General features: G+C 52.2%; 3 protein-coding genes and 1 pseudogene across 8 annotated transcripts; 2 read left to right on the top strand and 2 right to left on the bottom strand.

The window, feature by feature from the left end:
• Positions 1-2,285: 2,285 nt before the first annotated feature.
• CRYAA (crystallin alpha A) lies at positions 2,286-5,547 on the bottom strand. 2 transcript variants are annotated; one of them, XM_059686571.1, is made up of 4 exons: positions 5,308-5,547; positions 4,963-5,031; positions 3,756-3,878; positions 2,286-2,623 (listed from the first exon to the last, which is right to left on the bottom strand). In XM_059686571.1, exons 1-4 carry the CDS (start codon positions 5,494-5,496, stop codon positions 2,414-2,416), a joined length of 591 nt encoding a protein of 196 aa, XP_059542554.1. In that variant the 5' UTR covers positions 5,497-5,547; the 3' UTR covers positions 2,286-2,413. The 2 variants fall into 2 exon arrangements, with proteins under 2 accessions (XP_059542554.1, XP_059542553.1); XM_059686570.1 differs by lacking the exon at positions 4,963-5,031.
• A 5,015-nt stretch (positions 5,548-10,562) lies between these two features.
• LOC132229922 (probable U3 small nucleolar RNA-associated protein 11) lies at positions 10,563-12,661 on the bottom strand (annotated as a pseudogene).
• A 4,804-nt stretch (positions 12,662-17,465) lies between these two features.
• On the top strand, positions 17,466-38,981 carry U2AF1 (U2 small nuclear RNA auxiliary factor 1). Of its 4 annotated transcripts, XM_059686567.1 has the most exons (9): positions 17,467-17,624; positions 21,144-21,231; positions 24,965-25,031; positions 28,233-28,282; positions 28,444-28,542; positions 29,246-29,379; positions 29,464-29,556; positions 30,931-31,095; positions 31,273-38,981. In XM_059686567.1, the coding sequence occupies exons 1-8, from the start codon at positions 17,581-17,583 to the stop codon at positions 31,076-31,078; spliced, it is 723 nt and encodes a 240-aa protein (XP_059542550.1). In that variant the 5' UTR covers positions 17,467-17,580; the 3' UTR covers positions 31,079-31,095; positions 31,273-38,981. The 4 variants fall into 4 exon arrangements, with proteins under 4 accessions (XP_059542552.1, XP_059542550.1, XP_059542549.1 ...); XM_059686569.1 differs by lacking the exons at positions 24,965-25,031; positions 31,273-38,981 and adding an exon at positions 24,073-24,139 and having other exon boundaries at positions 17,466-17,624; positions 30,931-31,217; XM_059686566.1 differs by lacking the exon at positions 31,273-38,981 and having other exon boundaries at positions 30,931-31,217.
• A 7,881-nt stretch (positions 38,982-46,862) lies between these two features.
• CBS (cystathionine beta-synthase) lies at positions 46,863-64,643 on the top strand. 2 transcript variants are annotated; one of them, XM_059686559.1, is made up of 17 exons: positions 46,863-47,021; positions 48,970-49,186; positions 51,607-51,713; positions 52,396-52,530; positions 54,557-54,640; positions 54,730-54,860; positions 55,302-55,371; positions 56,715-56,806; positions 57,359-57,484; positions 58,132-58,216; positions 58,857-58,962; positions 59,958-60,035; positions 60,191-60,325; positions 60,748-60,856; positions 61,650-61,734; positions 62,073-62,114; positions 63,515-64,643. In XM_059686559.1, the coding sequence occupies exons 2-17, from the start codon at positions 48,978-48,980 to the stop codon at positions 63,658-63,660; spliced, it is 1,740 nt and encodes a 579-aa protein (XP_059542542.1). In that variant the 5' UTR covers positions 46,863-47,021; positions 48,970-48,977; the 3' UTR covers positions 63,661-64,643. The 2 variants fall into 2 exon arrangements, with proteins under 2 accessions (XP_059542542.1, XP_059542543.1); XM_059686560.1 differs by lacking the exon at positions 62,073-62,114.
• Positions 64,644-68,572: the final 3,929 nt, after the last annotated feature.

Raw genomic sequence — 68,572 nt, 5'->3', positions numbered from 1 at the left:
GGGGGGCTCTCTCGGATCCCCTGCCTGGGCTGGGCCCCGGCACTCCCTGCAGATCCCCAAGGCGCACGATTCAGGATTCTGAGAGCCTAGCACCACTGTCACCAGCAGGCCCGCCCAGCCGAAAGCAGTGTCTTCAGGCCGCAGTAGTCAGCTCAGCCCCCGGAACAAATACACAGGCGGGGCCTCCAACAGCAGACGTGTATGGCCTCACAGTCTGGAAGCTAGAAGTCCGAGGTCAAGGTGTCTGCAGGGCTGGTTTCCCCTGAGGCCTCTCGCCTGCACTTGCAGTTGGCTGTTGCCGCCCTGTGTCCTCACCTGGTCGTACCTGTGTGTGTGTGTGTGTGTGTGTGTGTCCTAATCTCTTATAGGGACACCCATCCTGTTGGAATAGGTCCACCTAGTGACCTTCATTGAACCTGAACCATCTCCAAATACAGCCACACCCTGAGGTGCTCAGGGCTTCTACTGGGGGGACACAGCTCAGCCCACGACAAGGCCTAAGCAAGAACTGCCATGACCACAAGGCCACGGGCCTCTAAGGACAGCTCAGTTATGGCTGCAGCCGGACCCAACAGGACCCCGGCCCCTACTTTTAGTTCGATGACAGGACAGGCTGCACAAAAGTGAAGGCGTCTGTGAGGACAGCCGGTCTGAGGAGACTCGGACTCGGGAGGAGCAAGAAGCGAGGAGACTCTGCCCCAGCCCCAATGCTGAGGCCACTTTTGCCTCCCACACGGGGCACCCCATGTTCCTTATGGATGTGGATTAACTGGCAGGAGTGGGGGCCTTCCTGCTGGAAGGATGGGGCAGGTGGGGGTAGGAGGAGTCTGGGTAAACCCCCACAGGGGTGAGGGCCCTTCTTTAGATGGGGACCAAGCCCAGAGTGATGGAGACACACCGGGTGTGTGCATGTGTGCGTCTGTGTCTGTGTGTGTTCGTTGCTTTCCACTTAAAATGACAGCGCACGGTGTCACTGGGTGTGGAAAAGGAATCACTTTGGGAAATTTTTTCTTCGTGTGTCCTCCCTTCTGGGGTCTAGTTTGTTCCAGAAAGAGGGAGGGCACCACCTGAGGGCTGTCTACTGGGCTCCCCAGGAGAGGACCCTTTACCCGGCCTGACCACTCCGGCAGAGCCCATGCGGCCACAATGTCCCCTGGCTTCCCCATCTGGCCACCCACCTCACCCTCTGTGGTCACGGTGCACCTGCCAGGCCCCTGGCTGAGCCACCCCTGCCCTGAGGCTGTGGGCCCCCAGGCCTTGTCTCCTCCCCACCTTAGGGAGTCGGGTGAACACTGAGGCCTCCTGCTCCTGGTGGGGGCGCTCGCTCTGGTCTCCCCAAGCCCCTGACGACCCGCCCCCCCCCCCGTGCCTTTTCCATGGAGGGACAGGCAGTGGGGGCGCTGCCTCCCCTGTGGTGCCAGGGCCTGGTGCCAAATAGAGGTGGACGCGTCCTGCCACGCCCAATGCTGTTTCTCATCCTTTAGGAACCTAGGGGGTAGGATCCCTAAAGGACACCCCAGGGGAGCCCGGAGAGCAGCCCCCCAGGGGCGGGGAGCCTGGCCGAGGGCGAGGCCCCGCCTGGCACCCAGTTCCCAGGAGCACTAGGGAAGGACCTGAGGCTCTCCACCTCCCAGCCTCTTCCCTCCTCCCTCCATCCCTCCGAGTTCTAGAAACCTCTCCCCTCCTGCGAAGCAGGTGGAGGGACTGGAAGCGAGGACATCATGTGTCACTTAGAGACGAGATGGGACAGGAACAGGTGAGCCCCTGTCCTCCCCCTCACACCCCCACTCTGAGCCACGGCACCCCTTCTCCACGACTCCCCACTCTGCCCGCATGGAGACGGCAGGGCCACCAGGCGCAGGGTGCTGTGTCACCTGCTCTTTATTGACTGCCAGGGGCTGCATTGTCAGGGGCGGCCGGACACCCAGGAGCGGACTGCAGAGAGGAAGGAGGAGGGAGGGCGGTCTGAGAGACGCGGGCTGCTGGGGGCCAGGCACGCAGGTCTCCAAGGGACGGCCTCGGGGGCCGGGGACACGGGGGCAGGCCCACAGCCCGGCCCCCGACGCTGGCGCTGCTGCCACGGTCAGGTGCGCTGGCTGGGAGGCACCGGATGGCGCTGCAGGGCTGTTCTCTGGCCTCTCGGTCAGCCACGGCGGGCCTGCGTCCCCCAGGAGCACGGGCAGTTGTCTAGCGAGGCTGGGATGGCTATCACTCCCACTAACTGGCCAGTGTTGGGGTCTGGGTCACCCTGAGGCCACAGCACCTTGACCAAGGCCCCAAGCCCTCCAGGCTATGCCCTCAAACCCTCATTCCCTCGGACAGAAGGAGAAGGACACGAGAAAGAGGAAAGAGAAGGAAGACAAATGCATGGTCGCAGGGGCAGCAGCGGGTGGCAGCCGACGGGAGGCCCAGCTCAGGACGAGGGGGCAGCGCCGGGTTTCTCCTCCCGCGACACGGGGATGGCACGGTCGCTGTGGCCGGCGTCCCCCCCAGATGCGACCTTGGGGCCGGAGAAGGTCAGCATGCCGTCGGCAGACAGGGAGCAGGAGAGAGCCGACTGGTCCACGCTGGAAGGCAGGCGGTAGCGGCGGTGGAACTCGCGGGAGATGTAGCCATGATCGTCCTGGGGGGCAGGGGGGACTGTCAGGCCATCAGCCACCACCGCGCGGCAGCAGCCCCAGGGAGAAGGGCCTCCTGGACAGCACGAGGGTCAAGCCCATGGCCTCTCCCAGGCGGGAGCAGGGAGGCGGGGGCTCCTGGTGAGATCCCCGACCCCGACCCCCACTCCCCCACCCCTACCGCCCTGCACAGCGGTCCTGCCCTGCGGGCCCTTCGCTGCCGAGGAGTTGGCTCCTCTCACTAATTTCCCTCTGAAATCTCATGGATGGTTCTGTTCCTGGCCCGGGTCAGGGTGTCCCTGTACCTGTGACCCTACAGACCGCTCGGGCTCGGGGTCCCTGGATCCACCTGAGGGGTCAGAAAGCCCCACCTGAGCTCAGGAACCCACTCTCCCGGACGCACTAGCCCACATTCGCCCCCTGGGCCGCGTCCCTCCTCCGGGTGGGAAGGCTGAGAACCGCAGGGGAGGGCCGTCCTGGGCTGAGCCGGCTAAACAAGTGGCATGGGCAGCGCCCGCCCCCCTGCCCCCCAACACCCACGCTCCTCCAGCCATTGAAGGAACCCTGGTCTCTGACGCCGGCCACAAGAAGCTGGTGCTGCCAGCATGGTGCCCGCAGGCCCCACGTCCTGTCCACTTCACGTGGGGACAGTGCATGCCTGTGACCGCCCGTGGGCCCCTCCCGGCTCTGCCGGAGACCCTGCCCCTGCCAGCTCCAGTGCCCAGGCTCCCTTACACCCCACCCTGCCTTGGCTGCGGGACAGGGCAGGCCAGGGCCTCCCTGAGCCTGGCCCTGCCACCAGCCAACTCAAGATAACGGGGCGCTGGTCGTGAAGGGCTGCCGAGAGGTGACCGTGTAAACACACACAGTGACTGCAGCACCGATGAATGCCGGCTCCTCTGTCGTCACCACTCGCCCTCCAAAGCTGGGCGCATGACAAAACCTGAGCTCGCCAGCTTGGCGCTGGGCATTTCAGCCGGTCCGTCCTAATCCCACCCCATCGAGCACACAGGTGGTCTGAAGGGAGCAGGACAGCCCCAGGCGTTGGGCGGCAGCTACGCTGAGGACGGGACACCCCCTCCTGGAGGAGCCTGGATCCGGAGCCCTGGGGCGGCCCTCTCACGGCTCGGGGCTCACCTGCCTCTCGCTGTGCTTGCCGTGGATCTCCACGAAGTCCTCCTGCACCTTCACGGTGAGGTCCTCCGGCGAGAAGTGCTTCACGTCCAGGAAGATGGCAAACTTGTCCCGGTCGGATCGGACCTGGAACCCAAATGCTCGGGTGGGTCTCCCTGGGCCGAGGCTCGGGGAGGGGACTGGCTGCTGTGGTCCCTGCCGGGCCGGCCAGAGCGGCCAGGGTGGAGTGGCCGGCGGCTCCGTCCCCAGTTATCAGGACAGACACTGCAGGTCACAGCGCTGGCCTCTCCTTAGACACACGCAGGGGACCAGGGACGGGGGCTGTGTGGACACACGGCTGACAGCCAGACCTGGGTGCAAGGCGGTGGTGTCTGCGGATATCTGGTCGGTAGCGGGCCTGCTGGCTGGTTGCAGCCGGGCAGCTGCTGTGGGCTGGCTGGCTGGTTGGCTACTGGTTGGCTGGCTGGCTGGTTGGTTGGTTGGGTAAGGTTGGTTGTTGGCTGGCTGTCTGGGTGGGCGGACCTAGCACCTGGACTAAAGCCGCTGCCCTGGCTTCCCCTGACCGCCATCAACAGCCTGGGGCCCTGTCCTTTCCCATCGACTGGCCGTGCCCAACAGCCCACGAGGTGGCCGCCACCTGCACACAGAGCACTTCCGGGCGCTGCTCCTCCTCACTCAGAACCTGTGTTTAGGCTGTTCTGGCCGCTGGGGTAGATCCGCGTGTGTCAGCTCTGGGCAGGCCTGCGTTCAGACCAGGGTGGGGACTGCCCAGCCCTCGGGCCGCATAAGGCCCCTGGAATCGTTTGGTCTGGCCCTGCCAAGGCATTACGGTGAGTTCATGAAACGTTCGACCAAATAGAGCAGACTAATTTTTAAGTTGATCATTCTGTATGGCCGCGAGTGATGTTATAAATACCCAAATGGCCCCTGGCAGGAGAAAGGTCCCACCCCTGGTTTAGACGGTGGGCAGACCTGGCACCCAGCACTCGGGGCCTGGGGTCCGTCTCGGGGAGGGAAGACGGGTGGCTCTCGCTGCCTTTCCTTTGGGCCTGGCCTTGGGCACCTTGGGCCTGTGCTGGAATGAGCCACCCTCCGCCTCTCCGCTGGCCGCCCAGGGCTCCCCGTAGGCCCTCTGCTGGGGACCTGGGCAGCACCCCCGACCCAGGCTTCTGCTGCTGAACACACAGCTCGCGTCAGCCATCGAACTTGCCTTGGTGGGGTTGCTCTTGGGGCTTCCAGCCTGTGGTTGGTGCATTACAAACCACATATGGGTCATGAGCTGATGGAGGAAAAGACAGCGGTCGGGTCCAGGCTGGCTCCCTCTCGACCCCTCTCGGGAGGCACAGGAGTCTCTGCTGTAGGGGGCGCCCAACGGGCCTCTGCCGTCAGGAGGGACTGGGGCGAGGGGGAAAGCGCCCCGCAGCTGTCGCCATGCACGCCACACAGTGAGAGGAGAGCTCGGAGCTCCAGGGCAGCCCTCAGAAATCCCAGCCACTGGTCCTCCAGGCACCCTGCCCAGCCCTCCCTGACCAGAGATGCCAGAGTCCTCCCTCACCTCAGAGATGCCAGAGTCCAGCACGGTGCGGAACAGGGACTGGCGGTAGTAGGGGCTGACGGTGGAGGACAGGAAGGGCAGCAGGTCGCACTCGAAGAGGCCCTCGCCGAAAAACTGGTCGAAGAGCCGGCTGGGGTGGAAGGGGCCCAGGGCGCGCCTGAACCAGGGGTGCTGGATGGCGATGTCCATGGTGGGCGTCGGGGCTGCGGGACCCGGGACTCAGCAGGCCTCTGGGTGGCACAGTGGGGACCTGGGCGCGGGGCCTCCCTATATACGCCCCGGACAGGCTGCAGGCGTCAGGGGATTCGTCCGAAAGCGTGAGCTCATGGGGGAAGCTGTCCAGTCAGCAGAAACGGGGCCTGGCTGAGAGCCCGGGCACTGACCTGCAGGCACCCCCAGCAGCGGCTCTCCTAGCGGCTCTTGGCCACCCCTCGGCCACCCCTCACCTGGGGGACAGTGAAGGCTCATCCTTGCCACCGGATGCATTCCCGCTGTCTGCCTGTGTGGCCCTGTGTGGTCATGGCCACCCTCCCTGTGGTGCTCAGACCCGTGTCACAGACTAGGAAACTAAGACACAAGGCTAGACACATGGTCCCTGACCCCACAGCTACCAGGTGAGGGCACTGTTTTTCAAAACAGAATTTCCTCTATCACTTCTTCCTGCCAAAAAAGTTATGCACATTTGTAATTAAGAAATTTGTAATTTCTGTCTCAGGAAAGACAGGAAATACCACGCAATGAAAGGGCCTGTCATTCCAGCTCGGGGGGGCGGGGGGGGGGTCCCTATTGTGGCGTCTGTGCATCCAGAGGGCCGGCAAGTTCACTGTTACGAACGTGGAACACCCCTGGACCTTCCTCCGTGGGTTCACCCTGGTGTCGACCCTGCTGATGTGTCCTTCCTGGGCATGACGTCCCTTAAACCAGGGCCCCGTCAGGCCTGCCACCGTCAGCCAACACAGCGATCGGCAAGGCCTGGCCCTTCTTGGCTTCTCTCTCTGTGGCCTGTCCACTTATCGCTCAGGATGCCTTCCCGAGGGGACCTGCCACCCATCAGCTTTTCTTAAAAAATATTTTTATTGCCGAAACCGGTTTGGCTCAGTGGATAGAGCATCGGCCTGCGGACTGAAAGGTCCCAGGTTCGATTCCGGTCAAGGGCATGTACCTGGGTTGTGGGCACATCCCCAGTAGAAGATGTGCAGGAGGCAACTGATCAATGTTTCTCTCTCATTGATGTTTCTAACTCTCTATCTCTCTCCCTTCCTCTCTGTAAAAAATCAATAAGATATATTTAAAAATATATATATATTTTTTTTTATTGATTTCAGAGAGGAAGGGAGAGGGAAAGAATGATAGAAACATCAATGATGAGAGAGAATCATTGATTGGTTACCTCCTGCACACCCCCTACTGGGGATCGAGCCCACAACCCAGGCACGTGCCCCTGACTGGAATCGAACCCAGGACCCTTCAGTCCACAGGCCGATGCTCTATCCACTGAGCCAAACCAGCCAGGGCCATCCGTCAGCTTTTAGACGTTTGATGTTTCCCGGTGTTAGGGCTTTTGGTGTTTGTCGGTAGCGTGGCCTCTGGGGGGCGTTGTACTAGCTCACACCCACCCACAGCAAAGGAAAATGCCGTGCCCACCCCCTGGGAGCTTGGTGAGGGGCAATCCAGACGGTGAGAAGTCTTACTCATCTTTGTGCCTCCCCAGGTCAAACCCTGTGTGGGACGCACGCACCCTCACAGCCACCCTCGCAGGCTGTCCCCGTCGCAGTGTCTCCCAGCCCCGCTCAGCCTGCCCTCAGCAGCTTGGCATTCTGCAGCCCGGTGCTGACTCGGTCCCCCTCACACAAAGGCCGCTATGTGCTTGGTCTGCAGGATTCCCGTGAGGCCAGCAGTCTGCCGCACAGGCACAAAGCCCAGCACCTGATTTTCCACCCCAGGGCCCAGCAGGGCTCACCCACAAATCCGCACTCTGTAGGCGATGGGCATTGCTGTGGGTCAGCGGGAATGCATTCAGCTAACCCGACTCCGTGAGGTCGGCAGGCTGTCTGGACAGCCCACTGCCAACCCTACCACGACCCACCATGTCCTAGAAGCCGGCCATGCCCTGCCAGCCCCTTCCAGGACAATCATTTAGCTATTTATCTATCTATCTATCTATCCATCCATCTATCTATCTATCTTTCATCTATCTATCTATCTATCTACCTATCTATCATCTGTCTATCCGTCTATCATCTGCATATTTACCATCTATCTATTTATCTGTCATCTAGCTAGCTAGCTGTCATCTGACCTCCTTCTTTGAGAAACTCAGTCTTTGTTCTTGGCCTTCCACTGACTGAATGAGGCCCACCCATCATACAGATTATGGCGGGGAATCTGCTTTCCTTGGAGTCACTGACTTACACATGAATCTCATATTACACATCTTCACACGGCAGCATCTAGACGTGTTCGACCACATAAGTGGGCCCCACGGCCCAGCCAAGGTGACACATAACATTAGCCATCACTCCCGGGGGACCTCGTTGCTTTTCTCAAAGCCGTGGGGAAGGTGAGTGCTAGAGCTGAGGACAGGCCCCCTTATGTTCGGGCTGCTGAGAAATCGCCAGAACCCACAGCAGCTGCAGAGAGATGACAGTGATTCTCGGAGGAGTCGGTGTCAACCTGCTCGAGCTGGGAGCTGTCTGGAGACTCCCACGTGAGGAGAAGAAACACAAGCGGCCCCTGGCGCCTGGAGCCAACCTAGCCCTCGTGGCCAGACCCAGTGGGTTCCCTGGATGAAACCTCCCAGACACAAGCCCAGAGAAGGCTGCTCCAGACGTGATGGAAGGAGGCATAGCTGGGCCGCTGGTGATTGTGTCCAAGCCCAGAAGCAAGGTCGCTGTGCACTCACAAATCCCACCCACCTCCTCTCTTGCGAATGACGACCCACACTTCTGCTTTACCTGGCAAACTTGCCATCATCCAGTCAGGTCCCCCATGGCCCCACCCGAACGTCTCTCCATGTTGCTAAGTCCAGCGTCTGTTCTCAGGCTTCTCCTGGTCTGGCCCTTGGGCAGCTGACCAGCTGGTCACTCCCCCTTCTCAACGTGCCATCTCCACCAGGCTTCTTAGGGCCCACGGTGTCCTGCTCCTCCTCCCACCTCAGAGCTCCCTCCTCAGGGTCTTCTCCTAGTCCCAACCATCAAAATTGGGGCACCCCAGGGATCAGTGCTTGCACCCCTCTCCTGTCTATCCACACTCCTGCCAGGTCAATCTCATCAAGTTGAATTCTCCAAATGCTGCTAGATTCTGAGCTCCCCCATGTGTGTCTGTCTGGGGTGTTTGTTATGCAGCATTACCACAGCAATAGCTGACTGATACACAAGGACTTCCTCCCATGACATTTCACATCCTCCTTCCCTGGTTTAAGTTTATTCCCTAACGTGCAATATACTTATTACCTGCCTTCCCTGCTAAGAGGTAAGCTCCATGAGGACAGCAACTGTTTTGTTCACCACCAGATCTCTGACACTCCACAGAGGAGGCATTGATTGGATGGATGACTGAATGGATGTGATGGGTCTGACATAGAGCTAAGTCCTGGGTGCAGTGGGAGCCTATAGGGGAGCCATTAACCAGGCCCTCGAGGTCAGGGTGGGCTTTCCAGAGGAAGCAACAGCCATCTCAGGCGGCCACAGGACCCACCAAGAGGAGGGTCCTAGAGATTATCCCTGTCACCCAAGTGGGGAAAGCCACCTGGAATAGGCAGGAGTGGGTGATGGCCATAAGGAGAAGGGGGAACAAAATGACCCAAGTACATGATCAAGGCTCGCTCATCAGGCCATCAGCACGTGGGAGAGCTCTCCCATGAGTATGCCTCTCAAGCCACTTCTGTGTAAATACTGGTGTAGCTGCATTTTTAGAAGCAGCTGCTATGCGCTATGCTAACTGAACACAACCACAAAAAAGGCAGCTCCTGCCTTCAGAGAGCCTGTAGCCCCATAGGAGAGGCAGACTGTCAGTCAGAGGGAAACACAAGCAATAAAGAGACAGGACAGAGACAGAGAGGTGAGTGCCGAGTCCACACTTCACAGGGCAGGCCAGTGGGCCGGGAACTCAGGCTGGGTCCATGCTGCAGGCTTGGGGCAGAATTTCTTCTTCCCCAGAAGAACTTGGGTTTTGATTTTAAGACCTTTTTCTCTTTAAAAAAAAATTTTTTTAATTGATTTAAGAAAGGAAGGGAGAGGGAGAGAGAAACATCAATGAATGATGAGAGAGAATCATTGATCGGTGGCTTCCTACACTCCCCCTACTGGAAAATCGAGCCTGCAGCCCGGACATGCGCCCTGACCAGGAATCAAACCATGACCTCCTAATTCATAGGTCGACGCTCAATCACTGAGCCACACCGGCCGGGCTTAAGACCTTTTCAACTGATTGAATGAGGCCCATCCGAAGAACCTAGATTCGTCGCTTTCACTTAAAGGTGGTAGATGTTAACCACATCTACACAAGACCTTCCCAGCAACAGCCTGCTGAGTGATTGAAGCACTGGGGACGGTGTAGCCTGACCCTCCGTGGTGGTGATGGTCACACGGCAATGTGGCTGCACTTCGTGCACAGAACAGTACACTAGAAAGGGCAAAACACTGCATTTTACGTCATGTATATTTTACAATTTTGAAGCACTGACCATCACAGCTCTGATCCATGAGTGCGGATGCCTGGGGACCACCCAGGAGGCGTGGACAAACGCACCAGGAGCCCAGAAGACAGCCCTCGCCCAGGGATGGCTGTGGCTAAAGTCGGTTCCACGTGGCAAACCTCATTTTGCAGCAACTGCTGAGGTGTTTTCAGGAGACACGGCGACGGGTGCCGCAGCCCTAGCGTGTCCCCGTCTTCCCCTCACAGCACAGCCACAGCTGGCTCTCTTTCCCATTTTTAACCAGCTGTTCAGCAGACTCATGCCCCCTCCTAGACGACTGTGCCCTCACCCTCCGACCCCTCCGATGCTGGCGCCTTCACTCTGCTTTGGCAGCTCTCCCGAGACAGAGTCCGGCTGGCAGGGGTGCCGGTCCTTGCCTTTGACCATCTCAGGACATAGTTTAGGGCCAGAGAGGAAGGGAGAGAGATAGAAACATCAATGATGAGAGAGAATCAGCTCAGGTCAGGTCAGATTTTGCAGCAACTTAAATCTTAGCACCAAACTTATAAGGGAAAAAAAAACACCTTTCCGTTTTTATTTATTTATTTATTAGCAGGGAAAGGAGCATTGATGTCGTTTATATCAAATGTCAGATCTGCAATAAATTATAATTACAAACAGGACCACCATCTCATTTATACGAATGGAATTTGAAGTTACTGGGGGGAAAGGACATAGAATGCTTTTCCATTTGGAATGACGAGGCTTATCTATAACACTTCCACAATTCCGGCGACTCTGAAATTTGTAAATAGCTGGGAGTTCACCATTTCTTTCTTCACCTTCACCTTCTGAGTTTTATCCAGAAGATCTTTGCGTGTTTGAATTTTCTGTGCAATGACGAACAATTTCCTCTCGTGTTCAATCCGCTGTGTCAGGCAGTTATATTGCTTTTACCTTTCTTTAGCTATCGGCTTAAGTCGAGTCTGATGAGGAACTCCTTTCATTTCTCCTTCTGCAAGGTCTCTATGGGGGGGGGGGTCTATTAAAGTCTCTGTCCACTAATTCTGGGGCAGTTCGCTGGCGAGTTGCAATGTCAAACCTCCAACTTCCTTTCTAGTGTCAAAAAAGAACACATGCTTATTCTGTTGCTTCCCCTGGAAATCCAGCAGGTGGAGCTCTCTGTCTTTTGATTTCCTTAGCTTCCGCAACCCTTCTCATTTCCATATATTTGACATCCTGAGTTCTCCTCAGTTTCAGCTGTTCTGGAGTAACTTCTTCCTTCGTCTCTGGGATAACATGACCTCCATCCTGGAGTTTAACTCGAGTCATTTTATAGTAGAATTCATCTGGATTTTTTTCAAGAGCTTTCTTTCGAAGAGCTCTGAGGTATTCTTGCTTTTTCCAGGAGTCATTTGCACGAAGTTTGTAATCTTTTTCTCCAGCAGGTCCAGATGTTTTCAAAAGCCAGGCTGGCTTCGCTCTTGGTGTTCCAGCTGTCGGGACGGCTGCCTTCTGAAAAGCTGAGACATAGCTGCTCACGCCTGGGAAAGTTCAGTAGACAACGCTGGCGCCTCACCACTTCAGTCTCGCAGTCCACTGAACCCACAGGAAACAGGCCTAGCTGCCCCTTTCCGTTTTTAGAATTTTTACATTTCAGAATCCCAAATAAGGGACTGTGGATCTTTTCTACCAGAAAATCAAGGAAAAGATAGAACTGTTATCTTCAAAGAGCCCACAGTCAATATCTAATTAGAGATGTCAATATCTAATTAGAGCCCAATTCAGTGATAAAAGTAGCTACTGTTAAATGAACACCTACTAAGTGCCAAGCTCTGTACCTCTCAAAGGCAGGAGTTACTAATCCCATTAGGAAACTAGAGGCCCAGTGCACGAATTCGTGCATGGGTGGGATCCCTCTGGGTGGCCTGCAGGGATCGGGCCAAAACCTGCAGTCCAAAGCTGCCTGCAGCTCCTACCTGTCGCTCCCGCTCATCCAAGCCCCACTGTGCCTGCCGCAGGCTCATGCCCAGATCAGGAGAGGCTCACACTGCCACAGCAGCACTCGCCAGCCATGGGCCCTGTGTCTGGTGCCCTCCCAAGGGGAGTGGCCTGCAGGATTGGGTTGAAACCTGCGCTCTGACATCCCCGGAGGGGTCCCAGATTGTGAGAGGGCGCAGGCCAGGCTGAGGGACACCACTGGTGCCCAATCGGCCAGGGAGGGACCATGGAAGGGCTACAGGGCATGTCTGGCCCATCTTCCTCAGTCCAGGTCAATCAGCCAGATCCCAGCAGCAAGCTAACCTATCAGTTGGAGCATCTGCCCCCTGGTGGTCAGTGCACATCATAGCGACTGTCTGCCCCCTGGTGAACAGTGCATGTCATAGTAAGCAGCTGAGCAGCCATAGCATATCATTAGCATATTATGCTTTGATTGATTTTTCAGTTGTTCTGCCATTCAGTCTATTTGCATATTACCCTTTTATTATATAGGACTAGAGGCCCGGTGCACGAAATTCGGAGGGTATGTCCCTCAGCCCAGCCTGCACCCTCTCCAATCTGGGACCCCTCAAGGGATGTCCGACTGCCCATTTAGAGATGTCCAACTGGCCAGTGTGGAATCGGGCCTAAATGGGCAGTTAGACATCCCTCTCACAATTTAGGACTGCTGGCTCCCAACCATTTGCCTGCCTGCCTGCCTGATCGACACCTAACTGCTCCCCTCCTGGCCCAATTGCCCCCAACTGCCCTCCCCTGCTGGCCTGGTCCTTTCTTGCTGCCCTCCCATGCAGGCCTGGTCCCCCCCAAACTGCCCTCCCCCTGCTGGCCTGGTCCCCCCAACTGCCCCCCCCTGCTGGCCTGGTCCCCCCCAACTGCCCTCCTCCTGTTGGCCATCTTGTGTCCACATGGGGGCGGCCATCTTTGACCACATGGGGGTGGCCATCTTTGTGTTGGAGTGATGGTCAATTTGCATATTACTCTTTTATTAGGATGGAAACTAAGTCCAGAGAAGTGCATAACCATGTGCTATAGACTGACTGTTTATAGCCCCAAAAATTTATTTGTTAAATTCTAACCCCCAATGTGGTGGCATTGGAGGTAGGGCCTCATGAATGGGGTGACTGCCCTTGTAAAAGAGACCCAGAGTGTTCCTTTGCCCCTTCTCCCATGTGAGGTCACAGTGAGACGAAGAGGAAGGAATCTGCCAGTGCTTTGATCTGGGACTTTCTCCAGGACTGGGAGAAATCCATGTCTGTTGTCTAAGCCCTCAGCCTGAGCTAAGACAACAGTAGAGAGGGAGGGAGGGAAAGAGAGCTAGGACAAACAAAAACATCGATTGGCTGCCTCTTGCACATCCCCTTCTGGGGATCAAGCCCACAACCCGGGCCTGTGCCCTGACCAGGAATCAAACCGGCATAGGTGCTGCTGTGGTCATGCAGGACACCCAGCATGGCCAAGAGGAGGAAGAGCAGAGATGGTTGAAGCAGCCAAGGAATTGGAATGCGTGAGGGAGTAAGGGAGTCAGAAACCCAAAGACAACTCACATGGTTGAGGACCTTGTCAGGTCAACACAGCCCTAATCTCCTCTTCAGGACGCTTGTGAGGTGGATGACTGACATTCACTCCATCTGTTGTCAGTTGATAAGCAGTCGGCATCCCAGCTGCTGAGCGCCCCCACTGGGGCTCTCGGATGAACAAGTGGAGAAGCAACTGCGGCGAGGGGACACTGAGACCCCAAATACTGAGAGCGTGTGCAGACCACTGGAGAGGTTCGGTTTGGGTGAGGACTCTTTGCTAACTAAAATCTCTCCTAAGACCGCTGGGGCACTCGGTCCTGTCCTGGGGAGGCATTCCTCCTCTTTGGTTGGTCGCCTCCTGGTATAAAAAGGCACGTTTCGTATTAAATTTGGACTTTATTCCTCCATCTCCCCTCACCTGGAACAATGGTGCCATTAATCTGTCAGTCGTTTGGAGTATGTCTTGCTAATTAAGAGACATCCCGCATGCTATTGGCTTGTGAAATGCCCACAGTGAACCTGCGCTAAATGAACTGCTGGCAAAGACAGATTCGGTTTCTGAGCATAACATTGCCTGCCTCCCGAAACAAAAACGAAACAAAACAGGCTACATCCAGGACCCTGAGGGGCCCAAGGAATCCTCTCAACTTTGGGGGCTAAGATCCCTTTGGGAATCTGACAAAATTATGGACTATATTTGCCCACAGAAAAACAGGCATACACTGAAATCTTGTATACACGTGCCAGGGTCCCATACATACTTACATATGTTAACTCTACACTTATGAATCCCAAATATGCCACTCCACTGGGCCTCTCCCCTGAACTTCAGATGCCCCAATCCGGTAGCTATATGTGGCTATTTAGATTTAAACCTAAATTAATTAAAAGTAAATAACATTTAAAATTCAGGGCCTTTATCATACTAGCCACATTTCAAGGGCTCAAGAGCCATATGTGGTCAGTGGCCATCATATCACTGGACAGCACAGATATAGAGCATATCTGTCATCACAGGACATTGTAGTGGACACTCTTATATATGAATGGTGGCTGGTCACGTCTACCCATGCTGTATTCATACCCATGCTGTATTAGTCAGAAGAGCTACAGTGAGGACCCTAAATATCTTCCTGTTAGGGTGCAAATGAGACTTGGCTGGAAAGTTTGTAAGAAGGACATTCTGAGAAAAGGGAAGTGTGAGGCAGGCTGCCTGCCCTGTTTATCGGAATTCCGACTCAGGGGCATGCCAAAGGCGGTGCCCCTAGTTAGTTGACCTTTCCAAACAAGTCTGTGCACATGCAGACCCTGGTGTTTACTAAAATGCTTATGCTTAATCCTTGGTTGCCCTTGCCTAGAGGACAATGTAAACACATGTGTCCTCCGAGATTACTCACCCTATTGATTGTATCTAAAGATAAAATTTATCTCAAACTGCTGTTACAATAAAAGGATAACGAGACAGGTAATCGAGGCTGCCTGGTTGCTATAGCCAGGCCGTCCCTTAGCCTCTCTTTCACAGCAAACGTTGTGTTGGAGTAACCCATTCATCCGTTGCTCAGGGTCTGCTGGCCAGCCCCGGCATCTTCCCAGGCCCCTTGCCTGCAGGGCAGTTCAGGGAGCAAACACTCGGAACCTGCTCTTTCAGAAGTGGCTTACATAACATCACCTCATATTCCACGGGTCAAAGCAAGGTGCAGGGCCAAGTCCCAAGCAGTAGGTGGGTCATCACATGGCCTCTGCCTGTGGTGACCCAGGGGCAGGCAGGACAGGAAGGAAAGGCTGTGAAAAAATAACACGGTCCATGCAGAGGCCAGACTACCCCAGATCAGTTGCTCCTCAGCCATTCCCTGCCTCGGTAGGTGCTGACTCTCCCTTGGCCACTCGAGGAGTAGTCTAGAAGCACAGGCCAGGACCTCGCCAATGCACTCACCACCTTGCCAGCAACGCACAGAGGCAGTGACGGCGAGATTCCACTCAGACAGCAGAGGTGGGAAGCCACCCGGAGTTCCTAGTGTCCCTGGGGCGCAGGGGGTCAGAGTGCAGCAGCTGGACCAGCAGGCTGCTCCCCAGCCCAGTGCAGCAGCCATCTCAGCAATTTCTTTGTGAAGGGACCAAAGTTTTGCCACCTGAAGCTGCCTTTTGGGGATATTGTTTATTGTTGGAAGTATTACATAGGTCCTCCATTTCCCCCCATTAACTCTTCCAGCCCACTCCTATCCTCCCCCCCCCACCCCCGCGTCCCCCACACACACCCCACCAGGCCCTCACCACCCCATTGCCTGTGTCCTGGGTTATGCATACATGCATACAAGTTCATTGGTTGATCTCTTCCCACGCACCCTCCCCTGCCTTCCCTCTGAGATTCAACAGCCTGCTCATGCTGCTGTGTGTCTGGGTCTATTTTTGGCCATCAGTTTATTGGGTTCATTAGAGTCTACATATGGGTGAGATCATGTGGTACTTGTCTTTCTCTGACTGGCTTATTTCGCTCAGCATAATACTCTCCAGTAAGTGGTTTATAGAAACAAGCCTTTCACTCTCCCCCCTTCCCTGCCCAAGAAATTCAGAGAAACCTGCTTCAGGAAGGAGTTGTTAGGCTGCTGCTTAGCCTAACTTAAATTAAATATGGTAAATAAGAGGGCGGCAGGCAGGTGCCTGTTAACTGGAGATCCCGGGTCTCATTGTTTCTGAGTAGCCTAGCAAGGATTTGCCTGCCATGTGTGTTCTGCTCAACTCCCTATAAAACGGCCTCTCTCGTTTCTGAAACCTAATCCCCCGTTCCCACCCACTCCCCCTCCCTCCTTTGTCCAAATAGTGTCTTATATACCTAATGTCGCCTCCCTGTCTTTGGAATTTTCATGGAATTATCATGCCTAGGAGAATTCCCCGTGGGAATGTGCATTAAACTTTGACTTTCTCCTGCTAATCTCTCTGTCCATCTGATTAATTAGCCCAGTCTAGAAGTTAAACTGTGGGAGGGAAAGTATTAATATTTTTTTTTAGCCCCCACGATTTTAAAACCCCTTTTAAACAGAAATGCATTCCCTCGCAGCGCTGGAGCCCGCGAGTGCGCGGTCAGAGTGTCTGCAGGGTGGGTCTGCGGAGGTCTCCGTAGGTTAGGACCCTGTGTCACACAGCCCTACCCTCGTCTTCCCAAAAGGACACGCCCGATCGGCCTCATTCCAACCAATCACCTCCAACTAGTCACCGGCGGAGGTGCTGGGCGTCAGGGCTCCCACATGAATTCGGGGGACACCGGCCTGCAATCAGTAGGGGTGATCCTCTCTGTAGCCTGGCCCCCAGGACCCTGAGCACTACACCTGCCATCCGGCCCCAAATCCGGCCCCCTCGTGTCTCACCACCACCGCTCCTCCTCTCACCGCCATCTCCCCTCTGGTCTGGCTCCTCTCAAACCCAAGCAGGACTCTAAGGACGTCCCCCAGGATTCTCCTCCCTCCCCGTGTTCAATCAGACACTAAGCTTAGCACTGCCAGGAAGAGACCGTTCAGACCACCTTAAAACAGGATGATCCCGGTCACCCGGGTGGGCCCCGCTTAGGAACCGGAGCCCTGACAAGGCCGAGGCCCCACGCGGCGCTCCTCCCGAGACCGGGGGACGGCCGGGGGCGCCCCTACTCCACTCCCCGCTTCCGAGGGCACTGGAGGAGGGGTCTTCACCGAGGAAAGGTTCCAAAGGCAGTGCGGGTTCCCCGGGGAGGTGCGGGGAGGGAGGCGCGCCTGCACCTCTCCGAGCTCCGCGGACTCAGCCCCGCGCGACTGCGTGGAGAAGCCTCGCCCATCGCCTTCCCCTCCAGGCCGCGGTTTGCGCGCTGGGCATGCCGGGGCCCGGGCCGGGGCCGGGGTCGGAGTGGGCGCGGGACCGCAACCCGCTGACTGGGGGCGCCGCAGGCGCTGGGCATGCCGGGGCCGGGAAGACAGTCCCTCTCGCGAGCTCCAAGCCCCGCCCACACGCAGGCAGCGTTTCACCCGATTGGGCAGCGCCGACATACGGGCGGGGCGGGGCGGGGCTAGCGTCGTCGCGTCAGGGTGACGTCTCCCGCAGGCGTCGGGCAGTGTCGGAGGCGTCGGCAGCGCTTTCGGCGGCTGCCGGTGGGAAATGGCGGAGTATTTGGCCTCCATCTTCGGCACCGAGAAGGACAAGTGAGTGAGAGCCGCCTTTCGGGGCTCCGGGCCGGGGAGGCGGGCGGGCGCGGCGGCGGGCTGCGGACGGCGGCGGAAGGCCCGGGCGGGGGGGAGGGGCGCGTCGGTCTTTCCGGCCTCGGGAGCCGCGCGCTGCCGCCGCCTCGTGGGCGCTCGGGCGGGCGGGCGGGCAGGCCGGCGATGGGCCCCCGGGCGGGCAGCGGGCTTCCGCCCGGGCGGCGCGACCTTTCCCGCGCGGCTCTCCTCCGCGGCCCGCGGTGTACCGGCCCGTGGGGCACCCGGATCCCCGTGGCCCTCGGCAGCCGCCTCGAGTTGTGCTGAAGCCGACGTTAGACAATCCCCCCAACTTTAATCTCTAGGGTGTTGGGCAAGCTGTGGTGCACATCTCGCCCGTGTTTATTTATCCTCAGATAACGTAAGGTAATTGTTGAGGTCTTTAAATACTTGAAGACTGAATTCCAATATTATAAGGGAAAAGGTGGGTCCTTTTCCTCGTTTTTAAGGTTGCCTGCTTCCCTAATCAATTGTTAGGTTAAAAGTGAAAAATTTAATTCTGACTTTGCCACGTTTGCACGTATTGAAATTTAGACTAACGTAAATGTCTTCAGACATTTAGGGGATAATTCTTTGAAAACTAAAGACTGTCTGGATTAATGTACCCTTCGAATAAGTAGTTATTATTTGGGATTTTTCAGGGTTAAATAGGCTTCTGTGAATGTATGTTTTTAAGGGTCAACCCCTAAGTTTGTCGTACATGTTTTAATGCCACTTTTCCAAACACTATTTGAATTGTTCCTGTTTTCCAGGATACATCTTGTATAATGTCTTTTTACACATGATAGAATTTCTTGTGGGATTAGTTATATTTTTTCCTACCAAAATTTGCGAGACAAAATAACAGTCATAGTCACTTGGGTGTCAACCCAAAGGCAATCTCTGGAGACTCAAAGATGGATAAAGGGAGGGGTGCGTGCATATAAAGGCTCATTAAAGTAAAATGCATCAAAATGTCTTAAATGCATTGGGAGAGGGGTGCACCCTGAATGCTTTGAGCTCAAAGAAGAGCATCGTGGGGGACTTGCCTTTAAATAGGATCTTGATTGAATAGGCCAGTTCTGCTGGAAAAAGAGGCTTCTCTGAGTGCATGCTAAGAACGTGCACCATTAATTTCATTCTTTTTTTTTTAAATATATTTTATTGATTTTTTACAGAGAGGAAGGGAGAGAGATAGATAGCTAGAAACATCGATGGAAGAGAAACATCGATCAGCTGCCTCCTGCACATCTCCCACTGGGGTTGTGCCCACAACCCAGGCACATGCCCCTGACTGGAATCGAACCTGGGACACTTCAGTCCGCAGGCCGACGCTCTATCCACTGAGCCAAACCGGTTTCGGCGTTAATTTCATTCTTTAGCTTGTATCAGTGTGGCCCATGACTTCTGGGTCAGGCAATTTTTTTTTTTCTATCATTTGGTGTCTTCACTGTCACTCTTGAAAACTTACTTTAGGGGTTTATTCCAATAACCACCTATCCAAGCTGTTTTGTAAAAGCCATGGCTTTAATTCAAGAAATTTAATTATTTAGATTAGTCATATTCTCGTTTCAGAGAGACTTGGGAGGTTTTGTTTTAACTGGGTATCATCAAATGAAAGCCATCTCTGGAAGTTAAGGGACAAGGATTAATTGTTGAATGGTTGGGTAGTAATTGTTCAGGCAGGGGTTTTGCCCATTCTGAGATTTACTTAAAAATAAGCTCTTCATTTTCAGGTGACTTTCTGAAGATAAAATGTTATGTATTCAAGTTAGAAAATCTAAAGTAAGACTTAAGTTTGCAAATATGTATAGTAATGTAATCATTTTCCTCCCCTGGTAAGTTCACACTTTTCCAAGTTGATTGCTACCTAATAGTAAATCCCTGGCTAATCAGTTTCATAGTCTATCAGATTTCATTGAGGTCCTTTTATCTTAACTCTTGATTGGCTGTCTAAATATATGGCACTTTTTTAAAAAAAAATATGCTTTTATTGATTTTAGAGAGAGGAAGGGAGGGAGAAATAGAAACATCGATGAGAGAGGATCATTGATTGGCTGCCTCCTGCACACCCTCTAGTGGGGATAGAGCCCGAAACCCAGTCATGTGCCCTGACTGGCACTGGAACCAGTGACCTCTGGGTTCATGGGTGGAGCATCCGCTCAACCACTGAACCTCACCAGCAGAGCAAGTGAGAATTTGAATGGGACTCGTCTACTCAGATTTCATAGTTCATCACAGATCTGCTAAGCCACCTGGCATTGCTATCATGCTGGCTGGATTGCTAGTTTTAATTTGATCTGGGTCATCCAACATTTGATTAATATTAAGGGAGAAATTTGCCATAGGGACAGAAGTACAGGTTGAGTTCCCCAATAGCTTGTTTTCAGTACATGGAAACCAGAAGAATTATTTACTTCAGACCTGTTTTTGGAAATTTCCTGTTGGTCTGGTATCATGGGTGAGAGACCTTGGACTTTGTTTTTTGTTTTTTTTGTTGTTGTTGTTTTTTTAATATATTTTTATTGATTTCAGAAAGGGGGAGAGAGTTAGAAACATCATTGGTCAGCTGCCTCCTGCATTCCCCCTACTAGGGATGGAGCCTTAAACCCGGTATGTACTTTGACTGGGAATCGAACCATGACCTTCTGGTTCATAGGTCAGTGCTCAACCACTGAGCCACACCAGCCGGCTTGGTTGGTTTATTTAAATAATGATTGCATTTAAATGAGCGTTGTGTTGCCGGAGCCGGTTTGGCTCAGTGGATGGAGCGTCGGCCTGCGGACTGAAGGGTCCCAGGTTCGATTCCGGTCGAGGGCATGTGCCTGGGTTGCGGGCACATCCCCAGTAGGAGATGTGCAGGAGGCAGCTGATCGATGTTTCTCTCTCAGTGATGTTTCTAACTCTCTATCTCTCTCCCTTCCTGTCTGTAAAAAATCAATAAAATATATTAAAAATAAATAAATAAATGATTGTTGTGTGTGGTGCACACCTACCTTACAGCTGATGCTTGGAACAGTGCCAGGTTGGCATTTTCCTCATTTTTTCAAATGAAACCCTGAAAGGTGGGGTGATTGCCCAAGCCCAGGCAGCTAGGAGCAGATCTGGACCTTCACCTCATTACACTGTGTTGGTGTCCTCAAGCGAAGTCATTTCATTGTGGAAAACTAAAGAACCAGATACATTTTAAGTTAAATTTAGTTTTAGACTAATATTTCATTTACATGAAAACAGGTTGAAAGGGGAGGGGATTTGAATAAGGAGGAATTGGGTCTGAGAGTTCTTCATTGAAGGAGTTTACAGAGGAGCAGATTGAAACTAGTCCTAAAATATTGCCAGGAAGGGGGAAGGGTACCTGCTACCAATCAAAAATAATGTGCCTATATTTTGGGGAAGTCATTTGATAGCATGTCTCATGTTGATGACGTAGTTCCATCTGTTTGATGTCTTCCCAGCAAAATAATCTGCTCTTATTTTTCATTACAGAGTCAACTGTTCATTTTATTTCAAAATTGGAGCATGTCGTCATGGAGACAGATGCTCTCGGTTGCACAATAAACCAACCTTTAGCCAGGTTTGTTTATTTTTTCTTTTTTTTTTCTGTTTTCACGTAAATTATCAAAACTTGCGTACTTTACAAAGCCAGTTAATAATTTCCATGTATAAAGGGGACCTTTATTTCTCTAGTTGTTTTATTTTCTATTTATGTTCATAAGTGAGCATGTTCGTTTGTTTCAATGGAACATGGAACAAACCCAGTGGAAGGTCTGAGAGCATCATCCCCTGTTTTTATCACTAGAGAAACCTGTTTAAAAGAAGGTTTTAGTATGTGCGTGTTGGCTAGGACAGGCCCTTGCCCTACCACCCTCCCTGCAGCCAACAGCATTGACTGAGCCTCTTCCAGGCACGGGAGATGCAAAGCGGGCTTTCTGTTCTTTGCTCTCCCTAGGCAGCCACCTTACAGGAGAGGCTGGGGTGACTGCATGCCCTCGGTTCTCCAGGCCTGGTGTGTTCCCTTTCTTAGACCCTTAGTCAAGGCAATAGCAAGTTGCATCATGACATAGAAACATTAAAAATGAAATTTAACACTAGAAGATGGGCATTCAGTTCAGTGTTTTGTGGCCAGTTTTATTCAGTTAATTGAGAGATGCCTGTTATTTTGGGTTTAGGTTGGCTATGATTTGGTTTAATTTTAAAAATTTAGATTTTTGATAATTTTGGTTAACTGAAGAAAAGGCAAGACTATGTACCCTGTAAGTGATCACTGATGTATTAAAGGGAGAATGAATGCACCTCTAATACTAACAGAAACTTATGCCCGTGTTTACCAGAATGTTTGGAATTTGAAAAATTTGTTGATCTCCTTCTGACTGCCCATGAAGTCTGAACATGCAACTTCTATTTTTTGATTTTATTACTATTGGGTAACTATTGTATCTACCTCTGGAAACTGCTAGACTCTACTTTGAGCTCACATCTTTCTGTTCAATTGGTATAAGAAAGAGACATTAGTATTTTCTAATTTAAGCCCATAGGACACCCCACACTTTAACTTGCTTTTAGAAGAGGGGTGTGATGGCTTCCCTCTCCTCGTCATTCCTGATTACCAAGTGGTTAGTATAATAAAAATCTATCTTAATAGCTTTGAACATGTCTCAAGTTTCAGAATATTGGAGAATTTGCTTTAAATTTTCTGTTCTAATTTTTTTAAGTGCTTTAATTTATAATTGAATTTTGCCACTAAGCCAGTGGCCATAGATTGAGCAATAACCAAGCACTTTAAGTATCCCCTGAGTATTTTATTTTGGAGGGCTACTTACAAATGTACCAAGTGTTGGGTTGAGAAAGAAATTGTCCCCGGTTACAGTTTTCTTTAAGCTACCAAGAGACACCTGGCTTCTTTTCTTTCTGAATCATTGATTGTGCGGAAGCGTGGGACTTGTTGGCCATCTCTCCCTGGAGGCCCCGACCTTTTGGGGATTTTTCCTTATAAACTTTCCAACCAAGTCCAGTGCTTCCCCACAGTTGATTACCTCAGTATGTTAATGTCAAGTTAATTTGAGCACTTTGGATCAAAACAAGGCAATGGTTCCATTAAAGTTTGATGGGGTCAGCTGTATTTGTTAACTTGAGTGTCGTATTTTGATTTGGTTGGTTGATTTTAGGTAAATCTTAACCACCCCTAATCTTAGTGGAACTGCATTGCCCCTTTTAAATGGCAGTTCTTCCTAAACAGCCACTGCCAGGTTACCTCAGTGAAACTTAACGTTAATTTTCCTGTTGAATAATTGGGCTCAGTATAGCTTTCCATTATTGTCATGCTCTGGTAATTCCAGTTGAAAATATGAAGTTGGCTTTGGGAAACATCTGAGGCCTGGGATAGGTTGTCTTGGGCAGTGCTCCATGGCTGGGGGAAGGTGCCAGGTCCTGAGTGGAGGGTCTGCATGTCACAGGTGTGCTGCCTGCTGCTGGCAGTTCTTGCAAGTGGGTTTCCCAGCAACAGGCCTTTGACTGGGAGTGTTTACACAATCCCTCCCCTTTAAACATACCTGGAAATGGAACTGGCTCATTCTGTAAAACCACTTACAAAACTGCTTTGGACATATGTTGAAAGTGAGCATTTATTTTTCTAAATCGTGTTTTATTGGTTCAGCTTGTAAATATCTAGCATAATTCAATGTGGGTTTCTTTTTACGCTTCTTACAGTGATGTGGACATTAAGATTCATGTAATATATTAGTCTACTAACTTAAACATGGTTTGTTTTTTCAGAAAACTTGATTTTAAGAAGAACGGTACAATGTAAGGTTTCAAGTCTGCCTGATCCAGTTTAAAGCAGAAGGGCTAAAAAGGATTTTATTCCCTTAAGAAGGATCGGAAAAGAGCAAATGTTTTAAGCTATTGTATTATGTAAACAGAGATCCTACCAAGAAAATGTAAATCTGATAGGTATCCGGGACAGTTAGGAAACCATTTGGTGTGCCTGTTTCCTACGAGACCAGAGAGCTGGATGGACTGCATACAGTTGGGTTATGCATTTGTTTTTTTAAAAGGATTTTGTATGGGGAATATGATTATAATGTAAATTTTTCAACATCTTGTCTGCTAACGTGAAGTGTAGGAAAATGCTAATGTCCTGTTATTTATCTTGCATTAAAACATTTTTAAAATGTGGGACTACTCAAAGTAACAATTATTTTTTCTTGGTTGCTGGCTGACTTGACCTAAGTCACTGCTCAAACTCTGTTTTCATAATATGATGGTTTGGGTGTCGTCTTCAGAAGACAATTGTGTGACTTGCGGGAAACAAACATACAAGCGTTGAGCCATTTGCAAACAAGTTGTCTCTTTGCAATTGTCTAATATATGCACAGCAGCCAGTAGAATTCCCCTTTTTATTTTTTTTTCCCCGCAGACCATCTTGATTCAAAACATCTATCGTAATCCCCAAAACAGTGCACAGACGGCTGACGGCTCACACTGTAAGTCCCACAGTTGGAGAAATTTTTTTAAAACAATGGTGTTAAAGAGCCCACTCTTAATTGAGACACATAATGTTGGCTTCTGAGCTGCTGACATAGAGCTGTTGCAAACAGGACAAGGTGATGGAAGTCCTTGGCGTATACAGCAAGAACTTGATACTTGGCTGCGTTCAGGAGGCTGTCCTAGGGGAGGTCGCTGACCAGGTCTCTTCCCTTGATTGACATTTGTTAACAAGAAGGGATCTGTCCATGTGACATTTTAACATTATCAGCCATCATTGGTCTTTACAATGACTGAACCCGGGCATTTATTAAGTTCTTTCTGTAAAACTAATAATTTTAGGAATATTTAGGAATCAATAAGGTAAGTTGCCCAATAAGTGTGGGTTTATTTCAACTATGATTTTTCTTCTAGGAAATGGAGATTTCATGATATGTAATTATTGTATTTCTCTAACATAGTAATTGTGTCATTGGTTCATATGGACACTTTTTCTTTCCCAGTTGTCCATTAAAAGTTTTTCTAAGAATGTTTTGGTAGTAGCCTGCCGAGTTATTTGCCCTCTTACCTGGCTTGGAACTTTGAAATGGAGAATGTTTACGCTCTGTGAACAGAAATACAATACTGGCATATCATGAGATCTCTGCATTGCAGTGCTAGGGTGCTCCGAGACCGCCATCAGCTACGAAAACATTTCTCCATCGAAAGAAATAACTTGCTTTTTTTCAGCACTGAGTCTTGACTGAAGCGATCGCCACAGGAAGCCGGTTAAGTGTTTACATTTAATTTTCCATAATATAAAGTTGTTGCGTTTTGTATTTCAGACCATTGCCCTCTTGAACATTTACCGTAACCCTCAAAACTCTTCCCAGTCTGCTGACGGTTTGCGCTGTAAGTTCATACAAGTTCCTTCCCTGGTTCCCTGGGCTTACGTGTCAGAGCTCAGCGTCCACTCCACCTGGTCTGCTGCTTCCACTAGAAGAGTCAAGAGCTTTTGTCCCACTGACCCTGACCCCATGGAAACCTCTGTCAGAGATTTGAACTGCTGCCCACTTACTTAAAGAGCAAAAAGATGGCTGTGAAGGGCACCCTTTACGATAGCTTGGAGCTGCCGCTCTCTCCTTTACCTTGGCTCTCATCCCAGGGGAGAATTTCCGTGGAGTTAAGTGTGGAGTTGTGTTCATCCCTCTGAGAGCAACAGTTTTTGAAAGTTTCTCTCACCTAAAAAAATTGTTCTGAAATTACTTTTCAGATTTTTATTTCTTATTTGACTTTTCCCCCTTAAACTCTATTTTGGAGCGCATGCTCTAACTGAGAGCATTGTTCTGGGAATGTTTCCCAAGCAAGGGTCCCAAGTTGCAGTGACCCCTCAGTTTCCTCAGCATCAGCCCTGTGCTCACTCAGTCTTTAACCGGAATACTTTATGTAGGTATCTCCAGCTTCAGGAGGTAGTTCACTGCATTTGGAAAACGTGGGGTACTTGGTGGGGAAATGGATCTAAACTGGGCACTCAGTAGACACTAGTTTAAGTTTTGAACGTTGTCAAGAACAGGATATATATTAGAATCATTGGAAAATTCAAAAACTAAAACAGATTTTTAGAATTGTTGAGCTGCAGATCAGTGTAGTCACCTGGGGGTAAATTGGCCTCCTATTAAAATCAAGGGGTCCAAGCCTCAGTTTGTTTGAAAGCTGTGAACATTAATAGAAGACGCTAGCAAAGGTAACCTGGTAGCACAGACCTAACTCCAGTGCAGCCTTGGCCCAGAGCCGTCAGCTTATGGGTGGCCTGCACTGGGTGGGATGGTCCCAGCAGCCACCACCCACGCTTCCTTGCCCCACGCTGGAGGTCTCCCAGTTATATACCTGCACACACAGGAGCTCCCATGTCTGCGGGGTGGGGCTGTCTTGTCAAGTTTTTCTTCCCAGACACTAAATGTTTTGAGTTGCTAATACTGACCTGACAGTAGAGAAGTCTTTTCCCATATCTGAGGGTGGCAGGATTGATTAGTAGCCAATGGTTTAAAATACCTGGTTTTTGTTTTGTTCTCTTTCTTAAGAAGATCAATTAGATGGAGGGAAATGTTTATATATCGACTTAACTTAAAATTAAATGAGTGACAAGTAGATAACAGAGTAACAACAATTCACAGTTCTTTGCCCTACTTGTTTACTTGGGGACTGCGGGTTCTTTATTGGCAAAAGAATGTTGTGTTAGTTTTCTTGGTGTCTTTATCTGTGATTCACAGGGCTCTTGTTCTGTGTATGCTACAAAATAAAAGTTTAGCTATATCAAATATTCCAGTTCTAGATTGTATAAATTAAATGAGATTCTGATTCTGCAGTTTTAAAAAAAAATCAATTTAAGTTGATAAGCCTGAAATATTTGGCATCAGACCCTTTCAGTAAATGTCAGTCAGCTGGGTTCATCAGTTTTCCTAATACTAATGGTTCTTTTGACCATATCCATTCATCTGTAGAAAGATAAGTTTTCTGTGCTTTGGTTACACTTAATAATGAATCCCAGTTTAAGAATGTTTCTGTACAAAAATTCGGTATTTTTCAGGTTGTATTACTTAAAATAGATTGAGTCATGTAAATTATGTTTTAGTTTATTAGGTTTTAATCACTCATCTCTGCCTTTCAAGTCATTTTGATTGACTCAAAAATTTATAAAAGATAAAATATGCCCACATTCAAGCACTTTTAAATAGTTTTCTAGAAGTTATGGAAATATAACACTCCATGTTATAAAGAACAGAACAGGACGGTCATGATCAGCTGGTACGAGAGCCGCCACCCAACTGGATTGTCAGTGCTCCTCAAGCTGAGGGTGTAGAGGCTTTCCCTCTGTTCTTGCTTTTCTTGATGTGGGGAAGGAGTGAGTTTAAGCACTGCCTGCCCTTTGGAATGGCTCCTCCGTTTGGAACTTGTCTCTGTTTGCCTCCCACTGGGATGGGCCATCAAGAGTAGTAGTAGTTGCCTGTGCTCAGAAAGTGTGGGTTCTAAACTGAGCTGGATTCCATAAACTCAAAACAACCAAAATGCAGGGAGGCTAAGTGTTAGCAAGTAAAATTAAATCACTTTCAGAATCGAAAGATTTAAGTTCTTACCATCAAAGATAAAAAGGTTTTCAAGTCATGTAGGAAGCGGCTAAAAGACAGCAGTCTGGGTAGAGAGCCCTGCGCCACAGCTCAGGTCCCTCAGTGGGTTTCCCAGGGGAGGCCACTTGTCCAGGACCCTGGCCCAGCCTAACAGCCTCTGGGCTCCCTGGGCTCCCTGGGCTCCCTGGGCCAACTGTTGGAATATCAGTTTATTGACACACCAGCTTGGTGACTTATCAGATTTAGGTTAGGAGAACTTTAAAATTTGATAAAAGAGGTGATAATGGAGATAGAATGGAAATGTGTAAAATCCACCCACAGAATGTGCATGATTTCATTTAGTGCATGTAGGTTATGAAAAAGTAAATGAGGAAAATAGAAAATAAGAATGCTTTCTTCAACAAAGTATTGTAATTTTCCATTTACTCAAGGGGCATTCAAAATACTGTAATGGAACTTGGTAACTGTCCTACTGAGTATTTATGGTCATTTGGGTTTTAATCGCATCAGAAATAATTTTATAGCATCTGTGTGGCTGATAACCACTGAAAGAAACGAGTCAGGAGCGTAAGCTTTTAATCACTCACCCTGATTCAGCTTTCATTGTAACCTAATTGGGGGGGTGGGGGGGCAGAGTATTAATTGGCCTCTTTTTTAAATTTTAAAATTTTTTCATTAAAAATTTTTTTGAGCAACTTTTTCCTTAAGATACTTTCTGAAAATGTGATCCTTTGATGCTGATTAAAACTTGTGTGGTTTTAATAGCCAGAATGGAGACTGTCATAGGGCATTTAAAAGTCTCCCCACACTTTAAGATTTTAACACTTGACCTTGTGATGCAGTCTCGTCAGTGCTCCAGTAGAACGCACTTCTGTCGGGTTCTCTCTTTAGATAATCTAATGTGTGTCACTGTAGCAGGTTGATTTATGCACAAGTTTTAATTGGTCACAGCCCCTGTGCTAACCGGCAAGATTTCTGTTGTTTGCAGGTGCTGTGAGCGATGTCGAGATGCAGGAACACTATGATGAGTTTTTTGAGGTGAGATTGACTATTGGAGACTGATAGACCTATTCACCTTTATCTGTTTGGGGGGAATTAAAATCTGTCTCTACTAATAAAAATACTAAAAGATTCATTGTGTTCAATTAGTCTTTTATCTTTCACGCGATCATGCTCCTAAACCACCGTTTCTCTTCCAGGAGGTTTTCACAGAAATGGAGGAGAAGTACGGTGAGGTGGAGGAGATGAATGTCTGTGATAACCTTGGAGATCACCTCGTTGGAAACGTGTATGTGAAGGTACGTGGAAGGTGACAGGTGGGAGTTTGGGGGAAGGATAAGGAATGCTCACCTTATTGTTTTAGCTTTTAACCTTGCCCGAATGCTCCTTGCTCTTGAACTTGTGCACGTGCTGGAGCCGGCCTGTGGGTGTAGGGAGGAGGGCAGACTGCCAGGGTCCTGCATCATCCTTTCAGGTCGGGCACCTTCATACCTGTTGGTTAGAGGCTGTTTGAACTGGGGAGAAGTCGGTTTATATGGTTTCTTTTTTTTATTATTGACTTTAGAGAGGGACAGGGAGAAACATCAATTGGCTGCCCCCTGCACACCACGCCCCCCCACTAGGGATTGAGCCCGAAACCTGGGCATGTGTCCTGACTGGGAATCAACAGAACTGGTGACCTCTTGGTTCATGGGTCAGTGCTCAACCACTGAGCAACACAGGCCAGGCCTTCTTTTTTTAATGATGTTTATTGCCTTCACAAATCATTACATTTGCTCTTTTAACCAATTGAATTGGAAAATCAAGGTAACGTATTTGGCATGATTTTGGACCATCGCAAGGTTAAATAGTCTAATTGTAAATTGAGGGTTGTCTGATTTTAATTGCACTACATTATTCCACCTTAATTACTTTATCTGCATAAGCGCACGGCATGTATTTGGATCAATGATGGAAAATGTGTTATTAAAGTGGCGGCAAGCATTTTTGTTGTCTTTTCAGTTTCGCCGTGAAGAAGATGCGGAGAAAGCTGTGATTGATTTGAACAACCGCTGGTTCAACGGGCAGCCCATCCACGCTGAGCTTTCCCCCGTGACCGACTTCCGGGAAGCCTGTTGCCGCCAATATGAAATGGGGTAGGTATGGACAGCCTGCCCGCTAGGGAGGTAGAGGAAGGACGTGGTTATGTGGTGTCATGTTCATCTGGTTCTCCCCTCCAGAGAGTGTACACGAGGCGGCTTCTGCAACTTCATGCATCTGAAGCCCATTTCCAGAGAGCTGCGGCGGGAGCTGTATGGGCGCCGGCGCAAGAAGTGAGTGTTTCAGTGTGTCCATTATGTCGCTGCCTTTGCGTGTATGTTGGGGGGGGGGTCCCAAATATATATATATTATTTTTACTTATTAGTTTTTAAGTAAAGTTTGGCCTGAATGTCATCTCTGTTTAAAATGGAACTGCTTAGGCCCCAGCCGATTTGGCTCAGTGGGTAGAGTGTTGGCTTATGGTCCAAAGGGTCCTGGGTTCGATTCTGGTCAAGGGCAAGTACCTTAGTTGCAGGTTCTGAGCCCTGGTCAGGGGCATGCAGGAGGCATCCAGTCGATGTTTCTCACATTGGTGCTTCGCTCTGTCTCTCCCTCTCCCTTCTACTCTCTAAAAATCAATGAAAAAAATATCCTTAGGTGAGGATGGATGGATAAATAAATGGCACTGCTTAGAATGTAGAACAATTTTTTAAAATATATTTTTATTGATTTCAGAGAGTAAGAGAGAGGGAGAGATAGAAACATCACTGATAGAGAATCATGGGCTGCCTCCTGCACGCCCCACACTGGTGATTGAGCCCGCAACCCAGGCATATGCCCTGGCTGGGAATCGAACTGTGATCTCCTGGTTCATAGGTTGTTGCTCAACCACTGAACCACACCAGCCGGGCATGTAGTACATATTTTAAATTACAAAAATGTACTCTATATTAAAATGCGCTCTTTGAAGAATATTCTGTGCGCATATTTTACTGCTTAAGGAGAGATCGAACCTCAGCAACTAACCAAGGAAATGGCTAGTGGGATTGATGAAAATGAGTTCCTGCGTGCAGTGTTCTATTCTTTCGTCGAAAGTCATCACTTCCTTCACATACTGCATGTCTCCTTTGGGATGTCTTGGTTTTGGTGGGTTTGGTAGGTTTCTTGGCATTCCCCTGTGGACCACTGGCAGTCTAGCAGTCGTATCTGTCTGGTCCTTGTATTTAAATGCAAACGGTCATGTCATAAAACAGAGAGAACCCCGATGTCAGAGGGTATAATGGTCACTTTTCCTATGAAGATTGAGTTCTGACCCCAGAGGGATTTTCACCTAACATACGATAGGAAATGCTGACATTGTGATTCTGTCCTATTATCAACAAAAACAAACATAGAAGAGAAAGAACCCTGCCCTCCCATCCAGAAATCAGCTTGATGGCCACCGTACCTCTCAATTCTGAGATGCCCTTTTCCCCCAGACACATTATTATCTGAAATTAGGGCTCATATTATAGTTGCAGTTTGCAGTTAAATTGACAGCATTTTTCTTTTTTTATTGACATCTTCGATTCTGTGGGATACAGTACTTGAAAGTGTTAGTCGCTGTGGTTTTATGTTGCATGTTTTCATTTTGATGCCAAGGTTTTGTTTCTTTTCCTTTGTTTCAGGCATCGATCGAGGTCCCGGTCCCGGGAGCGTCGCTCTCGGTCTAGAGACCGTGGTCGTGGCGGTGGCGGAGGTGGTGGCGGAGGCGGTGGGGGACGGGAGCGTGACAGGAGGCGGTCAAGAGATCGTGAGAGATCTGGGCGATTCTGAGCCAGGCCATTTTTACCGTATGTCTGCTAGAAAGTGTTGTAGTTGATTGACCAAACCAGTTCATAATGGGAATTTTTTTAAAAAACAATTTAAAAAAAACAAAGATGGGTTTCTGAATAAAATTTGTAGTGATACAGTATTCTTGTAACTTTTTTCTTGTGGAAACTCCACTTTAAATCTCTCTTCCTTTACAGACCTGCACATCATCAGCCCTTGAAGTGAAGATTAATCTACATCAATCACTTTGGGTAGAAATGAAACCATACTTTTTCTTTTTTTTAATGTTTTTATTGATTTCAGAGAGGAATAGAAATATCAAAGAGAGAGAATCATTGATCAGCCATCTGCACACCTCCTACTGGGTATCAAGCCTGCATTCCAGGCATGTGCCCTGACCAGGAATCTGACTGTGACCTCCTGTCTCATGGGTCAACCCTCAACCATTGAGCTACACCAGCTGGGCTGTTTATTGATTTTAGAGAGAGGAAGGGAGAGGGAACAAGAGAGATACCTGATGTGAGTTGCTTCCTATACCCACTTGATGGGGTATTGAACCCACAATCTGGGCATGTGCTCTGACCTGGCATCAAACTGGCGACCTTTTGGTGCATAGGATGATGCTCAACCAACTGAGCCACACCTGGAGCCAGAGTTGAAACCCTATTTTAAATTTAGGTTCTAAAACAAAACACCAGTTGAAGTAAAATTCACATGGGAAAAGGCCAGATCTGTTTCTAGTTATGTACATATTAACCAGTAGCCCAGAATTTCTCTTCCGAGGCTGAGTAGAGGTGAGGAAAGCCTGTGAGGCCCCTTTACTTACTACTTAGTAAGTAAATGTTTAGACGTCATTCTCTGTAGAGTCCACTGGCGTTGATAGGGAAGCTAATCTTGGGACCCAGTGCAGTCAGCGTTATCTCTCTCCATTGAATTGTCTAGTGTTGCTTTGAGAGCCACCGTGCACTCCTAAAACATGGGTGTGCATAAAACAGGAACGTGCTGGTGCAGCCCAGGAGCTAGTGAGGGGTCACCTGTCATGTCACAGCTGACTGCTATGTTGTTAAACGACTGGATTCACGTGGACTCAGAAGCCTGCAGTGCAGACCTGCTTTTCTGCGTGCCCCAAGTGAGCAAGATGGGTGAATGCCTCGTCAGCACTTCGCAGAGTCCAGCTGGCATTTCAGGACAAAAGTAAACAAGGCCTCTCCCCTTGAGATGTGGACGCTTACGTAGGAGAGGTGTTCAGAAGACCAGGCCCACTGTGAATTCTTAGGTCTGGACAAGCAACTTGGGAAGAAGGCTGGGGTCCATCCAGGATGTGGGCTCAGATCTGAAGTCTTTGGAAGTGGCCAGATGAACTGGGCCGTGGAGGTTGAGCTCCCCTGCCAACCCCCCACAGGCAGAGGGCCTTGTAGCAGACAGGGAACAAAGGAAGGAAAGGCCTCAGGGGATTGGGCTCGCTAGCTCAGCTAATCCACATGGCCTTTTGAGAAATAGGGAACAGCCGATCGCGCTGTCCCAGTGCAGGCAGCATGAAATGCAGTGAAGTAGTTTCAGCAATCACAAAGATGGATTGATTATGTTATTAGAAGTGTCTACACAAGGTGTCCCCTTCACACTGGTCAGAATGGCTAGCACCAAAAAATGATGTGATGGCAGTGCGGAGAAAATAGAATTCTTGTGGAATTGTAAAACTAGATTCCTCAAAAATTTTAAAAATATAAAGACCACATGATGCAGCAATAACTCATGTATGACTGTTTGTCCAAAGAAAACGAAAACACTAACTTGAAAAGATGGGTGCACCCAAGTTCATTGCAGCATTATTTACAATAGCCAAGAAATGAAAACAACCTAGGTGTCTATAGATGAATGGATAAAGCAGATGTGATACATATATACAATGGAATATTGTGGAATCTAAAAACAAAACATAAATAAACAAACAACCAAAGATACATAGGACAAACTGGCGGTTGCCAAAGGGGAGAAGGATTGGGGGTGCTGGGTGAAAATTGGAAAAGATGAGTACAGGTTTAGAATAGCTGAGATGCATGTGAGAAGTGTGGCCTACAGAGGTGTTAGGTCATGAAAGTAAATACAGTATTCATTGGAGAAAACAAAGGCCCACACAGCAACCACCTTCATGGGTCAGCCATACTTGACACTTAAGTCTGGTTTAAGGAAGAGTTCAGAGGCAAACATCCTGGTGAGTGCTGCCAGAACCCAGACCGGCCGTCAGGCCAGGAAGCCCTTTGCTGCAGGAAACCAGTCAGCATTTGTAATTTGGTTTCATTTTTATTTTATTAAGAGCTACATAGACTTCGCTGAACAGTCTTGCCTGTGTTTGAATTTCTATGTAGATGGATTTATATTATTTTGTCTTTCTTTCGCTCAGCTTGTTCGTGACATTCAGTTATGTTGTTGGACACAGCTAACTTGCAGTTTGCAGCTTGAGGTGTAGCAGTGTGGTTAGAGAAGAAGAGAATGGTTAATGCGTGGTGCTGGCATAACTGACTACTCGGGAAAAACAGGAGGAAGAAGGAAGAGGCCCTCCTGGATGGCGGAGGGAACAAGGCAAATTCCACGGCCAGAACGAGCGGGGGCTGCAAAGCTCAGGATAGGCTGGGACAGGGTGAGGGTGTGCTGTGGAGATGGCAGCCCTCCTGGGACGGAGCCTCTGATCAGAAAGGCTCAGGTTTCAGTTTTGCCTTTTCAGTCCTGGAGTAGGAGGCCGGTCACTCGGGTTTTAGATGAACAATGAGGTTGGGCACCTTGTTCTGGCCATTTGTATGTCGATGAACCCTCTTCAAGTCTGCCCATTTTTCTTCCCCTCATTGAGTGAGTGGGTTGTCTTTTTCTTATTTCTAGGAGTTCTGTACGTAGTCTGGAGAGGAGTCTTCTGTTGATGTGTATTTATCCCAGACTGTGGCTTGCCCCCTCTCAGTGGTGAGTTGGATGAATGTGTGTCCTTGAACATAAGCCGGTCCAACTTATGCATCTTGCCCATGTGGACAGAGCTTTCTGGGGCCTGTTTCAGGAGAGAGGGCTCAAGGCTGCCCCCAAAGGCGTTAACCTCCATGGATTTTTTTCCCTTTATAAACTTTATTATCGATAAAGCTGATTGGAGAACATGAATTTGGATTTTAAGGTCCAAAAAATATGTAATGTCATCTCCATTCATGGTTTGACCTTGGGACAACCCACCTGAAGGACAGCCTAGGTCTGCAGAGCAACACGGCCACCAGGATGGCCCCCTTGTATCAGACGGGAGGGGAGAGAAGAGAGCAAGTCCCCAGAGTTGGGCACCTTGTGAACAAACCAGGGTCCTGCAGCCAGGACATAGGGGCAGGTTAGTGTCGGAGCCTCATCACCCGCCCAGCAGACGCTGCACACCTGGCGAGGAGGGGTGAGCGCCTCTGGGTAGGTGCTTCCTCTTGGACTGAACGGAAGGCCCCTCCCCACCTGTGTTCCCTGGGGTCCTCTCAGCCCACTGGATGGAAGCCAGGGTGGGCTGGGAGGGCACCAACCCTTGTCAAGGCTGTCCCCTCACCCCCTGCTCCTCTGGCTCCTGGTTCCATGACTTCTGGCTTCCACCCAAGAAGGTTTTGAACAGCTGAGAACCCTGCAGTAATTAACCCAAGGGCTCAGTCTCCCTGGCCAGGGTGGCTCCCCAGCAGCTGGGCAGGAGACCAAATGAGAACAGAACCAGCCATCTAAACTGCTGGGCTTGGGAAAACACAACTTCTAGGTCGAGCTTCTGAGACAGAACACGGTCCCTGTCTACAGCCCAAGGCCTTGTTCCCCCTCCTGCGGCCAACCATGTGGCTGCCTTCCCGTGCACCTGTGGCAGGAGTGGCAGGACAGGCCTGAAAAACAGCCACTGACGTCCACGTAGCCATCGGGAGAGGTCCCTGCCCAGAGATCTGTCAGCCAGTGTGAGGTCACTCGCTCGGTGCCTGCGCCTGGTGGGTTTTGTCTGGCTGGATGACGGGGAGATGGGGTAGCATGGCTCTTAGGGAGGGGACCTTCCCTTTCTCCCTCGTAGGACTTACTATTAGAGGGAGCACAAGAGCTCTCACGCCCACCCCCTGGGCCCCCATCTCAGGACAGTCTGCAGTCTTTTGCTCAGAAGATGCCACACCATCCAGGTGCACTTGTCTCCCCCACAGCCTGTGTGTCCTTGGGGAGATGTTCAGACCTGACAGCAGAACCTGAGAAAACCCCCATCTGAATCTGGCAACAAATATTCAGGCACCTGCTTCAGATCTCAGGTCTTTTTTTTTTTTTAACAAGTTGGGTCACATGAACTTACCATTTTTTTTTTTTTTTGTGGATCACAAAAGTTCATTTCATGTGGTTCAACCTAATATATCCCAGGATTGGGCTGATGGCCATTGCAGGAGTGGTGAGAAGCTCAGTGGGAGAGGCAGGGCAGGAGTCGAATCCCAGGTCTAAGTCCTGGCTCCGCTCTTCACTGGCTGCAGACTGGCCTCTGTGCCTCGTTGTCCTGCCCTGCAAAGTGGTGATCAAATAGCACCCACTCCTTTGATTGTTATGAGACTCCACTAGTTAATACAGGTACAGCTTCCAGAACAGTGCCTGGCACGTGCCTAGTGAGAGCTCAGTAATGGTTAGTTTGTGGGAACAGTATTAGTAACTGAAGGCAGGTACAGGTGGTGGAGAGGACAGCAGAGGAATAAGTAGCCACCCTAATAGTCCTGTCTTACAAAGTGAATAGTTGACAGAGGATGTAAAAAGTTACTGAGTACAAAACTTGTATTCTGAAAGTGACAAAACCGTTGGAAAAGTAAAGTAGACCTGCTTGGCTGGTTTGGCTCAGTGGATAGAGTGTCAGCTTGTGGACTGAAGGGTCCCAAGTTCGATTCCAGGCAAGGGCATATGCCCGAGTTGCGGGCTCGATCCCCAGTAGGGGGTGTGCAGGAGGCAGCCGATAAATGATTCTCATCATTGATGTTTTGCTTTCTCTCCCTCCCTGAAATCAATAAAAATACATTTTTAAAAAAAAGTTGGAAGACTTCACTTCCTGATTTCAAAACTCAGTGCAACATTAAAGTAATAAAAACACGGTGTCACTGGCACAAGACAGGCATGTAGATTCATGGAATAGACTTGAGGATCCAAAAAGAAGTTTTTACATCAATGGTCATTGATTTTTGACAAGGGTGCCAAACCAGTCCATGGGGAAAGAAAGTGTCTTCAAGCAGTCGGTGCTGGAACAGCTGGCTATCTACACACAGAAGAATGAAGTGGGATTCTTACCTCACAGCATCTACACTGCAGTGATTCAAAATGGATCAAAAGCCCAAATATAAGAAATAAGACTTATTTAAGAAATCATTGGGGGTAAATCTTGATGACCTTGGATTTGGCAATGGTTTCTTAGATCTGATCTCAAAAGCACAAGCAACAAAAGAAACAAATAAATGGAAGTTCATCAAAATTGAAAGCTTTTTACATCAAAGACACAAGAAAGTGAAAGGACACCCCACAAAAAGGGAGAAAATACTTTCAAATCCTATGTCTGATGTGTCTAGTGTCCAGAATATATAAAGGACTCCTCCAACCAAGAGGCCACCGGTTCGAGTTCCAGTTAGGCCACATGCCTGGGTTGTGGGCTCAATCCCCTGTGCAGGGCATACAGAAGGCAGCCGATCAATGATGTTTCTCTCTCATCGATGTTTCTATCTCCCTCTCAAAAAAAAAAAAAAATCAATAAAAAATATATTAAAAGACGCCTCCAACTCAACAACAAAAAGACCACCCAATTTAAAAATGGGCAAAGGATCTGAATCTACATTTCTCCAAAGAAGATACACACTGGACAGACAAGTACATTAAAAACACTTAACAGAACTTGCCATCACACAAATGCAATCAAAACCACAATTAGGTCCTACTGCACACCCACGGGGTGGCTGTGAGCCAAACAACCAGTGAGAGCAAGTGTAGGCGAGCCTGCGGACAGCCCGGGCTCCCCTGCATTCCTGGAGGGAGGGAATGTAAATGGTGCAGCTGCTGTGGAAAGTCTGGCAGCTGCTCACCAAGTCAAACAATCACCATGTGGCCAAGCAGTTCTATTCCTAGGCATGGACCCAAGAGAAAGGAAAACGTATGTCCACACAAAAATGTGCATGAGTGTTCGTTCACAGCAACGTTAGCCATAACAGCCAAAAGGTGGAAACAACATAAATGTTCACCAACTGATGAGTGGATAAATAAAATGTATTTCACACAGCGACATTTTATTTGACAACTAGGGGCCCAGTGCACGAATTCGTGCACCTTGAAAGGTCCTGTGGGCTGAGAGGCTGTGGTAGGCACAGAAGTGGATCTCAGTCCATCCTCCCTGCCCCTGCACAGCCCCTCCCTCTGTGGCCCCGGTTCTCTGTCTGCCAGCAGCCCTGCTCCCGCTGCCACTCACATGTGCTGACGGTGTCAGCCTTGCTCTCACCCGCTGATGGCACCAAGCAATCAGGACTGGTGCTGGGCACCAGCAGCAGGTGCGAGTGGCGGCTCCGGCACCAACTGCGGGTGTGAGCGGTGGCTCTGGTGCCAGCAGCAGGTGCAAGCGCCGGGTGGGACCACAGTGTGCAAGAGCAAAGAATTTTCAGTAACCACCAGAGGCTCACTCCATGACAGCAACCAATGCCCTGCCTTGGTCTGGCGCCCCTGCTCACCTGCTCCACCATTCCGCCACGGCCAACGTCCACCATTCTCTGCATGTGCTTCCTGGTGGTCAGCGCATGTCATAGCGACCGGTTGTTTGGTTCTGCTGTTCTATTTGCATATTCACCTTTTATTATGTAGGATAAAAAGAAGCAAACATGCCCTAACCGGTTTGGCTCAGTGGATAGAGCGTTGACCTGCGGACTCAAGGGTCCCAGGTTCAATTCCAGTCAAGGGCATGTACCTTGGCTGTGGGCACATCCCCAGTAGGGGGCATGCAGGAGGCAGCTGATCAATGTTTCTCTCTCATCAATGTTTCTAACTCTCTATCCCTCTCCCTTCCTCTCTGTAAAAAATCAATAAAAATATATATATATTGAAAAAAAAAAGAGAGGCAAACGTTACTACATGGATGGACCTGAAAACATGCCAAGTGAAGGAAGCCAGTCACAAAGGACCATGCATGATATGATTCCCTTATATAAAATGAGGCCCAGTGCATGGGATTTGTGCACTGGTGGGGCATAGCATGCGGGAATTGGACTGCTTTGGGAGCACCTCTCATCCTGGTCAGCTGAGCGGCTGTGGACCCGCCCTCTGAGTGGCTGCTCCCACTGTGGAGAGCAGCCACTCATTCCGGTCAGCCAAGCGGCACTCCCACTGTGGGAGCACACTGACCACCAGAGGGTAGCTCCTGCGTTGAGCTTCTGCCCGCTGGTCGTCAGTGGGGTCATTCTGATTGTACTGCCATTCGGTCGCTGGGCTTTTACTATGTAGGATGTGTAGAACAGGCAAATCTAGAGAGACAGGAAGTGGATTAGTGGTGGTCTAGGGCTAGGGAATGTGGAAGCATTGATGTGGGGACTGATGGCTAGGGGGCGTGAAGTTTCTATGGTGATAAACACATTCTAAAATTGACTTTGTGAATGTACTAAAAGCAATTGAATTGTACCCTTTTAAAAAATATTTTTTAATGATTTTAGAGAGAAACATAGATGTGAGAAAAACGTCAATCGCTTGCCTCCTGCAAGTTTGCAAACCAGGCATATGCCCTGACCAGGAATCAAACTTGTGAACTTTTGGTGCATGGGATGATGCTCAACCAGCTGAGCCACACTGGCCAGGGCTGGATTGTGCACTCCAATGGGTGAATTGTATGCTATGTGAATTGTCTCAATAAAAACTGTTACAAATAAAAAGATATTTAAACAAACATTGGATTTAATTTTATTGTGTAACATAGATACTGTTTTAAAGGTCATAAATCAGGAAAGAGAAATGGAAAATACTGCCTACATTATGAAGACGGACACCATGAGAATAAGAAGTGAGCTTGTTGCCCTAATCGGTTTGGCTCAGTGGATAGAGCATCAGCCTGAGGACTCAAGGGTCCCGGGTTCGATTCCGGTCAAGGGCATGTACCTTGGTTGCAAGCACATCCCCAGTGGAGGGTGTGCAGGAGGCAGCTGATCGATGTTTCTCTCTCATCAATGTTTCTAACTATCCCTCTCCCTTCCTCTCTGTAAAAAAATCAATAAAATATATTTTTTAAAAAAGTGAGCTTGTCTGAGGGATTGCCTCTGGGACCTGAACCTGGGGTGGGAAGAGGCGGAGGCTGCTCTTCTCTGGCCATCACTTTGTCATCCTGTGGATGAGGAGACGTTTCCTCCCAGTGTCCTGGACCCAGAAGACCCACCGGCCAGTCCCGCATCTCCCAGACTCGCCCCATTGTCTGTTGGATCACGTGCCAGTTCCTGAGCTGCAAACCCTTCTGGTGGCTTCGGGGACTTGGTAAAGTGGCAGCCAACTTCTCCAAAGCAGAAATGTATTTCCTCACAGTCTGGGGGCTGAAAGGTGGAGACCCAGGTTGGGCAGGGTTGGTTCCTCCTGGGGCCTCTCTCCTGGGCTTGTGGATGACCACTGTCTCCCGGTGTCCTCACGTGGTCTTACTTTGGTGCAATTGCATCTCTGGTCTCTTCTTATAAGGACCAATCATATTACGTTTGAACTTGCTATGGACTGAATATTTGTGTCCCCTGACTCCTACCACACACAACAAATATGTCTAAGTCCTAACCCGCAATATGATGGTATATGGAGGTGGACCCCCTCACGATGAATTAGTGCCCTTAGAAGAAGAGACAGGAGAGAGCTTGTCCACCCCCTCCTCCCACTCCATTGTCTACAAGCCAGGAAGCAGGCAGTCACCTTAAACTTGGATTTCTAGCCTCCAGACTGTGAGAAATATGGGTCTGGTGTCTAAGCCAGGGCCCCACTCATGTACAAGAAACACTTACTCTGAACCCTGGCCAGTAGCTCAGTTGGTTAGAGCGTCATCCCGATATGCCAAGGTTGCAGGCTCAGTTCATGGTCCGGACACAAACAAGAACCAACCAATGAATGCATACATAAGTGGAACAACAAATCAATGTCCCCTCACCCCTTTCCCTCCCTTCCTCCCTCGCTAAAAATCAATTTAAAAATTTTTGTAAAGAAAAACTTGCCTGGCCAGCATGGCTCAGTGATTGAGGGTCAACCCATAAACCAGGAAGTCACGGTTCAATTCCCAATGAGGGCACAAGCCTGGGTTGCGGGCTCGATCCCCAGTAGGAGGCATGCAGGAGGCAGCCGATCAATGATTCGAATCATTGATGTTTCTATCACTCTCTCCCTCTCCCTTCCTCTCTAAAATCAATAAAAATATTTTAAAAAGAAAAATAAAACAAAAAGAAAAACTTATTCTGACACTTGTTAAAATAAGAAAGACTTATTGCAGACTACGGATGGGAATAGGGCAGAGAGAGGGCGCTCAACTCTGAATACAACAAAGACAGCTGAGGAGCAGAGTGTAAGTGTGGTGTCATGCAGGATGGACAGAGTCTTGCTGAACTCACCTAACCTGATTCTAGCCTAAGGCAGGCCAAAGCAGGGGTGGGGGGTGTCTTTAAACTGACTTAGCAGGAGCATTCTTGCTAAAAGTTGGCTGGGAAGACTCAAGACAAGGAGGTGCGTGGAGGCCTGTGGAAAAGGGGGCTGAGGAACCTGACCAAAGTTTAATCCAGGATAGAGTCTTGGCCACCCTGATAGCCTCATATTCACTAAGTCTCCCCTTTATTTATTTTTTAAATTAAATCTTTATTGTTCAGATTATTACAGTTGTTCCTCTTTTTTCCCCCCATAGCTCCCCTCCACCCGGTTCCCACCCCAACCTCTGCCCTTACCCCCCCCCCGCCACTGTCCTCATTCATAGGTATGATTTTTGTCCAGTCTTTTCCCGCACCCCCCACACCTCCCACACCCCTTTATCCCCCGAGAATAGTCAGTCCACTCCCTTTCTATGCCCCTGATTCTATTACATTCACCAGTTTATTCTGTTCATCAGATTATTTATTCACTTGATTTTTAGATTCACTTGTTGATAGATGTGTATTTGTTGCTCATAATTTGTATCTTTACCTTTTTCTTCTTCTTCCTCTTCTTAAAGGATACCTTTCAGCATTTCATATAATACTGGTTTGGTGGTGATGAACTCCTTTAGCTTTTTCTTATCTGTGAAGCTCTTTATCTGACCTTCACTTCTGAATGATAGCTTTGCTGAGTAAAGTAATCTTGGTTGTAGGTTCTTGGTATTCATCACTTTGAATATTTCTTGCCACTCCCTTCTGGCCCGCATAGTTTCTGTTGAGAAATCAGCTGACAGTCGTAGGGTACTCCCTTGTAGGTAACTAACTGTTTTTCTCTTGCTGCTTTTAAGATTCTCTCTTTGTCTTTTGCGCTTGGCATTTTAATTATGATGAGTCTTGGTGTAGTCCTCTTTGGATTCCTTTTGTTTGGGGTTCTATGTGCTTCCTGTACTTGTAAGTCTCTCTCTTTTACCAGGTAGGGAAAGTTTTCTGTCATTATTACTTCAAATACGTTTTCAATATCTTGCTTTCTCTCTTCTTCAGGCACCCCCATAATTCGGATGTTGGTACGCTTGAAGTTGTCCCAGAGGCTCCTTGCACTATCTTCATATTTTTGGACTCTTTTTTCTTTTTGTTTTTCCAGTTGGGTGTTTTTTGCTTCTTAGTATTTCAAATCTTTGACTTGATTCTTGCGATCTTCTAGTCTGCTGTTGGAACTCTGTATTGCCGGGAGCCGGTCCATCCTTGCTGTTTCAAAGGACCTGGCATATATGGCATACTGTTCTTAAAATGTTTGCTCACCTTCTTGGCACTATGTGTTTTAACCAAGGTCTCCTCTCTGAGAAAGGTTGTTTCCCCAGGTAGGGATTTTCCCCTGAAGTTAGGGAGGGAATAAAACCCCTCAACTAAGTGCCAGGCGGGTAATTAATCACTTTAACTACAAACAATCATGCTTAAGCTACATAATCTTTACTCCCTGGAATGGAGATAAGAAACGCCCTAACCTTTGTAATAGAGATTGATAGGATTGAATCAACTGGTATAAATACAGTTGTAACAAGACGGCAGAACTCAGAACTTAGAACACAGAACTCAGGAGACAGAATTCAGAAGACAGAACCTACGTGGAACCTGGAGATGGAGGAGCTTCGCTGGAGAGAATATGGCAAGGGATCCTGGACTGAACCTGACTGCAGAGGTTGGCAAGAGAGCCTGACTAGAACCTGGTGACTGAACCTGGCTGGAGAACCTAGCAAGAGAACATGGAAGCAGAACCTCTCTGGAGATCGAGACCAGAACTTGGCTGGAGATCCTGGCTAGGCTGCTGATCAACTGAACGCTGTCTCCGTGACATTCCTTCTTCGCCGACTCCATCCACACCTTTGGGGACCCCTGGACCCGCTGGGGTTGGACCCCGGCACTGTATAATATTTTTTATTTTAGTCAGTGTATGCTTAATTTCTAGTTGGTCCTTTTTCATAACCTCGAGGGTCTCACTAGATTTCTTGAGGGTCTCATTAAGTTTATCGGCGGTTTCTAGAGAATTCTTGAAAAATCTTAAAAGTGTGGTTTTGAACTCTATATCCAGTTGTTTGCTTTCCTCCATTTCTGTCATTTATGTCCCGTTTCTTTGTCTCCACATTTTTTATGCTTCCCTGTGTTGATAGAGTGGCTTTCTGTATTAGGTGTCCTATAGGGCCCAGTGGCTCAGCCTCCCCAATTACCTGAGGTGGACACTCTTGGTGCACCCCTTTGTGGGCTTTGTGCACAGTCTTGGTGTAGTTAAGCCTTGGTTGTTGTAGGAGCACTGGGAGGAATTGACCTCCAGGCCAATTGGCTGTGAGAATCAGCTGTGTCTGCAGTGGGAGAACTTCTGTGCTGAAGACACCCTTCTGGGGCAAGATTTGCTTCAGTGGGGCTTTGGTGCTCACTAAGTCTGTCCCCTGAGTGTGTCCCTTATGGATCTGAGGAGTTGTAATCTGGATGGTCCCACTCTGACCAGTGGGTACACTGGCTCTTGGATCTCTAAGGAGGTGCTAATTTAGCCTCTGCCTGAGGCTACCCAGCAGGAGCCCAGCTGTGAAGCAATGCAAGCTGCTGTGGGGCCTTGGACCTTCTTTTGGAAGTTCTGGGTTTCTCTGACCCAGCTGCAGTTTGTTAGGTAATTTTCAGATTGCAAAGGGCCAGGCCTTTCATATGCAAAAGCCTCTGCACACAGCTTGGGTGGGGCGGGGTCTCAGGGGATCAACAGGGCGGAGCAAGCAGCTATGGCTGCTCCTCAGTCCTACCCTAAGAGGCCCTGCTTCTCAGTGTCCCAGTAATCGCTGCAAATACCTCTGAGAGAAAGCCGCCCTCGAGTTCCAACCAATGCCAGACAGTCCAGTTTCTCCTGTATGAGTCTGGGTCCCCAGAGACTCTCCCAGAACTGGAGTTCAGAGCAGTCAGGAGCTTGAGACTCCCTCCCGATTGAAAAAAACAACCGTGTCCTCAGCTGCCAGCCCTTTCTGTGTGCGCCTCCGTACCTCTGCACTTTCCTTCCACACCGCACCTACTCTGAGTCTCAGCGTGCTTTTCTCTTTCCTTCTAGTTGTAGAATTTCCACTCAGCCAGCCTTCCTGTGGTTCAGCCTTCCGTTTTTGCCTTTTAGTTGTATTTTTGAAGTGGTTGTGCGAGGCAGCAATTTCCGGTGTTTACCTATGCCGCCATCTTGATTTCTCCCCAGTCTCCCCTTTAAAGACCTTTATGTACAAGCACAGTTACATTCTTCAATAGGGAGGCTGGGACCTCAACATAAGAATTTGGGGAGGACAGAGGTTAGCCCATTACAGGAACCTGTTGTAGAATGCCTGCTCCCAAGTCCCTAGGAGGGAAAATGAGCCGGAAACACCTGTTGTGCCCCAAATAGGAGGTGCTCAAAGAATGTTGGGGAAGTGACAAAAAGACACAGGGTCCAGCTTGAGTCTTGGCCTAGGGCCATTTTAGCATCAAAATAATGGTAGTAGAAGATGATGACCTATTTCATAAGGCAAGTTTAAATATTTCTCTCTTTTCCACGTCCAGTGCGGCTAGAGAGCAGTCAGATTCCTGAGTAGGGGCAGCTGGGGATTGAGAAAATGAAAGAAAGAGACAGACACAGAGGTGGAAGGAAAAAGCTGGGGCCGGGTGGGACCACTGTCCTCTGACGGAGAGACAGAGACCCAGAGCCAATACAGCGTGTTTATTTTATGCAGCAAAACCCAGGAAGTTTTACTAAAGGTCAAGACAAAGGAGATTATGTGCATTCTTGGGTGGGCCTGAGTCTTATTCACTCCTGGTGCTTGGCTGGATTTAAATAACAAAACCCACGCCCTGGCACCTGGGCTGAAGGTCAAGCTGACAACACTCCTGCCTCTGGCAAGGCGTGTTTCCAGGACGTGGCTCTGCCAAAGCCACTGGATTCAGCTGACAATAATGAAAGAAATGCCCATGTGCCTTCCCAGCGCTCTCTACAGTCAAGACTCCATGAATCCACCTGACATAAATAAGATAAAGGAGTGGTTTAACCACCGCTGCAGGGGGATGGTGAGGGACTGCTAATGGAAGCAGGGTTTCTTTTTTGAGGGACAGAAATGTTCATGTATATTGTGATGACTGCACAATTCTGAGTACTAAATAGTGTTTGTATACTAAAAACCATTGGATTGTGCATTCTTTTTTTTCCAAAATATATTTATTTTAGAGAGAGGAAGGAAGAAGGATAAAGAGATAGAAACATCAATTGGCTGCCTCTTGCATGCCCTCTATTGGGGATTGAGGCAAACCCTGGGCATGTGCCCTGACCAGGAATTGAACTGGTGACCTTTCGGTTCATGGGTCGATGCTCAACCACTGAGCAACACTGGCTGGGTGGATTGTGCACTTTCAATGGTAAAATGTATGCTTTTAAAATAAAAGGATCCTTGCCGAGACCGGTTTGGCTCAGTGGATAGAGCGTCGGCCTGCGGACTGAAAGGTCCCAGGTTCGATTCCGGTCAAGGGCATGTACCTGGGTTGCGGGCACATCCCCAGTAGGAGATGTGCAGGAGGCAGCTGATCGATGTTTCTCTCTCTCTCATTGATGTTTCTGACTCTCTCTCTCCCTTCCTCTCTGTGGAAATCAATAAAATATATTAAAAAATAAAAAATAAAATAAAAGGATCCTGGATCCTCACTGGTATAAATACACGATTAGATAAATGAGTGGGGGAGAAGAAAAAAATCTAGTGGAATGCCAAATAATAAAATGTAGAAGGAATGATGAGATTAGAAAAATCACCCTTGGGCCACCAATTTAACGGAAATTGATTCAGGCCCACACAGATCATCAATGGAAGCTAACACTGGAGAGGGAGATCTGAGAAGGGTATTTCCATAGTTTCAAAGCATCTCCCCACAAGATACTTGTTCATTACAAAGGGTAAATATAGAAACTTTACAGTGGAGAAAGCAAATGTTCAAAGTGACCAGTGCCAGAGAAGGACACACAGATGTGCCCCTGACAGGTCACAGACACTCACTCGCATGGCTCTCACGCGCATCAACGAAAGTGCACCCCCCTGAGACTAATCAGAGGAAACATCAGGCAAACATCTGGCCTGGGCACTAAAAACGGCAATGTCTTCAAAACTATTCACCTTGGGCCGCACCTGCGAGGCGTAGTGGTTGAGCATTGAAAAAACAATAACAAAAAACGTCTTCATCCATAGAGTGGGCAGGTGGCAGGGACTTGCTAAATAATGGTGGCTCAGTGTGTCCGAACCTGGCAGTACTGCCCTTGACTGGTCAGGTGCTGAGAAAGTCGGGGTGTCAGGTGCTGAGAAAGTCGGGGTGAGGGGTTCTCCTTTCAGTCCTGGGGACTCCAGAGCACACATGTTTGCAATATTGTTAGGCGTGGCCTCCCAGGGGCCCCCAGGCCCCTCCGGGCCGGCAGCCCCAGTATCCATTGCCGGGGACCGCCTGCGTGACCGCTGCCCTGACCAGTGGGAGAGCCCCCGGCTGGAGGGAAGCCTGCGTGTCTGAACCCGGGACAAGGAGGGGCGAGAATCAATCCGGACAGCCCGCCCGCCAGTGCATCCAGATCCCAGGCGCCCGGCGCCCCCGGTGCGCGCGGGGCAGCCTCAGCGTCCGGCCCTGCAGGCCCCCAGGCCCCAGCGAGGCGGTCCCGGGCCGTGGACCAGGGCCGGCCTGGGCCCAGGGCGGGACGTTTGCTGAGGCTCAGCCTCAGGCCCTCCAAGGCCTGGCGCGCACCGGACCCCACGCTTAACTGCATCCACGCCGTTTATTACGCCGCCAGGCGAGCAGTGACCCCAGCAAACGCCTCGGGACCTCGGGGAGTGAGCGCCCGCCGAGCCCGGAGGCCGCGGTTCTGGGAAGGGCCGGGGCCGGAGCTGGGGGTCCGAGGCCGCAGTTGCGCCCCGGGGAGTGGGCGATGGGGCGGGGCAGCGGGCAGGCGGGGTCCGCCCGCGGCTGAACAGCGGGAGGGGGTGGAGCGAGCCGGTCCAGGGTCGGGCGTAGGGCGGGACCCCCAGCCCCCGGGGCCGCCAAGGGTTCGGGAGGAGAGGAGGGCCCTGCCCATCCCCCCTCCCCCACCCCCCTCCCGAGGCGGGGGCGGGGGCGGGCGGGGGCGGGGCGGCGGGCGGGCGCTCCGCACTCGGATTGGTCGGGCGCTGGGCCTCGCCCCCGCCTTCGGCCAATCGTCCTCCAGCCACGCTCGGCCGCGGGGTCAGAGTGCCGCCCGCGCTGAGGGTCGCGTCTTCCAGGCCCCGCTGGTCTCGCCGCTGCTCGCCGAGATCGGACGCTCCCCACTCGCCTCCTCCCCGCGCTCGGTCCAGGTGAGCTCGGCTCGGCCCAGCCCGGCCCAGCCCGGGGTCCCAGGTCCCCACCCCCCGCCGGAGTTGCATCATCTGCAGCCGCTCGCGGCGGAGCTGAGCCGGCGACCCTTCCCCGGCCCCCGGGACCGCCCTGAAGCCGGGGTTCGGTGCCCACGTGGCCCCGGCCCGGACCTCAACTCCGACTGCAGAGGGCGCGGGGCCGCGAGCCTGGGAGCGCCCCGCGGGGACCCGGTGTGGGGGGTGCATTTTGGGGAGATGAGCTGTATTATGCCCGTCGTTCATCATTGGTTTTTCGCGTCATTTCGGGTGGGAAATTGCTCCTTAGGGGCAGGGGTTGGGGGTGAATGTCGGTGTAGCTGCGCGGCGTCAGGTGGGGGCGGGGCGGGAACGCAAAACTTTTAGCTCAGGATTAGTGGGCGTATTTATCCTAAACTGTGTCCCCCAAGAGCTCCCCCCCCCCCCGGAGTCCGGTGACCCGCGGTGTCCAGATCTGCTGAGGGGTCGCGGTCTCCCACCTGGACATTCTCACCGTAAAAGACGAGTTTGCTACCATCTGCGCCCTCGGCCCTAACGCGCCCCCGGGGGCTGACGGGTGCGCGAGTGCGGACGCCCTTGGGTGCACCCGGACTGTCAGGTCCCCGAAGGAGGAACGCGGAGGCCGGAGTGGTGCGGGATTGCGAAGTTATCCCATCATCCGCACACCAGGTGGCCGGGCCTGGATGGGAGTCAGCGGCTTTTAAAGGACTTTTGGCGGGCTTTTTCTGGGCGGACAGTTCTCTGGGCAGACCCAGAATGTGGCCGCAGCAAAGGGAATGTCCATAGTGAAATGGCCTGAAAAGCCAGTTGGGGGGGGGGGGGTATCCATTCCATTATTCGATCAGACCTAACGGTGACCCCGAAGGGTCTGCGGTTTCAGGTGAGAGAGGAGTGAGCTCGCCTCCCCACCACGCACGTGCGTCCCCCCTGGCCCGCAGCAGCCCGGGAAGCTCAGTCCTGCAATGCAGCGCAGAGCCTGCGGGTTCAGACCCATGTTGCCAAGCAGAGTGCCTTTGGGTCCTGCGGACCAGATTGATTTCAATCCATTTCCCATCAGCCCCTTACCTTGCTGGAGGTTGCTCCAGGGTGAGGCCGTTTGCCAAGAAGGAGGTGCCTGTGTAGGCTGGGCCGGTCTCCGTGGGATTGTGGCCAGGGTGCTGCAGGCTGTGAGGTGGGGAGGGAGGTCTCCCACAGGGCGGGGAGCCTCCGGCAAAATGGGAGAATCACCTCCCCAGGGGCCGGGAACAGAGGGAAGGAAGGCTCTGTTCCACTTACCAGCCAGGGCTTGGCCACAGAATACTGCGTCCTGTGAATATACCACACCTTGTACAGCATTCATTCATAGACGGCCCCTTGCTTTGCCTGCGCATTTTGGCTGTTGTGAATAGTGCTATTATGAATGTGGTGTGCAAATATCTGTTTCCATGTTTTTGGATAGATGCCTAGGAGTAGAATTGTGGGGTAGTTAACTTTATTTGTTTGTTTACTGATTTCAGAGAGGAAGGGAGAGAGAGAGAAACATCAGTGATGAGAGAGAATCATTGATTGGCTGCCTCCTGCACACCCACTCGGGGGATGGAGCCTGCAAACCCGGGCCTGTGCCCTGACTGGGAATTGAACCGTGACCTCCTGGTTCATACTCGGGCCGACTCTCAACCACCAGCCATGCCGGCCAGGCTACTTAACCTTTAGAGAAACCACCACACTTGTCCGAGCACTTGGCGCCTGTGCTCTTATGCCTGTTCTTGCCGAGCCCCTGAATGTGTGGAGCCCTGCACCCAGAGAGGGCGGGCGGGCGGGCGGGCGGGAGGGCGAGCAGCAGTCTCTGGGCCCAGCCGCATCAGAGCAGGCTCTTCTGCAGCGTTTGGGAATGGCCTGAACCGATGACTTCTCTTTCCCGTTCCTCTGATAGAGCGAAGCATGTCTTCTGAGACATTCCAAGCAAAAGAGGGGGTGGCAGGGTGCCCCCACCTCTCCGGGACACACTCAGCCAAAAGGAGCCTGGAGCAGGGGCCCGCAGGGGACCAGGACACCAAGGACCACCTGTGGATCCGGCCTGATGCCCCGAGCAGGTGCTCCTGGAAGCTGGGCAGGCCCCTCACCGACTCGCCCCATCACCACACGGCCTTGTAAGTCCCTGTTCCCACCCGGAGGGGAGGAGCCATGTTCACTTGGGGTGTGACCCATGCGCCTTGCAATCACTGTGACGGGTGGCGAGCTGCTGGATGGGGGTGCTCAGAGAGGCCAGGGCTGGTTTGCACTGCAGCCAGCACCCGGGTCAGTGCCCAACAAGAGCAGATGCTGAAACCATAGATGGAAGTGCCCACGCCACACACTCTGGGTGAAGGGAGCGGTGAGGCTTCTAACGCAGGGCCGCCGGGCTGCACACACGGGTTTGAGGCGAGTGTGCATGTTTTCAGCAGTTAGGTTCACACCGGCACCTCTCTTCTTAACTCTAAGCCGTGTACATTCCTCCTGGCCATGACTGTTTTTTGATAGAGACCTCTTTTTGAGGTTGGACAGAGACTGTTGGATGAATAAACCACAATTTTTAAGCCCTCCAACTAAGTTTTAGGGTTATCTTTATTTCCATAGTATAATTTTTCAGAGTCAAAGACTATTTTTTCAGATGTTTGATTCTTCTTTTTTTTTAAATATATTTTTATTGATTTCAGAGAAGAGGGAAAGGGAGAGAGAGAACCATCAATGATGAGAGAGGATCATTGATCAGTTGCCTCCTGCACACCCACACTGGGGATTGAGCCCACATACCGGCCATCGAACCGTGACCTCCTGGTTCATAGGTCGACACCCAACCCCTGAGCCCTGCCAGCTGCGCTTTAGCTATTTGATTCTTATTTCGTATAACCTGCTATACCAACATTCACGGTTATTGATTTTAAGATCAGAACTGGGGGTGGAGAAAGGGGTGTACTCCTCTGTGGGGCCAATAAATAGGGATGGAAATTTACAAACCCAGAGGCTCGAGCACTAAACAGACCTCAGTGCTCGGTGCTTAGGAGGCCAAATGGGCCCCTGGCCAAACAGGATGAGCCCTAGGTGCCAAAACAAATGAAGCAGTGAGTGACGGCTGGGGTGTGGCTGCTGGGGGCGGGCAGGGAAGAGACCAGGTTTCCGAGGAGGGTGGGTGACCTCAGCCTGGATCCTGGGGCGGAAAGGACACTCTTCTCTCCAGGTTGTGAGACAGCATGACACCTGCCCCTCCCACCCTGGCCTAGTCACCCGTCCTGCAAAGCCCTGATGGGCTAATCCCATCTGGAAGCTGAGCCCTACACCCTGTCCTAGGCCCGGTGCCCGGTTATAAGGGAGCTGGGCTCGGGCCCAGGTCAGGCAGGAGCTTACCTGCTAGGGGGGACACCAGACCAAGGTCCCCCAGAGGAAATGGCCCTTGGGGTTCCTGATTGGGAGGCAGAGGTGACCTGGCTAGGGGAAGGCCCTGGAGCGGGTACCTGCATAGGCAGAAGGTGCTGGAAGTGTGGGTATCTGGGAAAGGGGGTTCCAGGCGGTTCCGAGGTGGGGTGGGCTTACAACGAGGGCTGGAGTGGAAGCAGCCAAGTGAGTGGAGGGGCCTCAGGGGGTGGGGCAGGCAGGTCCCTGGCTCTGGTAAGGACCGTGGGGTTGTCCTGGAGGCCCCTGGGGCTGTCACAGTGGAAGCCATTGAGAGAAGGTGACCCCAGGGCCACCTCCGGTAAACGCCCCCCTCCCCCGCTCCCCCCTCCCCCGCCTGCCCTGATGACCACAGGCAAGATTCTCAGGTGACAGAGGCAGGAACCCGGGTTCTCTGCCTGCCCACCCCCTGCCTAGCGGTGGGTGGGCCTCAGCCTGCTCTGGCCACCACAACGCCTGCTGGGCTGGTGTGACCTTCGCCACCGTCACGTGACGGTGCAGGTGTTTACCTCTGTCCGGCCTTGGCTTTAACTAGTTAATGAACCAACCCCGGCGTGGCCCCAGGAACCTGGCCTCCAAAGTGGGGTCAGGAGCCCTTGGCCCCAGCCTGGCTCTCCCCTCACCCTGACGCCTGCCTCTGGCCTGGCTGTCCCTTCAGCCCCTTCCACAGTGGAGGGGGCAGCTGGATGCCTGCGTGGCTGCGTGGTTGGACCCCCGGGTGGAAGGCAGCATGTTTTACCTGTCTCAGGGCCCCTGGGGATTGAACCCACAACCTTTTTAAAACATATGTATATTTTTAAGATTGCTTCAGAGAGGAAGGGAGAGGGGGGGAGAGAGAGAGAAACATCAGTGAGAGAGAATCATTGATCGGCTGCCCCTTGCACGCCCCTCACTGGGGGGTCAAGCCCACAACCCAGGCATGTGCCCTGACTGGGAATCGAACCATGATCTCCTGGCTCATAGTCTGATGGTCAGCCACTGCGCCACACCCCACCGGCCTGGCCCAATCGGCAGCCTTTTGATATATGAGACGACACTCCAACCAGTTGAGCCACCGGCCAGGGCAGTTCTTCGATGTGCTGTCCTGCCACGGCTGGTATCCTTTTGTTTTTCTGAATAATCATGGGCTCTTCTGTTGTAGGGCAAAGTCGCCCAAAATCTTGCCAAATATCCTGAAGAAAATTGGAGATACCCCCATGGTGAGAATCAATAAGATCGGGAAGAACTTTGGCCTGAAGTGTGAGCTGCGTGAGTACCTGCTTCCCCCTCCTGCGCTCGCCCCGCCGGGGCTGGGGGCTGGGGGGCTGGGGGCTGTGGGGCTGTGGGTGTCATAAGCCCAGGTCTTCAGAGTCTTCAGGTCCCTTTCGGGGTAGCACCTTCCTCCTGCAAACACTACAAACTCTTAGGAGGTGGGCGGGAGTCGTCCTAAGGAAAGAGCAGAGCAGAGGCCTCAGCCCAGGAAAGGGCAGCGTGTTTGCTGGGCAGGAGCGTGGCAGAGGGTAGGAGCGCCTGGGCGTGGGAGGCGGGGTGGAGGGTTTGGGGGCCTGGTCTGGGATGTGATCCGGGCGCCGTGGCTTCGGGGCACCAAGTTGTCTGGCAGGGGCCGCTGGGTGTGGCTGGGCCTTACGGGCGCATGGGGCTCAAATGAGCCGACCGCTATCTGCCCAGCAAGCTCCTGTTGGGACTGCGGGAGGGGTCTGACCCATCCGCCCAGCGGGGCTCCTGCAGGCGCCTCTGTCTCATTCCCTCGGAGTTGCCACGTGGTCCTCTGCATGGCCCCGCCAGCTGGGTGGTGGGTGGAGGGGAGCGGGGGCCGATGTATAGAACCGGCGAAGACCGGGCCTCGCCCTGCATCAAGCTGGATCAGGTAGTGGGGAGGGGACAGATAGGGATCCGGGGCCTTCCCTCACAGTTCGTCTCCGGCTCCCAGTGGCCAAGTGTGAGTTCTTCAACGCGGGCGGGAGCGTGAAGGACCGCATCAGCCAGCGCATGGTGGAGGAGGCCGAGCGCGCCGGCATCCTGAAGCCCGGGGACACCATCATCGAGCCGACGTCTGGGAACACAGGTGAGCGCTGGGACAGGCCCGGACCCGGGCTGGGGTGACCCGCGGCTGCTGCGCTGGCCTGGCCGGCGGCTCTTCCCGCAGTCTGCTCAGCACGGGTGCACGCCAGCAGCTGCGTGTTGTGCCGCTTCCTCCGGCATCTCGCAGCCAGGCCTGCGTTGATGATGTCGGATGCTCCCGTGAGCGGCTACCCCTGAGAGTGCAAATCTGTCTTCGATTCCTCCAGCTGCCATAGCAGATACCACCGAGGGGCGGCTTAACCAGCACCTCAGTCCCTCCCCGTCCTGGAGGGTAAGGCCCAGGTCAGGGATTTGCAGGGCTGGCTCCTCCTGACACCTCTCCTCGGCCTGTGGACGCTGTCTCCTCCCTGCGTCTCACACGGCCGCCCCCTCCACATCTGTGTCCTCCCTGCATCCTCACACGGCCACCCCCTCCACATCTGTGTCCTCCCTGCGCCCTCACACGGCCGCCCCCTCCACATCTGTGTCCTCCCTGCGTCCTCACACGGCCGCCCCCTCCATATCTGTGTCCTCCCTGCGTCCTCACACGGCCGCCCCCTCCAGGTCTGTGTCCTCCCTGCGCCCTCACACGGCCGCCCCCTCCACATCTGTGTCCTCCCTGCATCCTCACACGGCCACCCCCTCCACATCTGTGTCCTCCCTGCGCCCTCACACGGCCGCCCCCTCCACATCTGTGTCCTCCCTGCGTCCTCACACGGCCGCCCCCCTCCATATCTGTGTCCTCCCTGCATCCTCACACGGCCGCCCCCTCCACATCTGTGTCCTCCCTGCGTCCTCACACGGCCGCCCCCTCCACATCTGTGTCCTCCCTGCGTCCTCACACGGCCGCCCCCTCCACGTCTGTGTCCTCCCTGCGCCCTCACACGGCCGCCCCCTCCACGTCTGTGTCCTCCCTGCGCCCTCACACGGCCGCCCCCTCCAGGTCTGTGTCCTCCCTGCGCCCTCACACGGCCGCCCCCTCCACGTCTGTGTCCTCCCTGCGCCCTCACACGGCCGCCCCCTCCAGGTCTGTGTCCTCCCTGCGCCCTCACACGGCCGCCCCCTCCAGGTCTGTGTCCTCCCTGCGCCCTCACACGGCCGCCCCCTCCACGTCTGTGTCCTCCCTGCGTCCTCACACGGCCGCCCCCTCCACGTCTGTGTCCTCCTCTCTTCTTCTGGGGACGCCTGTCCTACGGATGAGGAACCACCCGTGACCTCATTTAACCTCCTCCCCTCTTCAAAGACCATCTCCAAACACAGTTGCTTTCTGAGGTGATGGGGGTGGGACTTTCAGAGGATACAATTCGGCCCATAGCGCTGCCACCTGGCCCCCAAATCCATGCCCTTCTCACATGCTAATCACCCCAGTGGCCCCAACAAATCCGCCCCTTCCAGCATCATCTCTGCAGTCCGAGGTCCCATCTCCACCAGGCGTCGGGGAGAGTCCTCCTGGCAGGGTCCTCTCCACAGTGAGCCTGTGAAACCCGACGGGTCATGGGATTCCAGTGCAGCGGTGGGACAGGCATGGGACGGACACCCCTATTCAAAGGGAGAAACCAGACAGAAGGAGGGGTGCTTGGTCCCCAGCCAGTCTGAAGCCCAGTCGGGCAGATTCCATTGGATCTTACGACTCCAATCCTCTTTGGCTCGAAGTTCTGCCATCTGGACAGTGGCCCTGACCCCTTTGTGACCAGGGAGGCTGCCCTGCTGGTCTCTGCCTGCCTTCAGGCCATCCTCCCTTTCCTTCAAGGACCACGGGTGCCCACCCTTAGCCCACAGTGTTTGCTCTGCCCGCTGTGGTCCTCACGCACCCACATCGAGCCGTGGGCACCCAGCAAAAGCTGGAGGAATTGGCGCTTATGTTTGCACCTGGCTTTTCTTCCTTGTGAGCACAGTCCCTGTTGTTTCGTCTCCGCATTCTCTCTTAGCTCTGAGGACAGAGGGGACAGTGTGGGGCTTTGGGGAATCCTGTAGTGCCCTCTCCATGGGCTGCAGGTGCACAGGGCAGGGTCTCACCATGTCTTCGCCAGGGATCGGGCTGGCCCTGGCAGCCGCGGTGAAGGGCTACCGCTGCATCATCGTGATGCCGGAGAAGATGAGCATGGAGAAGGTAGGTGGGTGGGTGGGCCTGCCTCCCGGGACCCCTCCCCCAGCTCGGGAGGCCTGGCAGACGGGTAAACGCTCGATGTTGCTCTGCAGGTAGACGTCCTGCGGGCGCTGGGGGCGGAGATCGTGAGGACGCCCACCAACGCCAGGTTCGACTCCCCCGAGTCTCACGTGGGGGTGGCGTGGAGGCTGAAGAACGAGATCCCCAATTCCCACATCCTGGACCAGGTGAGGCTGGTCCGGGGGCGAATGTGCGTTCAGAGTGTGGACCCAGTGGGCACTCCTGGGGGCTGTGTCGGGGGTGGGGTGGTGCCACTTTTGCAGCGGGAATGGGGGCTGCTGAGATGACTGACAGGGAGTGGCAAGTGTCAGGGGCTTCTCCCGGCTGGAGAGGACCTCCAGCGTGCGGCCAGCGCCTCAGTTCATCGCGTCGGGTGGGCATGCCCTTTGCTGAGGACCCCGGAAGCCCTCTGAGGGTCTGAAAACCTTTTTTACTGGAAGCTCTCCTGTCTCACTTATTCGCTCCTGGATTATTCAGAAATCACATCTGAAGAGCTGGGTTTAATGTTTCGTGTCTGTTGAGGCTCCTAAGCTGCCTGCAGCCCTGTGCCTGCTGCCATTTCAGTGTCTTTGACTTCCTCTCACAGCCCCTTTGCTCTCTCCATGCAGTACCGCAACGTCAACAACCCCATTGCTCACTACGACAGCACGGCCGAGGAGATCCTGCAGCAGTGTGACGGTGTGTACGTCCGTCCTCACCCCTCTCCCCCTTCACTGCCGCTCTCCCTGGGTGCCCGGGAGGGTACAAGTCACTTACCCGCTCTTTGGTAAACTCCTATTCATCCTTCAAAACCCAGAGCAAATGTCCCCTCTCTGTGAGGTGCTATCCAGAGCATTTCTCTAGAGCATTTCTGCTTCTGTTGTGCTCTCTTGCACAGTGTCAGGCAGGCATATTTGTCTGCCCAGCTGCAGAAGCTCCTGAGTGCAGGGAGTGAGTATGTCCTGGGCTGGGCTGGGCTCACAGCTGGGACTTCACGTTGCTGAATGGCACTAGGTGTCAAGCCCTGACTTGGGCCTTGAATTCCACGTTCTCCGAGCTTGGGTGTAATGCCAATGATTAGCTTACTCTCCATACAGACGTGAGGCTCCCTGGAACGTTGCCACGTAACTGGTGCCAAGGCCGTGGGGCTGTGATGCCTTCTGAAGGGCTGTTTCCCTGAGAGAGATGGGATTCTGCCAGGGGGTTGGCACCCTGGACTCCTGTTGGGAGTCTAGTGCTGGCATTGGCTTAAGTGCAGCCTCGTCCATGCCCAGGAGCCAGGTAGGGAGATCCAGGCATTTGCTCACCGAAGTTTTATGTGTGAGAATTCTCTCATTTGGCAAAAACAGCCCTCCGCCTCGGCATGGGGCCCGCGTGGACTTGTCTGCAGGATGCCTGGGCTGGCGCTCCTCAGCGGGAGAACCCAGAGGATTTCTGAACCGAGCCCGAGTGGTTTATTCTGTTTCCTGCACAATTTAGTTACCTTTTTGTCATCGTCTAAAGCAAACAGCAGAAGAAAGTGCACCATGCCTGGCTGGTGTGGCTCAGTGGTTGAGTGTCACCTTATGAAACAGGAGGTCTTGGATTGATTCCGGGTCAAGGGCACATGCCTGGGTTGTGGCTCGATCCCCAGGGTGGGGTGTGTAGGAGCAGTCAGTCAATGATTCTCTCATCATTGATGTTTCTCTCTCTCTCTCCCTCTCCCTTCCTCTCTGAAATCAATAAAAGTATATTTTAAAAAAAGGAAAAGAAAGTGCATCATGAGGGGCCTCCCTGTGCCCCGTCCCCCCCGGCAGCCACCGTATCTGTCCTTCCTGCACCGCCTGGCGGGCCTTACACCACACAGGTCCCGGGGCCGAGATGTAAATGAAGCTCGCAGGCCCTGTGACCCGGTGATGGATGCTTCTTAAGGATAAAGCACTGTGATGGGAGCCGTGGAAATGGAACAGTTTGACCTTTTTGATAACCTGCCTTCATCTCGGTCGAGGAAGTTTTCACTTATTATTAGAGCGTTCTTCCTGATACGGCTTCTCCCCCATCAGGGAAGCTGGACATGCTGGTGGCTTCGGCGGGCACAGGTGGCACCATCACAGGCATCGCCAGGAAGCTGAAGGAGAAGTGTCCTGGATGCAAAGTGAGTGCCCCAGGGCGGCCAGGGGGTTGCGGGCCCTGCCCGGGAGCGAGGAATCCAGCGACCACAGGACTGGGGGTGGGAGTCCTTTTGGGTAGCCCCCAAAGGTCACTATGAATCTAAGCTTTTAGGCTCAGGTCCTGCATCTGCCCCATCTGGGGCTCTGAGAGGGAGGGGCCTGGAGTTGAGGGGCCTGGGGTAGGGGCTCCTAGAAATATCTGGCAGGTGGTGCTGAGCCCAGGAAGAGGTCAGTGCCCAGCACTGTGCCTTGTTCTCCAGGCCCCACTGCCCCCCAGGGCCTGTGCCAGGCTGTCCTGGATGTTCTGTGCAGGGGAATTGCCCCGGGAACCCCTTCCCCCAGCTGCCCCTGAGTTGGAATCAGCCTGGCTCCCAGGTTTCTGGGTTTCCAGTCTTGCCCCGGAGCCCGGCACGAGACCTGCATCCCACGGGCAGATCATCAACAGGTGCCCATTCGGGGCGGTCTTCGCCCGATGAGGGCGGGAACATCCACATTAGACTTGCTGGGCACGAGCCCTGACGGTCTCCCCGCTGTAGATCATCGGGGTGGATCCCGAAGGCTCCATCCTGGCTGAGCCCGAGGAGCTGAACCGGACGGAGCTGACGGCTTACGAGGTGGAGGGCATTGGCTATGACTTCATCCCCACAGTGCTGGACCGGACGGTAGGTGGGGCCGCAGTGATCGCGGCCGTCCTCAGGGCTCGCCCTTTAACCAGCTTGCACGTCTGCATGGCTGGCTGACCCCGGCACCGGCCTGGCTTTCCTGTTGGGGCAGGAAGGAGAAACATGACCCTGTACGAGCAGGTAGAGGAAGGGCAGGTCCAAGGTCAGGACCAGGGGGCACGCTGCACCATATCCACGTAGTGACATGAACCCACTGGGCAAAGACTCCCAGCAGTTTAGCTCTGGCCGTGGGCACAGATCAGGCCCCTGCAGAGGCGGGAGCTCTGGCGGTTGAGCAGGGGAAACGGAGAGGTAAGAACCCCAGAACGGCCTCCTACGGACCCACAAGGGGCTTCGTTCTGAGGGACGCAGCGTCCAGCCACAGGACATAGGGCTATGCCACGGGAGCCAGCGGGCAGTTTAATAGCCACGTGCACAATGTGATGGACCAGGGAGAGGTAGAAAGTTCCAGGTTTGTAGACATGAGTCTCAGACTCCGGAGCAGGTGCCGGGCTGTGCCCGTTAAGGGTCACATCTTCCTGGACTGAGGGCGTCCGTGAGGTTGTGAACACGGCTGTGGGGCCCCCACCCCAACCTCACACCTGCCCGAGCGCCTCCTGGAGCCGGCAGTCTGGTCCTGCCCGCAGGTGGTGGACAAGTGGTTCAAGTGCAACGATGAGGAGTCCTTTGCCTTTGCCCGCATGCTGATTGCGCAGGAGGGACTGCTGTGCGGTGAGTGGCGGGCAGGCGCTGGGAGGCTGGGGTGCAGAGGACACGGGGGCGCTTGCCTTCTGCCAGCTTCCAGTCCAGATTTGTAAAGGGCACCCTCATTCTGGGGCTGCCCGGGTGCCGTCCGTCCACTCCAACCCGAGGAGGTCAGCTGGCCTGTCCTCAGATGGGCGGTCACTCCCCAGGCGGGATAGGAGTGCCCCTTCCCCGTGTGGCCAGAGGTCTGGGGTCCTGGGGTCCCTGCAGCCGCATGCTGTTTCCTGTGTTTAACCACCGGAGCGCGGGGCGTGGCACGAGGTCCTGGAAAGGCCTGGGGAGCCCGAGAGCTTGATGGAAAGAGGAAGCAGCTGTTGGCTTCGCTCCCGCAGTCACCAGTGGGGGGTGGGGGGGGGTGTGTGTGGCCGCTGAGGAGGCCTGGCAGCACTGTGATTGGTGTATTTGTTTTGGGGCCAGCGATCACCCTCCGGCATTGTCCTTTGGGGGGGGGCTCCCCATCAATGGGGGTCTAAAGCGGGGCGGGTGCTGGGAGAGGCTGGAGGGTGTCCATCTCCAGCGCTTCATGGCGAGGAGATGGGGCCAGGCTCCTGCCGGCTCACTTCCCTCTGACCCGTGGGCCTGGGTCTGACTCCGGCCCTCTCGGCAGGTGGCAGCTCCGGCAGCGCCATGTCGGTGGCCGTGAAGGCGGCCCAGGAGCTGCGGGAGGGCCAGCGCTGTGTGGTGATTCTGCCCGACTCTGTCCGCAACTACATGTAAGAACCCTCCTCCCTCCTCCCTCCTCCCGCCTGCAGGCCTGTCCCTCCCTGGCTCCGCCAAGGGGATGCTGTGGTTACGCCACTGGATCTCCCCTGAGATCTGACAGCCGGGATTCGGGGTGGAGCCAGGGGCCCTGCAAGCTCTGCACCCCCCACCCCCCAGCCAGGCCTCCACCCACAGCTCCCGAGCGCGAGTTTTCTTGGCCTGCTGTTCAGGCCGGTCTTGCTCACTGGGGCATAGGGTCATCTGCTCCCCACTATGTGGGTCCTCAAGCCACCTTTATATTTATTTATTTTATTTTTTATTTTTATTTTCGTCTTCCACTCTTTGAGTAGAGCATCATCTCTGCCACACCCTCCACCTTGCCTTCTGGCCTATTGGAGGATGCAACATGTCACTTTATTTTTATTTCTTTCACTTGTTGGGTGACATTGGTTAATAGCATCAGATAGGCATATTTCTCTGACACATGATTTGTATATTGCGTTGTGTGCCCACCACCCAAAGTCAAATCATCTCCGTCACCATATATTTGGCTGCCCCTACCCTTTACAACCCCCCCCCTCCCTTCAGTCCACCACCTCTTTAGAGCAGGTCCCTGGCAGCCCCTAAGGCCTGGTCTGCAGGCTTTGACCCAAGTGGGTTAGGCTCCCCTGCTCCCTCTGGCAGAGCAGCAGTGAGGAGGGCTGGGGAGGAGGCGCCCAGGGAGCACGGCGGGGCTGACAGCAAAGGTTCCAGGACAGAACCGTCTGTGCTCTGAGTGCCTCCTCCCTGGTAGACCAGATGCCCCTGGACATGAAGTTCCCACGGGCGCTCTGCAGTCTGGTTCCCAGGCCTCTTCCTGGAGCTCCAGCCAGCCACATGGGGTCTCTCCTGGGCTGATGGGGTCGGGGAGGGTCCTGGGCTCTCTGTGGGGACTGTGCCCCTTGGTGTGGGCAGAGACGGTGGTGAGACCCTCTGCCAGGCCCTGCTGACCTCCTGACGCCTCCAGGTCCAAGTTCCTGAGCGACAGGTGGATGCTGCAGAAGGGCTTCCTGAAGGAGGAGGACCTCTCCATGAAGAAGCCCTGGTGAGGACATCTCTGAGCAGGGCCACAGCCAGGACCTGGGTGCCTGTGCTCTGGCCCACGCCTGGCTGGTCGGCCCCACGGTCTCCCTGTGTGATGTTGCCCTTGACGCCCACCTGCCGGCTCTCAGCCCTCCCTGCCCTGCCCTCTTCCCTCAGGTGGTGGCACCTCAAAGTCCAGGAGCTGAGCCTGTCCACTCCGCTGACAGTGCTGCCCACGGTCACCTGCAAGCACACCATCGAGATCCTCCGGGAGAAGGGCTTCGACCAGGTGCCCGTGGTCGATGAATCGGGGTCAGTCTCAGCCACACTCCGGGACAGGGCTGTCTGTCTGGCTGACCTCAGTCCCTCAGGGATGTCCAGAGCTCCGGGCCGCCCACTGGACATGTTCCTGAGCACTGGCTGGGCGGGGGGTGGCCGTGTTAACCCGTGTCCCACCCACTGCACTGAGCCCGGGAGGAGACGTCTCATAGCCCCTGACTGACACTTGTCAGATGGAAATACCCAAAGGACTCATTGGCTTACTGCCTGCCACTGGATGGCGGGTCCAGGGCAGGGCGTCTGATCACTGTCCTGCCACGTGTGGGCCCTCGGCAGGTGTCTGCTGAATTCCGAGAGGAATTCTGCACTCCGGCGCCGAGGGAGGACGGCTGTGGGCGGGTCCTGGGGTCTCAGGGAGGGCCCTGCACTGACCCTCCCCCACCCCTCACCCCCAGAGTGATCCTGGGGATGGTGACTCTGGGGAACATGCTGTCTTCCCTGCTCGCTGGGAAGGTGCAGCCGTCAGACCAAGTTCACAAAGTCATCTACAAGCAGTTCAAGCAGGTATGAGCTCCCATTCACTAAGGCCGTGGGTGCCAAGACTCGCTTCTGTCCTTGGAGGTGGGCACAGCGCTTCCTGGGCAAGGGGGCCAGGTCCCCGACCCTCTGCACCGCTGCCGTGCCAGCTGGGCCAGTGCTGGCTGCCCCTCTCGAACCTGTACACCTGAGAATTCGCCCAGCTTTGCAGGAAGCCGGTGGGGAAAGGCCCACCCGTGAGGGCTCTCCCACGCCCGCTGTGTTTTGGCCACACCGGGGTGGGGGGGTGGGGGGGGGGTCTGTTTCCTAACATCGGGCCCTCCTTTCCCCGTGAAGCATTCGTTTAAGAACACCTGGCACACAGTGATTTAATAAATAGAATGTTCTGGGAGAAGCCTCCGCTTCTGAGACAATGTTGGCCACCCTCTGACAGGCTTGGGCAGAGCCGACTGGACCCTGCTCTCTGTGTCCCTGAGGGCAGTGCCATCGGGGCGTCCCCTCTCCCTGGTCCCCGTTTCACACCTGCCTTCTCCAACCTCCCAGTGAGTGGGACTAAAAGTGAGCCCAAACCTAGGACCTAGGAGATAACTTGACCTCCCCCCCTCCCCCCCCCCGCCACAGCTGACATGTCACCGGAAGCCGTATATTTGTGCCATTTCATCCCCAATGCCATCACCTGTCATGTTGTTCCTGCAGTGCCCCCTCCCTCCCCTGTAACAAGGGGAGACCCCAGGAGAACATGCTGTCCAAACAGTTCAGGTTCCATCGCGCTCCTCTGCGCAGAGGGCCTGGTGAGCACTGACCGCGGCCTCTCTTCCAGATCCGCCTGACTGACCCGCTGGGCATGCTCTCGCGCATCCTGGAGATGGACCACTTCGCCCTGGTGGTCCACGAGCAGATCCAGTGTAAGTGGGGCTGGGGGCAGGGCTGCGGGAGCCCTGAGGGCACTGGCCCCTGAGGCCCGGTCCAGGCTGCTGCCTGCGCTTTGCAGCCGAGTGCCTGGGGGGCAGCGAGGCGCTGGAGCCTCACAGGCTTTTGGAGTCAGTGGCGGTGACTTTCAGCCATCCTCAGCCTTGGGCACGGTTCTCAGAGGAACCCCTCTGTGGGCCAGGCCTGGGTGCCCACAAGGGTGAGGGTTGTAATCAGAATTGGGAGTGCCCTGGAGCCCGCCCCCACCCAGCTGAGGGCCATCTTGGGGCCTGAGTGGCCAAGCCTAACCCCTCTCCCGTCCTTGGCTCCACAGCACGGGACCAGGCCTTGGCAGGAGTGGTGGGGGGGCCTGCAGGTATGTACGCCCGCTGTCTCCCTTTCGGAAATGGCTCTGCGGCTCCGAGGGTAAAGGAGGGCATCCGGGCTCCCAGACCCCAGAGCTTGGGTGGGAGGTTCTTCCTTACCTCACATTTACTCATAGATGAACACCCCCAGAGTGAGTCCCAATTTCAGGGTCAGGACACCCCATACCGTGTCCACTGCTGCCTTCGTGCTGTTGGCAGAACTGCGGGGTCATAACAGACTGACCTTTACAAAGTGGCCAGCTCCTGTGCATGAGTCTCCGGGGTTCTGGAGGGCCAGGTGGCAGAGGCTGCACAGACACCCTCCCTGCAGGGGACACGCTTCTCCAAAGTGCCACTTGGCCTCGAAGTCCCTGAAATGTGGGGAGCTGGTCTCCTCTTTGCTCCCCGTTTTTTTCTGAGGTGCTCCGAAAAGGCCAGCAGGGGCCTGGCTCCTCTGTCTCGCCGCACCCCCACCCTAGGGACAGATGGCCGTGAAGTTGCTGGGATGGGGTCTGGCGGGATAAAAATGTGACCTGGGCACTTCCCTCCCACCCCTCAGCTCCACCTGGCTCTCTGTGCTTCGTGATGACCAGTCAAGGGTCTCCAGAGAAACAGAGCCAGTGGGATGTGTGTAGGGAGAGAGATTTGTATTTTACTAGGACTGGCTCACATGACTAGTTTGGCAAGTCCCAGGATCTGCAGGGGGAGTGGCAGACTCAAAACCCAGGAGGAGCCAATGTTTCAGTTCAAGTCCAACGGCTGGAAAAGTCCCCTCTTACATGGGGAGCCTTTTCTTTTCCTATTCAGGTCTTCACCCAGTTAGATGCGGTCCACCGCTCACACCAGGGAGGGCAATCTGCTTTACTCAGGCTACTGATCCAACTGATGATCTCACCTAGAAACACCCAGAATAGTGTTTGACCAAATCTGGGCATTCCACAGGCCAGTCATGTCGACCTACCTCAACAATCCTCACTGCTCTCTGGGGGGCCAGGGCCAGGGCCAGCATTCGTTCTGATTCCCAGAGAAAAGCGTGGGTTTGAAGATAATCACAGGCCGATGTGTGCCGATGTAGCTGGTGGGTGTGCTTGGTGTTGGAATCTCATGCCAAGACCTGAGTGTTGGGCACCCAGACAGACCACAGGTGTGTGGCCAGTGGGTATGGCTTGGCGAGGTCAGCACCCTGCTCTCTGCAGCTTCGCCCAGATGGCTCCTGTTAGCAGAGGCATCTGTTGGTGGGCTTCTGTGGGTGCTGCCTGGGTTCCCACAGTACACAGGTGCCCGTAGGCACTGGGGCAGGGGCAGGCTGGTCCCCAGGGCCACACTCCGGTTCAGCCTCGGACCGTGCCTGGGCGTAGGTGCAGCTCCCTGTGGAGGTGCCTTTAACCTGCTGCCTTGATTCCCTCCTCAGACCACAGCCCCGGGGAGTCCAGCAAGAGGCAGATGGTGTTCGGGGTCGTCACCGCCATTGACCTGCTGAACTTTGTGGCTGCCCGGGAGCGGGACCAGAAGACAAAGTCAGCAAATGCCCTGGAATCCAGAGTAGTCCAGCTCTGACCCCACACATGCCACCTGCTCCTTTGCTCCCACAAACACTAAACAAGCCTGTGTGCCTTCTAACTGCCCAGGGCTGGGCACTGCCCTGTTGTTATGGGCAGCAATGAGCAGGTTTAGGGTACTTAGCCCAAGGCCAGCAGAAATGTTTCCCTTAACACCTGACACTTGGATGAATCTATGGTTTATTAAAATGTGCTTTTCTTTTTAACTTTCTCTTAAAAAATGTTTCAACAAGGAAACCTTATTAAAAGGGAACTCAGCCAGGTGGATGAACCCATGCCTGAGGGGGGCAGAATGGCCTGGAAGCAGAAGAAGTGCCTTTTCTGGAGAAGAATCCAGATGGGGAGCAGCAGAAGGGGCTCAGGAAGTAAGGATCATTCAGTGACCCTCACACAGCAGCACTCTGCGCGGGGATGGGCGGGTTAGAGTGGCTTGAGTATTTTGGTTTTTAATTGAGGTGAAATTCACATACCTAAAATGAACAAGTTTTAAATGTACAATTCAGTGGCATTTATTACATTCATCTCTGCCAAGTTCAAAGCATTTTCATCACCCCCAGAAGCAGTCATTCCCTCTCCCCCATCCCTCCTGGCAGCACTAATCTGCTTTACTAGTATGTCTCTGTGATTTACCTGTTGGGGATATTTCAGATAAATGGGATCATACAATCTGGCCTTTTGTGTCTGGCTTATTTCACTTAACACGTTTTCAAGGTTCATTTTGTAGTAAGTATCAGTACTTTATTCCTTTTTATGGCTGAATATTTCATTGTGTGGATATACCACATTTTGTTTACCTGTTTATCATTGATGGACACTTAGGTAATTCTCTCTCTCTGGCTATTGTGAATTGTGCTGCTATAAACATTCATGTATGAGTATTGGTTTGAATAACTATTTTCAATAATTTTGGGTGGATACCCAGGACGGGTTGCTGGGTAGTGTAATTAATTCTATGGCTCATTAAAGACCTGCCAGTCTGTATCCCATAGTAGTTGTACCATTTTATATTCCACCACAATACATGGGGTTCCAATTTCTCCTTGTCCTTGCCAATACTTAATTTCCTTTTCTTTTTATTGCCCTGGTAGTGGATGTGACATGGCATCTCATGGTCTTGATTTGCCTTTCCCTAATAACCGATGATATCGGGCTTCCTTTCATTTGTATATCTTCTTTGGAGAGAAATGCCTCGTCAAGTTCTTTGCCCATTTTTATTTTTTATTTTTATTTTTTTTTCTTTGCCCATTTTTAAATTGTCTTTTATTCAGTTGTAGGAGTTCTAAGCGTTTTATACTTTTAACTTAATTTTTATACATGGTGTGAGGTAGTTGTCCAACGTCATCCTTTTATGTTGATATCCATTTGTTGGAGAGGCATTCTTTCCCCATTGACTGGTCTCAGCACTCTTGCTGAAAATCAATTGGCCGTAGATGTATGGGTTTACTTATGGACTCTCAATCCTATTTCATTGGTCTGTACATTTATCCATATGCCGGAGCCACACAGTTTTCATTATTGTAGCTTTTTAGTATGTTTTGAAATCAGGAAGTGTGTGTCCTCCATCTTTGTTCATTTTCAATATTGTTTTAGACATCATGATGCACCATGATGTATTTTTCTTCATGTTTCTTGTGCTTGCAATTCTAAAAACTTCTTGGATTCTAATATCTGACCAGTAATAGCTCCAGAAAGGAAAAAGAAAGCAGAAGGAAATAATTCAAGGAACTGTCCCAGACTGGAAGACATGATTTTGCAGATTGAGAGGAGCCACACAGGGAACATGGTGAACATCACTTGGGACAAGAAGATCCAACTAAAGCTTCCAGGGCTGGGGAAACCTGGCTCAAATAGAAAATCTCAGAATGAGAAAGGCATCGGACTTCTGCATCTCCAGCACATGGAGGCTGGGAGACAAGGGAGCAGATTCTAAAGACGTCAGAAAGGAAAAGGGATGGCGGCCAGATCCTTGGTGCAAGCACATTTCTCCGTTAACAACAGAGAGGTGTATAGATGTCACCGAGGCAAGCGACCTTCTTGCTAGGAAAGCACTGGAAGATGAGAAAGTACAACACAGGAGAGAAAACTGTCTCCCCCAGGGGAGGTCGTGGAGGGCCTGGCCGCCACAGGTTGTGGCTGAAAGGGCCCAGGAGTGATGCTTTGAGGGGCCAAGGAAACAGGCTATCCATGCAGAGACCCAGCCGTGGGGGTATGGGTGGCCAGGCACTGCCTACCTTATGCTCCTGCTGGGATCTTGAAGCCCATGGCATGACAACGCTGCCCAGAGTTGGGGTCACTGTTGATCTACTTGGCACCTACCCCTTCCTCTCATTAGTGTGGCCTCGTTGCCCTCCACACACAGCCGTGATGGCTGGGCCAGGTGGGGACTCGCCGCTGCCTGGGCATGGTCTGGGTGGACTGAAGCGTCCCCTGCGGGGGGCGGGGGGCATGGATATGCAGCCTACGGACCTTTGGCTCCGAGTCTCCGAGGCAGGGAGCCAGTGCTCTGGGCTCAGTGGAGAGTGCTGGTGTCCTCGTGCTGTTTGCTTAAAAAGAAAAAGGCTTGCTGGGCCAGTGTCTACCAAGAACGGCAGTGAGAGATCACATGTAACCTACCTGAGCAGCTTGCTGTCTGAGCAGCACACTGATCGGAAAGACATAGATGCTGCTCATTACCACTGAGTGGGTATTTAAATCAGGCCCTGAAACACTTTTAGGAACACTGGTTTGCAAATGAGTCACTTCTTAAGCATTTTAATAACAGAACAGGCATATAACTTTTATGGTTCAATCTGGCTTCTGTGATTCTGTTCAAAACAAATCTGGCCCTTCCTGACTGCCTCCCGGGCTGATCCTGGGCCTTTCTGTGGCCCGTGATGGGGTTGGACTATATATTAGTAGGCATGCAGAGCCGCCTTGCTGCCTGTTCACGCTGAGGATGGCACTGCACCCTGGATGAAGCAGGTGTCTTGACTAGCAGTGGGCTGTGTGCAGCCTACTCCCAGACTCCTCTGAAATGCCTTCCCTTCACCCAACAGCAAAGTAGGGGAACAGCATCAGGCTCCCTGCGTGCTCTCGTGAGTCCACAGGTCAGCTTTCCCTAGAAACTGCTTTCTCGGCTTCCCTGGCTCCATTCAGCCACGTCTCCTCCAGCCCCCTGGCTGTTCTCTGACACACCCTAGTTTGCAAACTCAGAGCTACACTAACACCCCAGAACAAACCATCAAGGGCTTCATGACTTCTGACATGGATTGCTATCCTATCTAATAAAGAGGCAATATGCAAATTGACCATCACTCCAACACAAAGATGTCCACACCCATGTCACAAGATGCCCAGCAGGGGAGGACAGTTAAGGGTGACCAGGGTAGCAGGGGAGGTCAGCTGGGGGGGACCAGGCCTGTAGGGGGGGGCAGCTGGGGGTGACCAGGCTGGCAGGGAAGTGGTTAGGGACAATCAGGCAGGCAAGTGGTTGGGAGCCAGCAGTCCTGGATTGTGAGAGGGATCCCAGATTGGAGAGGGTGCAGACTGGGCTGAGGGACACCCTCCCCCTCCCCATGCACAAATTTCGTGCACCGGGCCTCTAGTGTTGAAATAATATCAGAAAAAAATTGAGTTAACATACAGAAAAATATTTTTAAAATATACCCAATTTGCCCTAACCAGTTTGGCTCAGTGGATAGAGCATCGGCCTGTGGACTGAAGGGTCCCAAGTTCGATTCCGGTCAAGGGCATGTACCTTGGTTGCGGGCATATCCCCAATAGGGGCTGTGCAGGAGGTTTCTCTGATTGATGTTTCTCTCTCATCGATATTTATAACTCTCTATCCTTCTCCCTTCCTCTCTGTAAAAAATCAGTAACATATATTTAAAAAAATAATAATTTATAAAAAAAATATGCCTGATTTTATCTACTAGCCATTTGCTAAGAAAAAGTCTAAGCAACTAAAGTTACCAACCTAATAAAAATGCTCCTTTCAAACCTGCTGGGATAGAGTTTCTCCCCATACCATAGCCATTATTGGGTTTTATGGGCTCAAATAGAAAATCTTAGAATGAGAAAGGCATCGGACTTATGTGTCTCCAGCACATGGAGGCTGGGAGACAAGGGAGAGGATTCTAAAAGCATCTCAAAGGAGAAGGGGTGGCGGGCAGATCCTTGGTGCAAGCACATTTCTCCCTTAACAATGGAGAGGTGTACAGATGTCTCCACTGAGGCAAGTGATCTCATTTAAATCATGATGTAAAACACAGAAATATCTGTGCAAGGTAACCCTTTCCAAATACTTCTCTATGTGAAATCATTACTTATTCAGTCATGCACCACTAATCAGTCCTTTGTAGACTAGCTGGAGATCTTGTTGAGACAGGACATTCTGCGCCTGGGGTTGGTGCGATGGAGACGGGAAGCCTCCTAGAGCAGCATGCTCTTCAGCAAGTCACACTGGCTGAGATGCCATAGTGCTACAGCTTTGCAAATTTTAAAAAGTTTAAAAAATGGTACAGCCAACTTAAGTCTCAGTGAAGGGGATCTAATTGTAAAGAGCTAAAATAATTTGTGCTAAGAATTTCTACGTAGAGTGCATAAATATAATATGCATTATTTAGGACATCTGCATAATGCAACAAAAAGTGAAACTGTAAACACTTAATCTAAATACATTTCTTACTTTAAGAATTTGCTATATCATTACTGCCGAAACCGATTTGGCTCAGTGGATAGAGCGTCGGCCTGCGGACTGAAAGGTCCCAGGTTCGATTCCGGTCAAGGGCATGTACCTGGGTTGCGGGCACATCCCCAGTGGGGGATGTGCAGGAGGCGGCTGGTCGATGTTTCTCTCTCATCGATGTTTCTGACTCTCTATCTCTCTCCCTTCCTCTCTGTAAAAAAATCAATAAAATATATGAAAAAAA

Source organism: Myotis daubentonii, chromosome 3, assembly GCF_963259705.1.
Source record: "Myotis daubentonii chromosome 3, mMyoDau2.1, whole genome shotgun sequence".
NCBI classification, from domain to species: Eukaryota; Metazoa; Chordata; class Mammalia; order Chiroptera; family Vespertilionidae; genus Myotis; species Myotis daubentonii.
This window is presented reverse-complemented; position numbering and strand designations above follow the sequence as displayed.

Coding starts and splice junctions, on each gene's coding strand:
- CRYAA (XM_059686571.1), bottom strand. CDS start 5,496: ATGGACATCGCCATCCAGCACCCCTGGTTCAGGCGCGCCCTGGGCCCC. Junction 5,032..5,307: donor TGGACTCTGGCATCTCTGAG/GTGAGGGAGGAC, acceptor TTCCTCCATCAG/CTCATGACCCATATGTGGTT. Junction 2,624..3,755: donor GCAAGCACAGCGAGAGGCAG/GTGAGCCCCGAG, acceptor CCTGCCCCCCAG/GACGATCATGGCTACATCTC.
- U2AF1 (XM_059686567.1), top strand. CDS start 17,581: ATGGCGGAGTATTTGGCCTCCATCTTCGGCACCGAGAAGGACAA. Junction 21,232..24,964: donor ATAAACCAACCTTTAGCCAG/GTTTGTTTATTT, acceptor TTTGTATTTCAG/ACCATTGCCCTCTTGAACAT. Junction 25,032..28,232: donor GTCTGCTGACGGTTTGCGCT/GTAAGTTCATAC, acceptor TGTTGTTTGCAG/GTGCTGTGAGCGATGTCGAG.
- CBS (XM_059686559.1), top strand. CDS start 48,978: ATGTCTTCTGAGACATTCCAAGCAAAAGAGGGGGTGGCAGGGTGCCCC. Junction 58,217..58,856: donor GCAGGAGGGACTGCTGTGCG/GTGAGTGGCGGG, acceptor CCCTCTCGGCAG/GTGGCAGCTCCGGCAGCGCC. Junction 61,735..62,072: donor GGTCCACGAGCAGATCCAGT/GTAAGTGGGGCT, acceptor TTGGCTCCACAG/CACGGGACCAGGCCTTGGCA.